This window comes from Schistocerca serialis, chromosome 3, assembly GCF_023864345.2.
Source record: "Schistocerca serialis cubense isolate TAMUIC-IGC-003099 chromosome 3, iqSchSeri2.2, whole genome shotgun sequence".
NCBI classification, from domain to species: Eukaryota; Metazoa; Arthropoda; class Insecta; order Orthoptera; family Acrididae; genus Schistocerca; species Schistocerca serialis.
This window is the reverse complement of record NC_064640.1, coordinates 512,771,419-512,843,507: the sequence shown is the minus strand read 5'-3', so window position 1 is coordinate 512,843,507 and position 72,089 is coordinate 512,771,419. Positions and strand designations below refer to the sequence as shown.

The 72,089-nt window shown below is 38.5% G+C and overlaps 1 protein-coding gene across 1 annotated transcript; it reads left to right on the top strand.

Annotated features, from left to right (window-relative positions):
* Nucleotides 1-28,653: 28,653 nt before the first annotated feature.
* LOC126469581 (uncharacterized) lies at nucleotides 28,654-53,221 on the top strand. The gene is made up of 3 exons (XM_050096697.1): nucleotides 28,654-28,839; nucleotides 34,380-34,502; nucleotides 53,129-53,221. Exons 1-3 carry the CDS (start codon nucleotides 28,680-28,682, stop codon nucleotides 53,152-53,154), a joined length of 309 nt encoding a protein of 102 aa, XP_049952654.1. The 5' UTR covers nucleotides 28,654-28,679; the 3' UTR covers nucleotides 53,155-53,221.
* The last annotated feature ends 18,868 nt before the right edge of the window (nucleotides 53,222-72,089 follow it).

The window sequence follows — 72,089 nt, the reverse complement described above, 5'->3', positions numbered from 1 at the left end:
TATAGAAAGCTGTACAGTGATTGCAGCAGAGCTGGTATTTGACATGGCTGCTTTGATGGGTGACCTGGCCTCTGAATATTGTTGATATTCCAACCCGGACTTTCCACTGTTTAATATTTCTTGTTATGTAGTCATTTCATTTCTTATCCAACTTACATGAGTGATTTTATTTTTACTCCATAAATATTTCATTAACAACAGATATTTTAGTATCATCAACTCAGTTAAAAAGCATAAATTTACTTGCATCTGTTATCTACTGTCTTCCTATTCTTTAACATATATAGCAGTGTCTTGTCTACATCAGTTTGCCTATAGTGCTTTGTATTTTTTTTCTATCTTTGCTCAGAAGTGAATAGTAGTGACAAAACTGACATGACGACACTATTTAAATCCCTTAGAAAAACTGAAATTCTTATTTTCAAATTACAGTTTTTAGGAAAACATTCACATTATAAAGAGAATTCCATTCAGAGTCAAGTGTATAATGTCTAATATGTCATCAATATGTGTTTTGATGTAAATGTATTAATTGGGGGGAGGGGGCTGTTAATGAAATACTATATCGAGAGTTGAGAATCTGTATGTTACAGTGACATTGTATGACTTGAAACACCTTCTGTATCCACTCTCACACCATACATGTCTTCCTGAGAAAGATGTCTGCATACAATTTTCGCTTTCTCTCACACAGGTAGACTTGTGCACCCCATGAAAAACATCCCTGAGCCCACTACTCCAATGACATTGTACTAGGTCTCATTTGAGAACTTGCCTACATTTTACCACGAATATTTATAGCTGGTTGCAAAGTTTTTCAGTCACCTTTATGACATTGCAGCACTCAAGTACAAAATGATCCACAACAGATATGACACCATTAAATTATCAACACACTTGTATTAGGAATAGTATAAGTTACACTTATATTACAGAAATATTTGGGATCCTTAAATCTTTACAACTATACCATAGACTAACCCAGACAACCATTCCATTTAAAGCAATAGAACAGTTGAACTGTTGTGCTAAGTTGTAAATTGCAATAACTGAACAAAAAATGGTGTACGTTGCAGATTCAGAGCAGCTACAACAAGGATCTCTGACGCCCATTCAGAATGATGGACAGGAAGCTGAGGCTGTAGCAACAAAAAATCATGTGGTCAGTTAATGTGTATTAACTTACAGCAGAGTAATTACCAATAATTATTACTAATAATTTTAGCATGGGTTTGGCATAATATGTTTAATGTCATTAACAGAAAAATAAGCATGATGAGTGTTTTAGTTCTGGTTGTATCCTTGTGCTTATGTTTACACTTAAAAGTATCTGACGCCCTATACTAATTGCATTTTACCCTCATAGAAAATATTACCTCAGTTTGGATGGATCTAAAAGATGTTTTACCATGTTTGCAGATAATGAATAGCATTTCCCATCATTTGTCCTAATCATCAGTGGCTGTATCAGTACAAGTGAATCACAGAATAATTAAATGGATCACAGAATAATTAAATGCTTCCTCTATCTGTACTCATAATACAGTTGCCCAAAATGGTCTCAGTGATCTCATCAAGTAACCCCCCTCAGCAGTTTTATCAGTATGGGGATTTCATTAATACAATGTGCTCGGTAGTTCTACTACCACCTGCCCTAAAAGTAGAGCTGTTAGACTCTTATTTTGGAAGCTTGATGTCTCTTGAACATAAGGAAGAGCACCCCTGTCCTGCAGACAGATGATGGTTCATAAATTGGTCTCCAGTGACTTATTCTCAATCATCTGCAAAACTTGGTGGCACCTCATTCTACGTGAATGGTGTATTGGCTTGTTTGCTTGTTCTGTCTGAAGAATCTGGTTGCAGTTCCAATGATGGTGTTAGACTGGGCATGGGCATTTGACACAATTTTTCAAGTATTTTCGTTTGACCTTTATGTTTTCCACTTCGGAAATGACAGACGTGTAATATACCATAATCATTAGACCATTTTTCTATGATGGGTTGTGATGACTATCTGAATGAAGGTTTATGTAAAGATTAATTTTACAGTACTGAAGAATGCTAGAAAGCAATAGAAACTAAATATATAAGTAATTTATTTAGGGCCTAAATGACATACATCCATTTAAAGTATTTTGTCAATGAAAACATCTTCCCAAGAAGTCCTGGCAATAAATTACTCTCGAGTCAACTCTAAGCATTGCTAAGGAGGGAATTATAAGGAGAATCATAAATAAGATTACTGTCCAGTAAATTAGAGCATGAAGCATTAGAAGTTCAAGTGTTGTTGGGAAATTCAGTGATCTGAAGGGAGAGATGTTATGCTGATATTAGATCCAGTAGAGTTTAGCCAATGGAAATCCAGGGCAATAGCAACAGGATTAATTAATGGCATAACAGGTGTTAGCATTGGTATGAACAGTAAGTTTGTAACAGAGTAGCCAAATAACTGTTTGTGCACTGAAATAAAGTCAATGCCAACACTGACTGTACAGCTATCTGTGCCTATGCCACATTTGATGACCAATTAAATGATTCTCTGTGTGATTTGAAATTTAATAATTTTGTAATGCATCTTAACATAGGTGGTCTATCAGTAGGAATGATGAAAAAATTGTATGAACTAGAAGTATTTCTGGAGAACTCAAGATCAGTAAAATATCTGGCTTAAAAGTGAAAATATAAACTTGATAAACTCTCTTTCAGGTTACAATTTAGCAGTGAGTTTTCATAGAAAAATGGTTTTGGAGGATCGTGCATTCTAGTAGAAGAACCACTAAGCTTTGAAGTCAGGCAGACTTTAATTGCTTGAATGAGGAACTACTATTTGAAAGCTGCTGCATTGAACTTTTGGAATACGACATATTAATTATTAGTATATATATATATTCCTGACTATTCTGCTACATCTGCATTTTTTGACAAACTTGAAACCTTGTTGTATAGATTGCAGGTAGAAAAGTTATGTAAAAAGGTCATAATTTGAGCTGACTTTAACATAAACGTAAGAGCTGATGACAGGTTTGCCATTTCTCTGCAGGACATGTTATCTACAAATGGCTTAACACCAAAACTTTAGGGAATACACTAGAATAACAGCATCTTCTGCAACATGTATAGATAATATAGTGAGCAGCATCAATTATGGTGTTTCAGAAAAGTTCATCATAGAATTAGGTATATCTGACCATTCAGCCCTTTTTATCTCATTGCCAAATTTAGATAAAACTGTAACAATGAAACGAGTCAGGAACAACAGCCAACACAATGTGAATACATTTGTCTCAAGACTAAATAAAACATCCTGGTCTTTCAGCAATTGGTACTCAGTAAACACAAACTACAATGCTTTCGTATCATGAGTGTTTTCTGTGAATGCTTCCCCTTCATAACAGCACATGACAAAAACTGTAAAAAGACCTCTTGGATAACTGAAGGCAACAGGATCTCTAGTATTAGAAAGAGGATATTGCACATGCAAGCAAAGAACAACCATGGTGCAAAGTTTGTCAGCTATGTAAACAAATACAGAAGAATATTTGGTAGAGTAGTTAAAAAGGCAAAACAAATGGCAAACAGTAAATAGACATCAGATGACACAAATAAATCAAAAGCTGTGTGGCAAATTGTCAGGAGTGAAATAGGTGGAGAAAAAGCAAGATGTTTTAATCATAAATTAGAAATAGATGGGGAAATGATTACAAACTTCGGACATATTTGTGAAGAATTCAACCGGTTTTCCATAAATTCGAACAAAATTGACAAACTCCCTCCTCCACATGTAAGTCCCAATATAATGCAACACAGATCAGTAGAATTCAAATTCACTCATGTATCCTGCTATGAGGTGGCTAACATTATAAAATCTCTACAAAATCTCAAATCTGTGGGCTGAGATGTAGTCCCAACAAAATAAGAGAAGCAGGATGTGATGATGTTGCACCCCAACACAGTCACATAATAAATCAATCGTTTGATGAGGGCTGCTTTCTGGATAGGCTGAAGTATGGGGAAGTTCGACCCACCCACAGAAAGGGCAGACAAGAAGAAATAGGAAACTTTCACCCAGTATCAATACAACTAATTATTTCTAAAATATTTGAGTGAGTAGTGTGTAACCAACTAGAAAAATATAACAAAAAACATAACATTATTCTTAATAATCAGTATGGATTTAGGAAGGGTCAAAGCACTGTGCATGCTATTAATGAACTAATCACTTAAATAAGCAAATGCCTTGATAACAAGAATAGCATATCCGTTATCTTCTGTGACCTCAGTAAGGCATTTCATATGGTGAACCATAAGCTGCTGCTCCTCAAATTAGCTTGTTATGGCTTCCATGAAAAATCTTTGAATTGGTTCAAGTTGTATCTCAAAAATAAGAAACAGAGGGTAGTTATACAACATAAGGGTGAGAAAGTTTGCTCTGGTTGGAAGGAAATACAAGCAGGTGTATCCCAGGGATCCATACTAGGCCCATTACTATTTCTATATTATGTAAATGGCATTCCAAGTAAGGTAACTTCTGATACAGATCTGTATGCAGATGACTCAACAGCAGTAGTCTGCTGTACAAACACTGCAGAATTAGCACAGAAAATAAAACATACTCTTCAAGAACTAGAAAACTGGATAAATAATAATGCTATGAAACTAAACTTAACAAAAAATACAAATCGTGCACTTCAAGACCAAACTGTTGAATATGTAACACACTTAAGTTATGAAGGCAGAGAACTGCTAACTGCAGAATCTGTCCAATTTCTGGGATTGACAATAAACAGAAACTTGTCATGGACTGATCATGTGGATTGCTTACTGAAGCAGTTAAATAGTTTTGTTTACACATTGAGGGTTCTGAATAAAGTAACTGACTTACCTGTTAGGAAAATTGTGTATCATGCATATTTTATATCAGTTGTAACATATGGCAAGTTGTAACATATGGCATAATTTTTTGGGGGTTGAAAAAGGAAGCCTCCTTCGAGTGTTCAAGCTACAGAAAAAAATTATCAGAGGTATGACTGGAACAAACAATAGACAATCATGCAAACCTTTATTTGCAAGCCTTGACTTACTGACAATTCCTTCCACGTTTATATATGAAACACTTCTCTTTGACTTAAAGAACCCAAATCTTCTTGAGGAAAATTCATTTACACATACTCATGAAACAAGGCACAAACAAGATTATGTTACCTTGCCACAGACTAACATTATTTGAAAATACTCCATATTACATGGCTTTGAAGCTTAGAAATAAAATCCGTTCAAAGCTGAAGGGCTGCAAGCTAGAATCCACCTGTAAAACATTGAAAAGTATTTGAAAAGCAAATGCTACTACAGTGAGGATGATTTTATAAATAAGGAAGACAGGTAGGAGATATTACATCTGTTTTGTTTTCCTGTTTTTTCTACATTATGTTCTATGTGTATACTTATGTTCCCATTTAATAAGAGGTATATGTTCTTTTTATATGTGTCCATACTTATAAACTATGTATCATGTGATACATGTATCTAAATATCTAGATGTAAACATATATACTACTTTTATGAAAGTATGTGGTCTTTGAAGTATGTCCATATTTATAAACTACAGAAATAAACATGAAAAATACTTTAAAAGAATGATTTCAAACCACTGTTGAAATTTTAAGAAAAAGGAAGAAATCTAACATGTAATTATCTTTTTATGCTGTAATATTCTTCTGGGACCATCCATATGCATTATTTTAATGTATTTTGTTTTAGGTATACTTAGGTAGGCATAGAATTATTCATTGATGAGTCACCAATGTTTCAATCAAATGACTGTATATGTAATGTGACAGTAAAGATTCTATTCTATTCTTTTCTATGACAATGATAAGGAAAGAGAGAGAGTATATGACAAAATTTAAGTCTTATTGAATTGTTTAACAATGATAAAAACATCACAGTGTTGTTTGGTTGAAACAATGTAGGAAGGAAAATGGAAGGTAAGGGAAAGAACCAAAGGAGAAACATCTCAACCTGTTTTGTAATAGCATTCAAATGGACTACATAGAAACCTCTCTTCCAAAAGCACAAAGTGAAGGTATATTTGGGAACACTGAGACACACAGCAAAGTGATGAAAATTAGTAATGCAGTGTTACAGTGACTTGGTTGCTGCTCCTACGTACATATATAGCACATGCATGTGTGTACACTCTCAAGTCCGGTTTTCTGAATACTCACGATTTCCTTAAATAATTCAATCACCATTTGCAGTAGTGGACTGGATCTGCTACTCAGTTCTGGTCTACCATTCTTCATCTGGCATTTATGAATGGAGCTGTAAGAGAGGCAGTTTTCTAACTAACATCACCAAATTCTTGAACATCAGTATTACTTATATGTTCTTCAACATCAAAAACAACATTTTACACAGCACAGCACAGCAGCTGCTGATGTTTTAAGAAATGTACCACTTCACATATATGTGATGTCACTGGTTTACTCCACCTCTACACATAATTTTGCACATTTCCTACACATCGGGCGGTCTGGTCTTTTTGCCTAACTTGCACATTGAGAAATCTTCCAACATATTTCATTGTCTAAGTTAAATCTTATGTGTGACATGTTGTTTCCTGCTGAACAGACTGTGACACTACATATCCTGGTATATAAGCGAAACATGTCAGAATCATTCATTTACATTCAGCTTGTAATGCTTCTTGTTTAATTTAATCCCTTTCAGTCTTTCGCTATTGAGACTTAGCAGGACAGATTACACTTTTTTAAAGTTAATACTTGCAAACTGAAATCTATTGTCCATTAGTAATTGATGCAGATTTCCAATGTCTATGAAGTATTCTTGTAAACTGCATAGTTAAGTGTTAGTATTGGTTAGCTTAATAGGATGCAGTTTACATATTTTGACCAGCACTTCACCAATGCAAAAATGTATTAACACCCCCTCTTCCTTTTGTAAGAGGTCCAAAGAAACTGGCTATCATCAGATCATATGATGACATATGTGTTATTGGAATCCACGTGAATTTTTTACCAGAATTATTTTTGTTTATTTTCTGGCAAGTTCTACAAGGTATAACTATATTCGCCACCTTCCTGCTCAAGTTCTTAAAATAGGAAAAGTTTATAAAATTAAAGCAATAACAGTCCTGCAAAAAACTTGAAAGGTACATTCATTTTTGGATGTTTGAGTTTAGGGGCTTCAACTAATGCTTGCTTAATATTATTGAAAGCTTCCAATGTTCCTTCATACCATTTCCAAACCGCTCTCTGTTTTAATAAAGTCAGAAGTCTCAGACTCTTCATTGAGTGTCCTTCTGTGAAACATGATTAGAATCTGGTTAACCCTAGAAATGAGTGTAACTGTTTCACATTTAAAGTTTCTGGACACTCCTTTATTGCTTTTATCCTAATGGGGGTCAGATTGTATACCTTCAGCTCCAATTATGTGTCCTAAAAATTTACATTCATGTGATTTATATAGCTTAATAGTAATACCCTTTTTGTAGAGCTTACTTAGTACCAAGTAGATTACAATGTTCAATGCACATTTTTGACATTAATAGAGCATATTCATCATAAATTATGAGATCTTGCAATGACTCATTACCTAGGGCTTCATCGAGTGCTCTTATGAACACTGATACTGTAATATTTAAACCAAATGATAATACTTTAAACTGGTACGATTTTACTTCAAACAGTGGGGAATCTTCATGTAGTCTCACCTGCCAACAGCCACAGTGAGATCCATTGAAGTGAAATGTTGTGCATTTTCAAACTTCAACTATAATTCCTGAATATGCACTGGATGGTCATGTTCTGTTTCAATTTGTTTATTCAACACTTTCATATCTAAAACCAACAATATACCTGCTGTTGCTCTTTACCTTACATGCATAATCACTAAGAACTCATGGTTTTTCTGAAAAAATAATCTTGATACTTGGACAGAATCTGGAATAACTTTTGTTTCTATGCATCATTTAATGCTTTCAACTCCAGAGCTTTCTCTCTTATTTGTTCCATGTATTCCATATCATTATTTTTCAATTAATGCCATATATACTGATAATTGTCAGAGGTGCACAAAATAAATTATTAAAAGTATTTAAATTCCAAATGCAAATACTTGGTTATTTATTCTATTTCAGATTTGAGTACAAAATGGTTTTAAAGAAAAATATTTTAATACAGTAGAAAATGCTAAGTATGTATTTTCAAAACACCTTTATTCAAGTAAAATACCTCTAGTTAGTTAATAGTTTTCATACCATTTATTTCACTGATTTTAATACCTATAATTGCTAAAATATTTCATCTTGTTGTACTGCCTGTGTGGCCTCATTATCATTCCACAAAGGAAAGTGGTCATTCAACAGCGGCAGAACTTGGTAAACAGGCATTATATCTAAGGAAACGGTTTCCTGCAGTTGGATATGTGTTCAAGGAACCTAAACTATTTTCATTATCTATAAAATATTGTAGTGTTTTCAGATCAATTTAGTGTTGACACTATCACTGACTACAGAATAATCAAACTCCTCAAAAAGCTAATAAGATTCAACCTTTTCTTTTTCTATTAGAATGTTGTAAGTTCTTCCCATCTTCTTCTTCATGTTTCAACATCTGCACTTCTGAAATAAACAGTTCTTTATGTACTATCTGCTGTCCTTTGGTACCCATTTCATTTTGAAGGTAGAAGCTGCTTAGCATTCTTTGCATTCTCATTAGTTGTGGTAGAAGATATCCATAGTACATCAGTTCATCCCCTTCTGAACTTCTTGTGCCATGAGCAATAGATTTTGAACAGCTTGTGTATTCTTTAAGAAACTGTATTTAAGTGTCTTTAAAAACTACAAATCTAAGTTTTCTGGAAGTTTTATTTACAGTACAGAGACTTTTCCACTTGGAAATCGGTTTCACAAGCTTTAGGAGACCTTAAACACAGATTTCAAAATGCTTGACAGTTTGAGATGGCTGCTGCATAAGGTTTTCTTTGTGTGACTTACTTTTAGATCTGGCCTTATCCATATCTCTTGATGATTTTAAGTGTAAAATCTGTGTGGCACAACTCTCGTGATTAGGCAGTTGTAATTCTTCAAAATATTCAGGTGGCTCTGGAAATTCACTTGATGTTATATCATCATCACATTCATCAACAACAACATTATCATACAGAACATCAGTATTTTGATCTGAACATCATTCACTTGTTCCTGTGTCTAAATGTTTTCGATGCAGTTTTAAAGGTTTGAGCACATTTGATGCACTGTAGGTAATAATGTCCATGATTTCTGTCAGCTTTAAATCAAATTTAAAATGAATGTCCACAATCTGTTCAGCCACTTTGTTGTAACTGTACGTTCTCTTAAGCCTCATGCAAGCCAGAGCTGTGCTTTTTCATGCAGATGTTTCACAATCAATTCAGTGAGTTGTTACACCCAGGGAGTGGCTCATGGATGATAACCAAATACCAGCAGTGGTGCATAAAAAATCAGTCTTTTTCAAAGCTCCTTTTGAATTCTCTATGTATTTTGTGTATTGTTCTGCAATTCTTTTATTACCTGTTTCTGAGCGTGTAATTTTTGCTGGGACATATAACTGGTGCACCTTCAATAAGAGCATTACAGGATTTATTTTCTGCAGTTCATGTAGGTGACAAGGTATACCCTAAGAAATTCACAAGCAACTTTTCAGAATTATCTGACTTCTGTAAGATGTCAGGAAGTGTTTTTTGTTTCATTATCTTCATTTTAGATTAAATTAGCCTTTCACCAGCATCACCAATGTACTTAAACTTCTTTGTATTTTCAGTTTTGATTTTCTTATCTTCACTTAATAGGTCAGCATGTCATCTTCCTGCAAAAGTAAAATTAATAGTTTATTACCATAAGCACAGACTGGTTGTAATTATTATTACCAGTAAGTAGGATCTTGTTTTATTATTGGGAACTTAATTATGAGATCCTACTAGAAAGCAAAACAAATTAGGTATCCCTTCTTGTGTACCTTTAAATGGTTCAAAAAAGTTAGCTGTAGCATTAAAACTTCCTATTAATGTTTTCTAACACTTTTTGGGAATTTCAGATTCATTTGTGTCACTTCAAGGGTCATTTTTGATGTCTTTGAAGAAGTGTTTTAATATGGTTCTGAAACTTGTTATAATCCCTGAAAAAGTGTCTACAAATAAGATAACAAAATACCTTGAGTGTCTGATTTCAACAAGTAGTCTATGGATCAATAAAAACATCATTTGTCTTTTGTCTTGATTATTATGAATTCATAGTGAATATTTTTTATGTTTCCCTGGACAACATGGAATCTGATTGAATAACATTACTGGCTATAGCATAACTGTGAGAAAATTTAGATGATGCAGTTGGCCACCTTAAGACAGCCATTCTACTGGTCAAAGGATATCAGTGGTGTTAAACTTCTTCTACGGAACCTAGAAGACATTAATGTGAGAAAATTCAGATGAGGCAGTTGGTCATCTTAGGGGAGTCTTTCTACTGCTTATAGCGAGGATTTAAATTGCTTTAAACTTCCTCTGGACAGTGCAGAATCTAGTTTAAAACTACTACTGGCTATGTTATTACTGAGAGAATTTAGATAAGGCAGTTGGCTACCTTAAGACAATCTTTCTATGGGGCAGATGGAGGTTTTCAGTGCCTTTAAGGCTTCTCTGGGCAATGTGGAATTTTCTAATTAATGTTTGTGAAATATTTGTGGTTAAGATATTACCAAAAGTAGGCAAAAACCAGTCTGAAGGTACATCCCTGCTCCACCCCTCTCACCCTGAAATGAGTGATCTTTTGAGTTAACAATGGTTGCAAGTTCCATAATGTTTCTGATTTTCATATAAGTAGTGATCTTGTTCAGGTCAATACCAATTTCAGTGCCAAATTTTGTGGGAATCAGGTGATTGGTACAAGTGTTATCCATGGACAAATATACATACCCACATCATTTTAGCTCTATATATTATAAGATAAAAAATTTAATCTTAATTAAGCAACGCCCATTACACCCAATCTACCATATAAAGCAATAACTACATGGGTAGGTATGTTTGTCTGGGGTAAATGCCTAACAAGTCATCAGATTGCCACAAAATTTGGCATTGAAATTAGTATTGATCTGCAAAAGGTCACACCATCTATGAAAGTCCAAAAAAACCATGAGCCTTGTAACATTAACTCAAAAAAATCACTTATTTATTAATTTTGTGTGTGTGTGGGATGGGGGGATGGTGGGAGGTGGGGAGGGGGTGTACCCTTGGACCAGTTTCTGCAATCTGTAAATAATATCTTACCTATGGATGTCAGTACATTCTTCCAAGTGTCTTATGAAAGATCAGGTATGCTTATGGTACATTATGAAGTCCCAAAGAGTATTTGTTAATCAGTAAATTAAAATTTGACAAGGAAAACAGTGTTTAAGTAAGTAAGGCTCCAATAGGCTCAGAAATTATTCATTTTTTATGAAATTGATTCAGTAATAGTATATTTTCATAGATCCTCCCAAAATATGTGGTTTTGCCTTAAGATTTAAATTTATAGAAAAAATGTTTTGGACAATCCTCTGTATTATATTTTGGGATATCACTTTCAGTACAGAATTTTGAAGGAATGTACAGTGAATTTGTCCAGGTTCTGTTTTGCATTTAATGAATTCATCTTAAATAATATATTTTAATTTGGATACATTTCGCTGTGACGCTTTTATGCAAGTTATTCTTTGCTTCAGATGCAACCACACAGGGACATCTCTCATACACAAAATATAATGTAGCATGTCTACTCTATAATGAACTTTAATCACTGGGACTTGCAGGGAGATGGGAGACGGCAAGATGACTTTCCTGGGATGATTTGTGGTGAGCGGAGCAGCAGCTCATGAACACTGGAAACTTAGTTTTACTGCTGACCATCTGGTATGGTAGAAATATCAAACAGAACAAGCACAAGTTTTAATGAAAGCACATTTCGTAGACACTTATTCAAATGTGGTGCCATATGGCAGCAGCAGCAACAACAACAACAACTACTACTACTACAACTGCAACACTCTCTCCCCACATATGATACTTTGTACCTTTACAAGAATTGGTTGCAGTGAGACATGACATGAAGTACAGTAACTTCTATAGGATGGAACTCGGTGCTGGAATTGATTTATGGACTTGACAGGCAGTACTCAATTTACTGCTGGCCATGTTTATTCTTGTGTAATCTAACTATCTGCTGCACATGGAACCTGTTAATTGTGTGTCCAAAATTATTTTTGTTTGTGAGTGTTTTGTGGGGGAGGGGAGTATCTGCAGACCAGGCAGCAGTGTGTGGTGGGCTTTGAGGTAGCACATCGTGTAGTACTGACAATTTAATTTTCATACCACATAGCTCAGGTACTGTGCTTTGTACCAAACAATGTTGACCACAAGGACTGGCAGCAGTGAGAAAAGACATGAGGTACTGTGGCAACTTCTGATGGTACTTCGGTACCTGAGCTCAAGGTAGATTACAGTTGCCACTCAAGGAGAAATCCCCTCAGGCTGATAAGCTGCTGTGGGCAAAGGGATATGTGAAGAAGGATGTTTACTTATGTAGTGCACAAGCCTTGTAGTAATCAACAGCTGTGGTAGTAAAAAGTGTTCATGATAGAGCTTTGTGGATCTTTTGTCTTCAAAACGTGCGCTTATTTGTCATACAGACTCTAAAATTAAACTAAGACTGTTGTAACACAATAAAATCAGTAGAAAAGAAGTTACTACAAAGTAATTTCACTATCATGAGATTGTCTACTTCAACATCACTTGAAAACACAAGACAATGGACAAGAAATGTTCCATATTGTGCTGACATGATGTGAAAAGAACTAGGGGCACGGGGATTTCTTGTCATGTATGTAGTACCTGACAGTGCTATAATACTTTCAGGAAGTCTTATGGTACTTTACAAACTCCATGGAACTTAGGCTCCCAAGCAATGCTGGGTACTGCAGCTAGTGTAAGTTAAACATTTTCAATACAATTTCATACATTGTCAAACAAAGAATGATAATGGTGGAATTTCATTTCAGGTTGCATAACTAGTAATAACTGTACTATGATGTTTAACAAGTTCATGTTTAGTTTAAAACAATTGAAATTTTGTTTTACTTCTATTAATTTATTTAAATCCCGCAAATAAAAAAACTGAGCAGAATCACTTATGAAATGAAGAATCTTACATCCTGTATATTTCCAGCCTGACTGGGTACTGACATGTGTGTCATATTTTGTTGTTTCCACTTCTTTTTATTATGCCTTCACCATGCAGCATTATTGACTCTGCATAAAATTAATTTGTTTTCTGTCGGGAAATCTGTTTGAGTGTTGATTGTTCTCCTGTGCCTGTTGGGAGCTATTGTCTTATGATATGAGTTCCACTCTTTCCATATTTAACATAGTAAAACCTAAAAAAAAGATAAACAATCACTTACTGTTAACCAACCTCCGTATGGCATTTCTTTCCTAGCTTAGCAAGTAAGTCTCCCCACTAGTACTTTTCAGAAATATGTTTCCTCCAGTGGGTTGTCTAGATACATCATCCTACTCAGATGCCACTCTATGTATTTCTTGTAAGTCCCAAAAGAATTGTTATCATATTTAGGGTCTAGTAGTTTCAAAGTTAGTTTCTTCTGTGCAATCAACCCATGATTTGAATTCTTGTAAATGTGCAGTATCCCATTCAGCCACACACCCCACATGGCAACTCAATGCAAAATATATCTTTTTGGAATCCTCCCAGGACTGAGGCAAGGCTCATGAGAATACTCATAAAAATATGTAGTGTGTACATCTCCATTTGGTTTAAATTTAGGGAACTGTTTTGTTAAATCCATGCAATTCCCTGATTGAAGCTCTAACACTTCATTCAGTATCTCAATGTTGTTCTGCCCTACTTGCTTCTCTACCCATGCCTTTGTTTTCTCTATTTCACCACACAGCATCTTCCTCCTAATGAGAGGTGTTTGTGAATGTAAAATTCTCGTTGATGATACCTCTGATCAACTATAGATTTTACTTTTCTCTCCAGTCTGATTTTCCACAACAATCTCTAAAGTCTCTAGCAATTTTTGAGTGTCTTTCATCTGGACATGTATGTTCTGGAATTGGTCATAATTGTTCTCACTCATTTGTTACAAAGTGCTGTTAAATTCTAGAACTGGTACCATATCTCATTGCTCACTAAATCACATTGTTTTTCACTTTTCTCTTCAGTCTCTCGTTTGTACAAACAGGCAAAGGCTTTTGCTTTCTTTTGATTACTCATAAATAATTAGTCTTGAATTTGTTGTACCAATGCAGAAAATTTTTTTGAACGTAATGTTGTTGACATCCATTGTCTGGGGCAACCAGCCTAACTTCTTAACAAAATCTCCATAAGCTTTCCAAATTTTTCTTATTTTGTTATTACTGCTTTCTTTTCACTGCTCCACTGTTATTTGTGTCTGTCAGAGGGCTCCAAATGTGGTGCTGCAGTGGATGGATTCAAGGTTGTACATTTCATATGTAGTACATGAAACGGCATACACTGTCTTGTCTTGTGTTCTGAATACTCATGATTTCCTTCAATAGTTCAGTCATTGTTTGCAGTAGTGGTACTCAGTTCTGGTGTACCATGCTTGTCATTCTTCTTCATCTGGCAGTTATGAATGGAGCTGTAAGAGAGAGTGTTTTCCAAGTACCATCATCAAACCAAGAAATTCTCAGACATCAGTTTTACTTACATATTCTTCAACATCATAAACAATATTTCACATTAATATCTTGCAGAACATGAGATTAATATCACAACTGCCAGAGCAGACAATGTTCTATATGTGACTTATCATCATCCAATGTCCAGATCAACATGTTTTGATAGCTCTGCACAGAGAAGAAGCTGGTCATACATTGTGATCCGTGGCACTACAACATGGGCCAAGTACATCTCTGGCCTGGCACCCGCACAGTGTAAGTGGCCCTACATCGGAGCAGGTGTTGATGTTTTAACACCTGTACTGGCACACAGACATACAGCATTCCTGTATTATTCTGTCTCTGCACAGAATTTCCATCATTTCCCACACAGTGAGCTGTCCAGTCTCTTTGCATAAGTTATGCATTAAGAAATTTTCTGACATATTTTGTCAAGTAAGTTAAACCTTAAGTGTGACGTGCTACTTCATATAAACTAACCTATGACACTACACTACTTCATAAATTTCGGGCGTATTATAGTATTTGAGGGTTGTAGCATCGCGTTTTAGTACCTGAATAGTGTAAATTCGCGTAGTCGTTTGTCTTCTGTTTTTGTTTTGAACGGCCAGTGTCAGTTGGTCACAGTCAGTGTGCTCCCGGCCACCGTTGGATAAGCAGCTGCAGCACCAAGTCGTATAATCCTAGCTCACTCATTTGTTACATAGTTTAATTCTTAATTTCTTTGCGTGTTTTTGGTACTTGCATTGTTTAATTCATAAATTTCGGGCATATTATAGTATTTGAGAGTTGTAGCATCGCGTTTTAGTACCTGAATAGTGTAAATTCGCGCAGTCTCCTTCCGCCGCCGAGCAGTGTCAGCAGTGCGCAAGAAGCAGCATTACTGCATTTACTAGGCAATCTTGTATTTTAATAACCGTTTAAATTTTGTCGATTTGTTTGCGCTCTCTGTAGATTAGTTCAGACGTTCTTTGCAAAACAGTTTTTAGCATGGATAGGGACTGCAACTGCTGTGTTCGGATGCAGGCTGAGTTGGCATCCCTTCGCTCCCAGCTTCAGGCAGTGTTGGCTTCGGTCACACAGCTTGAGGCTGTTGCCAATGGGCATCACTGTGGGGGTCCGGATGGGGGTTTGTCGGGGACGGCCAGCTCGTCCCACGCATCCCCCGATCGGACTACGACTGTGGTTGCCCGGGATACTGCCCGCATTGAGGCTGATCACTCACCTGTGGTAGAGTGGGAGGTCGTCTCAAGGTGTGGCAGGGGGCAAAAGACATTCCGGAGGGCTGAACGGAAGGCCTCTCCAGTTTGTCTGACGAACCGGTTTCAGGCTCTGTCTCAGGCTGATACTGATCTTCGGCCTGACATGGCTGCTTGTCCTGTTCCAGAGGTTGCCCCACAGTCTGCAAGATCCGGGCGGTCGCAGAGGGTGGGCTTACTGGTAGTTGGGAGCTCCAACATCAGGCGCGTAATGGGGCCCCTTAGGGAAATGGTAGCAAGAGAGGGGAAGAAATCCAATGTGCACTCCGTGTGCATACCGGGGGGAGTCATTCCAGATGTGGAAAGGGTCCTTCCGGATGCCATGAAAGGTACAGGGTGCACCATCTGCAGGTGGTCGCTCATGTTGGCACCAATGATGTGTGTCGCTATGGATCGAAGGAAATCCTCTCTGGCTTCCGGCGGCTATCTGATTTGGTGAAGACTGCCAGTCTCGCTAGCGGGATGAAAGCAGAGCTCACCATCTGCAGCATCGTCGACAGGACTGACTGCAGACCTTTGGTACAGAGCCGAGTGGAGGGTCTGAATCAGAGGCTGAGACAGTTCTGCGACCGTGTGGGCTGCAGATTCCTCGACTTGCGCCATAGGGTGGTGGGGTTTCAGGTTCCGCTGGATAGGTCAGGAGTCCACTACACGCAACAAGCGGCTACACGGGTAGCAGGGGTTGTGTGGCGTGGGCTGGGCAGTTTTTCAGGTTAGATGGCCTTGGGCAAGTACAGAAAGGGCAACAGCCTCAACGGGTGTGGGGCAAAGTCAGGACATGAGGGGACCAAGCAGCAAGCGGTATTGTAATTGTCAACTGTCGAAGCTGCGTTGGTAAAGTACCAGAACTTCAAGCGCTGATAGAAAGCACCGAAGCTGAAATCATTATAGGTACAGAAAGCTGGCTTAGCCAGAGATAAACTCTGCCGAAATTTTTACAAAGGTACAGACGTTGTTTAGAAAGGATAGATTGCATGCAACCGGTGGTGGAGTGTTCGTCACTGTTAGTAGTAGTTTATCCTGTAGTGAAGTAGAAGTGGATAGTTCCTGTGAATTATTATGGGTGGAGGTTACACTCAACAACCGAGCTAGGTTAATAATTGGCTCCTTTTACCGACCTCCCGACTCAGCAGCATTAATGGCAGAACAACTGAGAGAAAATTTGGAATACATTTCACATAAATTTTCTCAGCATGTTATAGTCTTAGGTGGAGATTTCAATTTACCAGATATAGACCGGGACACTCAGATGTTTAGGACGGGTGGTAGGGACAGAGCATCAAGTGACATTATACTGAGTGTATTATCCGAAAATTACCTCGAGCAATTAAACAGAGAACCGACTCGTGGAGATAACATCTTGGACCTACTGATAACAAACAGACCCGAACTTTTCGACTCTTTAAGTGCAGAACAGGGAATCAGTGATCATAAGGCCGTTACAGCATCCCTGAATATGGAAGTTAATAGGAATATAAAAAAAGGGAGGAAGGTTTATCTGTTTAGCGAGAGTAATAGAAGGCAGATTTCAGACTACCTAACAGATCAAAACGAAAATTTCTGTTCTGACACTGACAATGTTGAGTGTTTATGGAAAAAGTTCAAGGCAATCGTAAAATGCGTTTTAGACAGGTACGTGCCGAGTAAAACTGTGAGGGATGGTAAAAACCCACCGTGGTTCAACAACAAAGTTAGGAAACTACTGCGAAAGCAAAGAGAGCTTCACTCCAAGTTTAAACGCAGCCAAAACCTCTCAGACAAACAGAAACTAAACGATGTCAAAGTTAGCGTAAGGAGAGCTATGCGTGAAGCGTTCAGTGAATTCGAAAGTAAAATTCTATGTACCGACTTGACAGAAAATCCTAGGAAGTTCTGGTCTTACATTAAATCAGTAAGTGGCTCGGAACAGCATATCCAGACACTCCGGGATGATGATGACATTGAAACAGAGGATGACATGCATAAAGCTGAAGTACTAAACACCTTTTTCCAAAGCTGTTTCACAGAGGAAGACCGCAGTGCAGTTCCTTCTCTAAATCCTCGCACAAACGAAAAAATGGCTGACATCGAAATAAGTGTCCAAGGAATAGAAAAGCAACTGGAATCACTCAATAGAGGAAAGTCCACTGGACCTGACGGGATACCAATTCGATTCTACACAGAGTACGCGAAAGAACTTGCCCCCCTTCTAACAGCCGTGTACCGCAAGTCTCTAGAGGAACGGAGGGTTCCAAATGATTGGAAAAGAGCACAGGTAGTCCCAGTCTTCAAGAAGGGTCGTCGAGCAGATGCACAAAACTATAGACCTATATCTCTGACGTCGATCTGTTGTAGAATTTTAGAACATGTTTTTTGCTCGAGTATCATGTCATTTCTGGAAACCCAGAATCTACTATGTAGGAATCAACATGGATTCCGGAAACAGCGATCGTGTGAGACCCAAATCGCTTTATTTGTTCATGAGACCCAGAAAATATTAGATACAGGCTCCCAGGTAGATGCTATTTTTCTTGACTTCCGGGAGGCGTTCGATACAGTTCCGCACTGTCGCCTGATAAACAAAGTAAGAGCCTACGGAATATCAGACCAGCTGTGTGGCTGGATTGAAGAGTTTTTAGCAAACGGAACACAGCATGTTGTTATCAATGAAGAGACGTCTACAGACATTAAAGTAACCTCTGGCGTGCCACAGGGGAGTGTTATGGGACCATTGCTTTTCACAATATATATAAATGACCTAGTAGATAGTGTCGGAAGTTCCATGCAGCTTTTCGCGGATGATGCTGTAGTATACAGAGAAGTTGCAGCATTAGAAAATTGTAGCGAAATGCAGGAAGATCTGCAGCTGATAGGCACTTGGTGCAGGGAGTGGCAACTGTCCCTTAACATAGACAAATGTAATGTATTGCGAATACATAGAAAGAAAGATCCTTTATTTTATGATTATATGATAGCAGAACAAACACTGGTAGCAGTTACTTTTGTAAAATATCTGGGAGTATGCATGCGGAACGATTTGAAGTGGAATGATCATATAAAATTAATTGTTGGTAAGGCGGGTACCAGGTTGAGATTCATTGGGAGAGTGCTTAGAAAATGTAGTCCATCAACAAAGGAGGTGGCTTACAAAACACTTGTTCGACCTATACTTCAGTATTGCTCATCAGTGTGGGATCCGTACCAGATCGGTTTGACGGAGGAGATAGAGAAGATCCAAATAAGAGCGGCGCGTTTCGTCACAGGGTTATTTGGTAACCGTGATAGCGTGTGTTTCTGGATGAGGTATCGAATATATTGCTTCCCCCTACTTATACCTCCCGAGGAGATCACGAATGTAAAATTAGAGAGATTAGAGCGCACACGGAGGCTTTCAGACAGTCGTTCTTCCCGCGAACCATACGCGACTGGAACAGGAAAGGGAGGTAATGACAGTGGCACCTAAAATGCCCTCCGCCACACACCGTTGGGTGGCTTGCGGAGTATAAATGTAGATGTAGATGTAGATGTAGACATCTAATGAATATAGATATGCAGGCATTTAAGGGAGTGCTGGATTACATTTGCATGACAGAAGTCAAAAACATCATGAAGCTTTTGGAAACAAAATGACAATCTGTCATTGAGGAGGATTGATTAACACATTAAGCACATCTTGTTATTTTAGACATGATCACGTGATGTGATAACATTCATAACCAATTTCAGCCATATGTTGACCTTTTTCAAATTGTATATGTCACAGTGCAGTAGTGAATCTCCCAAAAAAGCATTTTGGTGAACTAAGTGTTAATGACATGTATTATTGTACTCAATGTAAGAACCAAAGTGAGTGAACAGTAAACTAGAGAAGACTGCTACTTTTTTTTCTGACCTCCATTTTTCCAACATTTCCTGAGCACTTTGCAGCAAGCCTAATATGCCTGAAAACTTGATCATGTACTGACAATCCAAAGTGCACTTTCCTGTGTCAGTACTATGGGCACACCACCCTGGCATGCAATAAACATGAAACTTATTGAAAATAATCAGCTCTTTCATTTTGTGTTCATGTATTCTTGGCATAAAGGAAAATTTAATTCAGAATGAGCAATCTGCAGTGCTGACTTTACCAGCAGAAGCAGCAACAAATACTTGCTCATACAACTTCTCTTGTAGTAGTGGAGCTGCTGTGAAAACACTAATCGCCACCACACAACATCCAAACCACATAGACAAATGCACTCCTCAAATTGGAGGTTTATACCTAAAGGAAAATGAACCAAAGTTGAGCAATGTGTCCACAATGATGAAGTCATCATCCAATACATCAAGGGAGATGGAAGTTGAGAATGAAGCAACATCACCCAAAGCAAACAGACAGTGCTGCACTCGTCTCTCTTCTTCTGTGGTGAATGTGGTAAATATAAAACTACTGATTTTGTCATTGAAATCTAAAATCCATCTGAAGGAATCAAAAAGACTTCGCAAGAAACCCCTTTCAATTGCAAGCTTAAATTAAATTAGATTAGATGTACTTTTTGTTCCAAATGATCCATTGTGAAGAGATCCTCTGGGATGTGGAACACAGAAAGCAAGAATACACAATAAATATTTACCAAAATAAAAACAGATATGCTAATGTACTTACCACAGATCCCATATGAAACTGCCCAAGGTAAAAAAAAAATACATTAAAAAAATATATGTGCTATTATTAGTATCATACACATGCATCAATCTGTTCAGCTGAGAACTTGATCAATGGAATAGGTGATGGCCACCAATAAATCCTTTAGAATCTTCTCAAACTGAACCTTATTAAAAGTTAAACTTTTTATGGCTGCTGGCCTGAAATTAAAAATGTGTATTATTGGGTAGTGGACACGTTTGTGAACCCAAGTAAGTGACTTCAAATCTTTGTGAAAGTTATTCTTATTTCTAGTATTGATTCCATTAACTGAGCTGTTGGTTTGAGAAAAAAAAATAAATTTTTAATAACAAATTTCATTAAGAAATAAATATATTGGGAGGCATTTGTTAGTATCCCCAGATCCTTAAACATCCTTCTGCAGAACGTTCTTGAGTTCACACCAAAAATAATTGATATTGTACGTTTTTTGGCTCAAAAAACTTTATCTTGCCTCGATGAGTTGCCAGAGAAAATAATGCCACATGACAGTATGGAATGAAAGTAAGCTATGTCTGACAACATTCTCATAGCAAATAGAGATTGTTTAGGCACTTTAACAGTTCTGTGGTATGCTTCCCTCAGTTAAACTTATTATTGAGCTGTAATCCCCAGAATTTAGCTCTGCCAATTTATTCTGTCTGCTTGCCATCATATTGAAGGCATACACTGCCAGAAAACCTTTTACAACTTCTATTCTACATATTGTACATTTTTTCAAGCTTCAGTGACAGAGAATTGGCTAGGAATCACTTGTTAATGTCCATGAAAGTTTCAGTGGCTGACCTTTCGATGGCTGCACTTGATTTACTGCAATGTTTGTATCACCTGCAAACAAAACAAACTAATATGGAACCTTGTGGGACACGAGATATTATTAGTTCCCAGCTGAATGATGCCTGGTAGCATAATGCATGTCTCTTTTCTATTGAGACCCTTTGTTTTCTGTCAGAGATATAGGAGTTGAACCATTTTTTTAAGCATTTCCTGTTACACTGCAATATTCTTATTTGCTTAAAATGATATTGTGATCTTGTTGCGTTTGTCAGATCACAAAATATACCAATAGCCTGTGATTTACCATTTAATGAATTAAGTACACTCTCACTATATGTGTAGATAGTCTTTTCAATAACAGAACCCTTTAAAAATCTGAATTGTGACTTGGATAATATTTTATTTGTGGTCAGATAGTTAAGAAGACAACTATATATGAAGGGCTTATTTCAATAGTGGTATGGGTCCATTTTTGTTCATTCTGAGGTACTGAGTCCTAAAGTTAAATGAGCACTAAAAAATCTGCAATTGAGATACCAGAAATATTCAAATGTATATACTTGAGTATTTCTGGTATCTCAACTGCAGATTTTTCAGCGCTCATTTAACATTAGGACTCTGTATCTCAGAATGAACAAAAATCAATTTGTACCACTATTGAAATAAGCCCTTCATATTATCTTTTCTAAAATTTTTGATAATGTGGGCAAAAGTGAAATGGAAGTGGGGTGGCATTTTTTTATCTCCTTTCTGATACAAACTTCAGCGTATTCAGCTTATTCAAAAGTTCAGCAACACTGCACACATCTGTTGCCTGTGTGTCATTTACTCTTAATGCTACATGCTCGTCTTCATCTCTGGTTCAACCAGCCTCTTCCTTCACTATATCGTATATGTCTTTATTTTGTTATCTGATTTTACTATCATTTTCTGATAATGAATTTTCCTTGATATCCATATGACTAACTTCAGTATTTTGCACAGAACTATTTCTGACTCATAGGTATAGTTTCCTTTTTATCTTACAGGGTACCTTTATTCCTTCAGTAATCCATGGCTTTTTTTTTTATAGACTTTGGTCTAATCTAGGTTAATTTTGGGGAGAAATGTTTTAAAATAGGTTAATGATGTTATTAATAAAAGTGTTTTATTTTTCATTCATTCTACGAGCATTGAACACACTCACTCCAGTTCATGTCTTTGAGGAGTTTCCTAAAGCAACCTAACTGACTATCCACTTGAACTCAGATTTAGTCTACTTTATATCCTCATCAGTATTAACATTTAGAAAAAGGATGTCATGGTATGCAAAGCTACTTATTTTGTCTTATAATGCAATTTTGTTCATTAGACAGTTCTGTAAACATATTATCAATGGCTATGTTTGAGTCCTTAGCTATTCTAGTTCGAAAGTTAACAATATGAATTTAGTTGAATGACAATGCTACTGACTGCAATAAGTTACTACTGGCAGAGTTTTGAAAAAAATCTACATTAAAAACAGCAATAACCACTAATTCTTTATTTTTTGTTGTCAAATAGTCCAATAGGGCTTCAAAGTGATTTATGAACAGCTTAAATTATCTGCATTACCTCAGTAAATACTTAGTATTATGAATGATTTGTTATAAAATTTTTCTTCTGTTACACATGTTTCCATAAGCTGCTCTGTGCAAAATTTATGAATGTCTATGTTATTAAATTTTTGGCAACTCTTCCATCCTCCATTTCTGCCCTACAAAAGTGAGATGCTAACCTAAACCCTGTAACACAACGGTACCAGTGGCCACATGATGTTCAGAGAGGCAGGTTACATCAGCTGGGTTAGATGACTTTAATTCATCAATGCAGATAAATAGTTCATTAATTTTACATCTTAGCCCTCAAATATTTTGATGCACTAAAGACAGTCGGAATTTCACATTGACTGAGATAAAACTGGGTGGAATTAAAATTTCTGTTGAGTGGTGAAAATTTTTAATCAACAGCTGTGTTTGCTGATCCAATGTGCCAGATTTCTGCTGTTTAGTTTCTTTCTGAGTCTGAATGTTTGTTTCAATCCTGACCTCTCTTATGACTTGACTTGTTTCTGTCATACCTATACCAAATAAGGCGCTGCTCCAACATCTGTAACCACTGATTTTTTACCACTCATGGCAGTGCCTCCCCCTCTTAAATTTCCTGGTATTAGACCAGCCAGTTTATGCTATCCTTTCCTGCTGGCACCCAGTTCACAGTGTCTTGAAATGGCATGCAGACGAAATCGGACTCCCAGTACAAGACTGATCTTGTGCTTTTATTTACAAGAAACACATTTTGAAATCCAGAATGATCATTGACTCTGTATCAGAATGTAACTGATCAGAAACTTCTTCCCAGATTAAAACTGTGTTCCAGACCAGGACTAAAACTGTGATTCTGCCTTTTTCAGGCAAGTGATCTACTGACTGAGCTATCCAAGCATTACTTATGACTTATCTTCACAGCTTCATTGCCTCCTCTCCTACCATCAAAACTACATAGCTGTTCTCCAGTGTAATAGTATTTCATTACTGAAACAGGACAATTGGTCAGCTCGAGGAGGCCAGCTACTTTAATTTCTCTTCTCAAACTTGGGAATGGTTGTATCAGAGGTGATCAAAAAGTTTCCAATTGAGGGCATTGCTGCAATGTATATGCAACGTAGCATGACTGTGGTGCAGGTTTATAAGCACCAATGTGTGGGAAGGGGTTTAGTGCACCATTCGTGTCTTTCCAACATATGTATGGTACATATGAAAACATGAACTGTGACAACATTATTACCAAATGCATCCGAACAGTACCCAGTTGCTGTTATTCTTTTCTTTGCTGCTGAAGGACAAACACTGGTAGACATCCATCAGAGAATGAAGAGTGTGTATTAGAAAGCATATCTGTCACAAACCACCACTGTGGTAAATGGCAACAAGGGGTGCTGCTGCTTTATGGTGACACATGTTCTCTTCCTGCAAATTTTGTAATGAATAAGTTATGCCAACTCAACTGGAAGACATTTGAGCAGCTGCCCTGTAGTCCTGATCTCTCCCCATGTGATTATCATATGTTTTGTGCCTTCAAAAAGGCCTTTAAAGATCAATGAGTCCTGGTACTTGAGGATGCACTACAGGCAAGTATGGTCTTCCTTGTGCAGCATGACATGGTGTTTTACCTAATGACTATCTTAAACTTGGTGTATCAGTGCAATGATTGCCTCAATGATCATGGTGATTTTGCCTGACTGTCGTACCAATTCTGGGCTCTACAGCCTTTAAATGGAAACTGTTTGATTACTATTTATAAATGCCTAAGTAGCCACCCTTACCAGTTGTCCTCACCAGCTGTATGGGAAATACCATGCAGTGCATGACTAACCTCAACCTTTTCTGGATCTTGGCATAGAAACAAGTGCTTAGTCCATTTCATTGGGTGTCCAGGAGATATTACTCTATAATTGATAAGTGACATTTCTAGAGGTGATATACAACTGACTTTCCTGTGCAGACTCCCTCCAGAATATATCTTTTTTGACCTTGAGAAGTCGTACAATAAAAATTGGAGGCATAAAATCCTTGACAATCTACATATATGGAGCTTTTTGGGGTGTCTTCCAGTTTTGTTGTGGTACTTATTTATTTTTGGTACAGAGTTGGTAATGTTCTATTAGATGATTTCCGACAAGAGTATAGTAGCATTTTAAGTGATCCTCTTTTTAACAGGTATTATTGGTATTGCATCTTTTATGCTGCCAGAATGGGCCAGTAGTCATTGACACAGTTGAATGCCAGGATGCTGACTCAGGGTGGTGAGCAGGCTATTGATTGTAAGGGACTTGTTCCTTGGCAGTAATGGAATGAAATCCATGCAAATTTGCATCATACTTTATCTAGCAAAAACATGTACAGATGCCAGTGATAATGGTTCAGTGGGTCTCAGATGCTACATTATACAAGGTGGCATGTTGATGACACATGACTGCCATGAGGCAGAGTCACACATTAGTGGTCTTCTGGTGTGTGACTGCATCAGGTGTTTCACTGACAGCAAGGTACATAAGCAACCGTATCTTCAACATGAAGCAGTATGGCCTCTTTAAGTGCAGATGTACAGCATCTCCTTGGAGCACCATTGTCGTGCATGCTGTTGGTGAAGGCACCTCTTTCTCAAAACCATTGCATAATTGTGGTGAGAAAGATATGCTATACACCTGGACGTTGTGGATAACAATTTTGATAAAGACAATGAGCACCTCTTCCACTGTCATAAGGTTTGGCATTGAGAAGGATCATATCAATGTATTCTGCAAACATGTGCTGAGCAATGTTGTTCTAACACTCACAGATACTTGAAAGAGGCTTGAACCAGGCAGGACAGATGTCAGATGACATCAGCCAACTGCATACTACACTGCTGCATACCTACCTGGCAAACATGTTTTTGTACATTTGTAGCACAGAATTGGTACATTTCCAGACATGGACTCCAAATCAAAATATTGTGTACTGACTTCCCTCGACAAGTACTAGAAGTTTGTAATTGGAGTTCCTGAACACCCTGTATACCAGTTTTGGGACCTATATCTTACAAGATTCAGTCTCCTTCAAAACATATATGACTATCAAGTAGCATTTTCTTCTAATAATAGCTTAAAAATAGCCTTATGCATAATTGATGCTTAGTATTAATGTTTTGATAGTGTTTCAGACTTTTTTTTTTGTTTCTGTCTCTCACTGTCCCATTTGCTGCAGGAATAATTTTGCAAAGGTCTCACTAGTGAGATGTAGACTACGGTAACATTAGAGTCACCACCTAGTGAGAGTTTCATGAATAAATAGAGTAAATGTGTGCAAAAAGTTGTCTTTCCATTTGTCATGATCCGACGTGGGTTCCAACATAGTTTCTCAGATGCTCACACTCAGATCAGAGGTGACACAGGATTTGAGGCATCCATCTTTTGGTATATTAGGTTAAGGAGGTAGATATGGCGATGATAGGGAAATGAGGTTCTGGTTTGGCTTGCTAGTCTGATTCTTATTGCTTATTCATGTGTTTACAGTGAACATGCAGAAGAGCACAGACACTAGTTTACAACTTCAACAAATGCAAAAAGTATATGAGGCTTGTTAGATTCTTCAATGAATTATCAGAACAAATGTCCACCTCAACCTATAACTTAATTTGGATTCGGGTATACAGTAATGGATGGTACCATGCACAACAAACCATGGAAGTGGCAGAATCTATTCCATTAATGGGCCCCTTAGGTTCAAGTACTTGTCACAATAAGAGCGACATATAGATATAGGTAAATGTAGATAAATGTATGCTGGAAACAAATAATCCTTGTCCAGGGGTACATACAGGTAAGCTTTGCAAGTCCTTCTTAATGCACAAGTTTCTTTGAGTATAATGCTCACTCAGATAGCATCCCCTGCACACTTTTGGTCATCTGAGGCTTCCAGTTGGAGCTATCCTCTGTCTTGACCTCTGCTTTGCTTGATGTTGGAGGGCCTAATGCGTACCCATATGACCTGTTAAGGAACTGACAAAAGTGCCATCTTTATCTACATTACAAGGCTTATGACTAATATTAATAATTAGATTATTCTTCTTTTTTTCTGTCAATCCTTCAGGTATTGGTCATTAAACATTATTAGCAAATTTCTTTCTGTATGTTTATTGTACCTGAAGTTTAGTGAGTTTTATTTGCTTGTGAATAATTGCAGCATACTGTGAGTTAGAAACTATCACAACATGAATTCTGTGTGCAATATATTATGCAAAAATCTGGAACATGATCTTGAAAAATAACTATTGAAATGTCCATATTTTAATGAAAGGGTCATAGACCATCTTGCAGGACAGAAGGACAGATGAGCTGATTACATCTGCAAACATAAATGAAGATAAGCAAAACTTAATAAAAGATAAAAAGTTAATTTATTGTAATTGTCTACCTAATATACTAAATTAAGTGGTTAAAAATGATTGGTAACAAACTTTCACACCAACATCCCATTTTCAGATACTTTAGCACAAGAGATCATACCAAAAATGAGGCGTTTTGGGGATACCTTCAGTATGGTTGCAATACACAAGTATAAATATGAAAACAGACAAATAAAGTGTGTTGGCTTCACAAAAAATTAACATGGCAGCTGCTTCATTTGCTTCTGTCAGCCAGTTGCAGCACAAAACCCATGAAATCATGGAAAATGTACAGTTTTGCTTCACAAACTCATAAATACTGCGGATTGAACATATGGTACACAAAACGTAAAATGTCTCAAGTTTACATTTGAAAACATGACAAACATTAAGCATGCTCCACAGAAAACATAAACTGCATTTAAGCTCTCTCTCGAAAATGAATCTTTTAGTTGAACTGTCAAGTAAAATGTAGGAATATGATGTCAAAAAATAGGTGCTACCTATAGATTTTATCATGGAGTTAGTATTTGTTGTTATTTAATAATTTATTATGGTACAGAAAGGAGGCACAGAACGTCAACTTTTGGCTTGAATGTGACACTGACCGCCCCCCCCTCTGGAAGCTTGGATGTGGTTACATATTGCATTGTAGTGTAGCCTGATGTCTAGGTTAGTTCAGATCGGCAACTGTTGCAGCCTTCCCCAGCATGGAAACCATGCGTGATGCCTGCTCTCCCATACCAATATTTTTATATTTCACCTCATCTCTCTCACTCTCTCACTCTCTCTCTCTCTCTCTCTCTCTCTCTCTCTCTCTCTCTCACACACACACACACACACACACACACACACACACACACACACACACAGTAAAATTGTGTGGTCTGAGTGACCCAACCTTCCTTTTTACCCTTTCACTGTCAGTCCTTCTCTCCTCACCAAAGAAGAAATGTTAGTTCCAAAAACTAAGATATTGCATGTAGTTTTGTATGTGTCTGTTGGCAGTACTGACATTTCTCCAGTGGCCAGAAATTTTGTATTGTCACTTTACATTTATCAAAATTGCTTGTGAAATTTTCTCAAACTCATCTCATTTTGACACTTCCCTTCTTGGTAATGACTCATTGTTAACTTTGGTGAACATAATAAAATAATTAATAGACTTATAATTGCAGAAATTTTCTTGTGAGAATGTCTCAGTTCTTGCTAAGTAAACATTTATTTTACAGGTCTCAGATAAATTACAACATCAAGAAGGAATTTACAACCATTTAGAAATGGGAAGTTCAAACACAGCTACAGGGAAATTGTTCCACACTCTGCAAATGGAAAGTGGAAACACAAGCAGTTGTGTTTCATGTGAGATGAAGGAACCAGAACAGCATGTGTCAGCTCCTGTAGTAGCTGCACCTGTATTTGCAGGTGGTGAAGATACGGGTATGTCAATTAATTCATCACATTTTTATGAGTCATATCACTAATAAACACTGTGAAGCATTATTTGTAAAATGAACAACAGCTGCATATCTCTGTGGTGGTTATTTATGCACATGTAATAGACTACTCTTTTCTGTTCAGGAATGCCTGAATTGTATAACTGGAGTTTCACTTAAAAACTGTGCAGCTGTCATTTTATTTTGTTGTGAAGGTGACCACTGTGCTTCATAACTTATGAGTCATACCCTTCTGTATAAAAAAATGGTTTTAGTCTGTAGTTGGAATTTATTTATTTCGCCTTCAGGCTTCTGGTTTCAGCACACAGTACACTCCTCAGGCCATAGCCTGGCAAACAGTTGTCACTTTCACTTCCCAAGTAGGTATATGGGGGTATGTGGCACACCTGCTTGGGAAGTGAACATGACGTCTGCATGCCAGCAGTTGGCCTGAGGACGATACTGTACATCAAAACATAGCCAGCAGGAAAAATAAATAAACTGTGAATACAGACTAAAGCTTACATTTTCTTCAGTATTGTATCAGTAAATTTTTGGCAACAAATCATATCAGTAAATGAAAATAAAATGAGCCTATAGGTAATACTTCCAACTGATTTGGCAATAAATACTATTTCTCTATGTGAGTTACCTCAGAGTACCTACCAGGAGGACATCAATGAATAAACATTTTGTTTTATACATTGATTTTTCAAATCAAATTTTTCAACTCTGACTTTGCTCCTGGAATTATCAGAATGGGCCCCTGCAACTTAGGAACATGAACATGTGCTATGAACTATGTTATGCACAACACCCACAAACTTCCAAAAATTCCGAAATGTATATTTTATTCATGTAGATGACATTGAAATTCAGGGGATTATTACCTAGATGAGGATACTACTGCCAAAACCTTATAAACCACAAATGTAGATTACAACTATTGATAAAGTGTTATATAATTTTTGTAGCACTAAACATTCAAATGTACAGAGTATATGAAAGATTAGTCATACAGTTAACACAAAAAGAATATTTAAATTTTACTTAAAATGTTAGACTCTAGAGTTTTAAACTGAATTTAGATGACATAGGTGATCTTTCTCAAACACACAAAGGAAATACCAGAAGTCGGGTGCACACCTGCGAGTTAGATCATACATACATTACAACCATTATAGTTTACTACAGACTGTCACTGTTAGTACAATCCTCTCCATTACTCACTCAGTTGTCACTGCTCCATTATAGTACATTCCATTTTATATAAGGATCAAATAATGATATACTTGATTTGATTTATCTAAGCTTAGAAATATTACATTGCATTTTCACAAAAATATGGAGTTTGTGACAACAAAACAATAAATACTAAATAAAAAACAAATTTATAAATACACAGCATTTACCAAGGCAAAAGATATTTGGTAGTTACAACAATGAAGTACCACAAGCAGCTAATAAATGAAAATATTCATCAGAATTTTGCACATATATGTTTCCAAAAATGACAATGGTTATGAGATAAAAAAACAACAAAAGACAGTATACCCATGTTAATATAAAAAAACAAAACAAAACATAGCTGCGAATGTATAATCTTCATTGCAACAGTATCTGTATCTGTGGTGAATTTTTTAAAATGATTTTGTGATGCATTCAGTTAACATTTTCTTTATTTGGTATATGAATGTACATATATCAAATGAGAAAATGTTAGCTGAAGGCTTCACAAAATGGTTAAAAAATGTACTATGTGTCTGTGAATGTCCTTTGTCTTCACATATATTAGCAGTTGATGAGCGTGTATTACATAATACATGCTCATGTCATCACGCCATTCTGATTATCAAATTGTATCTTTTAAATATTCATAAGCATAACTACCATTATATGTGATCATTCTCTTACTTGCTTCATAAAGACATTGTTCACACCTGCCATTTGAGCCTTAATATTTCATTACATCAACAGTAAATGCATATTATATTATTATTTTGTAACTAAGTGTAGGATGCTACAAAGAATTGCACTTCTTTATGGTCAATAACTTGTTAGGCAACAAAATTTTTGTTTCTGTGACCCTTTTTAATAGATATTTTCATCTAACTCTGGAATGCATTTAGCTTTGTGTTTCTTTAACACGTTTGTCTTCGACATGGTATTTTGGTCTATGATATTTGTGGTGTCAGTAGGCTGACATTCAGATCCTCTTCTGATTACAGTATCCATGAACATGAATTTGGGCTAAATGTCTGGTGTTGGTAGTATATCTTGATATTTCCTCCTCCTGTCTTCTGCTACAATATAACATCTTAATTATATGTCTCATGACACATTTGCCGTATAGATCAGCTCCTGATTATCTTTTTCACAATCAGGTTGATTCTAAGAAAATAATTATTACATGATTTCCCTTTAATATCTTTTTCTGCCAGTGGTCTTACTGATATGATATTAAGCCCAAGTCTACTTTCCTGTTTCCATGATGTTTCAACTGTTACTGTTTATTACAGCATGCCTCTTCAGATGCAAATGAAAACTCTCTAAATGTCCTAGATTTTATTCCATTATCCTTCTTCCCACCATGCTAGGTGAGCCTTTGAGATTACTGAGTTAGGTAGTCACGCTCCTCTTCATTTGACTTTGGCTGATTTCTATTGTTTCCTTAGCAACAATTCATCAAGCAGTGAATTATGAACATTTTATGATAACTCAATTTTTCCTGCTTTATTAAGCATGTAAAAAATCTAATTTAATAATGTTGACCAGCTTGAGCATATAATATTGACTGCGCAGTCATAATATGAAGACAGATATAAATGATGAATGAGTGTCTCATTTATTTAGTAGACTGGTTTTACATCACATTCTTTTCTGATCATCATGGATTGTGCTGTGACTGAAAGATGTGGAACACACTCCACTAAGCCTCTTAAGGACAAGTGAGGGAATGTTTGACTAAAGATACACAGATGTATGATGCTGATGTTCCATCAACTCAAAAACTATCCATTTGGCAAATATACTGATTTGCTTACTTAGATTAGTAGAAGATTTAGCAAAAAATTAAAGTATCCCTTACAGGACATAACAGCATGGTCTCTTTTTCATGATTAATCTGTACTGAACTTAGATCAGTATTTACTTTTATTTTGTGAAGTTAGTAATTTTAGAAAGGTTCCAGCTCTAGCAGGTATATGAGCAGCAAAAGAATAATGGTCAAAAACTGAAAGATGTCAGATTCAGACCTTATTTCATACATTTCGATATAACTCATTTTTTCAATCTTTTTCATCCTTGATGAAAGACCTTTTGGTACCTAAGCCTTTATCTAGTCTCCTTTCATATATTTTCCACCCTGACTGATATACATGTTACAATACAGCAGTTACAAAACTTCAGGACAGATAGAATAGGCCTATATAAAATTATTTAATTAGACAGATAAAAAATCTACTCCCCAACAATGCAAGCTTTTGGAGCCGGTGGCTCCTTCTTCAGGCAGAAGGGTTGAAGGGGAATGAAGAATGGTGAAGGAAAAGGACTGGAGAGATCTAGGAAAAGGGGTAGATTTCAGGAAAGTCACCCAGAACCACAGGTCGTGGGAGACTTACCTAGACCTCTCCAGTCCTTTTCCTCCACCCTTCTTCATTTCTCTTCAACCCTTCTGCCTGAAGAAGGAGACACTGGCTCCAAAAGTTTGCCAATCACATCAGTCTTATATATGTGTTCTGCTGCCACTTGGTGAGCAGATTTTTTTATCCATCCACTTAAATAATTTTATCAATAATTGATTGTTTTCATTGGTTATATATATAACACACCCACACCCACAGCCACACACACACACAAACACACACACACACACACACACACACACACACACACACACACACTGAAGAGCCGTACAAACTGGTATCCTTGCCTAATATCCTGTAGGGGCCCCACTGGGACACAGATGCCCTGCAACATGACGTGGCATTGACTTGATTAATATATGAAGTAGTGTTGGAGGGAATTTACACCATGAATCCTGCAGGGCTGTCCATAAATCCGTAAGAGCATGAGGAAGTGGAGGTCTCTTCTGAACAGCATGTTGCAAGGCATCCCAGACATGCTCAATAATGTTCATGTCTGTAGAGTTTGGTGGCCAGCAGAAGGGTTTACACTCAGAATAGTGTTTCTGGAGCCACTCTGTAGCAAATCTGGACATGTGGAGTGTCACAGTATCCTGCTGGAATTGTCCAAGTCCATCAGAATGCACAATGGGCATGAATGGATGCAGATGATTAGACAGGATGCTTACTAATGTCACCTGTCAAAGTCATGTCTTGACATATCCGGGGTCCCATATCACTTCAACTGCACATGCCCCAAACCATTACTGAGAGTCCATCAGCTTGAACAGTTCCCTGCTAACATGCAGGGTCCATGAATTCATGAGGTTGTCTCCATACCCATACACATTCACATCCATCTGCTTGAAACAAAATGAGAGACTCATCCAAACAGGCAACATGTTTCCAGTGATCAACAGTCCAATATCGGTATTGAAGGGCCCAGGCAAAGCATGAAACTTTGTGTCATGAAGACATCAAAGGTACACTAGTGGATCTTCAGCTCTGAAAGCCCATATCAATGACGTTCTGTTGAATGTTTCACACAGTGACAATTGTTGATCACCCAGCATTGAAATCTGGAGCAATTTACAAACGGGTTGCACTTCTGTCACATTGAATGAATCTCTTCACTCATCATTGGTCTTGTTCTTGTAGGATCTTTTTCTGGCCACAGCAATGTTGGAGATTTGTTGTTTTATGGTATTCCTGATATTCATGGTACACTCTTGAAATGTTTGGATGGGAAAATAGCCACTTCGTTGCTGCCTCAGAAATGCTGTCTCTCATTGCTCATGTGTTGACTATAACACCACATTCAAACTCATTTAAATCTTGATAACCTGCCATTGAAGCAGCAGTAACTGATCTAACAACTGCGCCATACATTTGTTGTCTTATTTCGGCTTTTCCAACTGCAGCACCTTATTCTGCCTGTTTACATATCCCTGTATTTGAATACACGTGCCTATACCAGTTTCTTTGGTGTGTGTGTGTGTGTGTGTGTGTGTGTGTGTGTGTGTGTGTGTGTGTGTGTGTGTGTGTGTGGGTGGGTGGGCACGGCACTCAGGAGCCTTGTACTAACATAATTAAAAACACACAAAGATTTCATCACTTTTGACAAAATATCTGAGACAGTTATACCGTTTCACTCAATTGCCAAGGGTCCAGGTCACATACCAGTCTGACATATTGTTTAGTTCCTGCAGAAAGTTGTAATGATGCCCACAGATGAAGCAAAAAAGAAAGTACTCTGGTATAGCCTCCAAAGTTAGATTTCCTGGTTTACAATTTGTGAATATTGATAACCTAGTGAAGACTAAAGGATGATGCATTAAAGTGTGCGTATTCATAGCATTAACTCTCATAAGGAACTTGATACAATTTTTAACATTACCAAATCATCATTGTTATGTTGCAGCAGTGGGATCAAGTCAAAGTAATGCATCATACTATCAATCAATGGTTAATGATGTAACAATGTGGATGACCAGTACATTTGGAAAATTCCTGGATAGTGAGGAACACTTAACCAGCAATGAAGGTATGTGATGAGTCTTCAAAACTTATTGTGTAATGAATGATAAGAGGTTGTATGGAATAATAATCCAACATACCTGGTGTTCCTCTTTTTTTACTCCTACCAGGTTCAAGAAATGTCTCATTCTCTAGTGGAAGTAAATATATGTACAATAGTGGTCTGGTTCAAGATCCTTATAGTCATGTGGACTGTGCTGAGCAGGGTGCAGTGATAAGGATCTGCTTACACTTGACAGTGCCAAGAAAACATTAGTCACAGTGAGATAAATTGTCCAGAAATACAGAATTATTTTCCCAGAGAGGTGACAGCTCTGTCAGGCCAGTAGTTTGCGGACCTTGTGAGCAGAGGCAGCCACGTGTCTGTCTGATGGTACTGCTGCATAGTGGATATCTCATGTGAAAGCCATTATGCCACAGCTGATTGGTGCCCCTGCCCCAGTGTCAGCCACCGTGGTTAATACTATATAATAATGGACAACAGATCTGCAAGCTGATCTATTAAATGCTCTTGTTGATGTTGAAGACATGAATCTAGGGGAGAACAGGAGATGTTTAGATACACAGAGGTCAACTGATGTAGCTTCACCCCTCCATAGAACAGGTGCAACTTTGGTTATTGATTAAAAAAGGTGTAGCATTCATCTGACACTTTATCATGTGCTCTGCTGCAGTGGGAATACCAATGACATCATGTGTACTAGTTTTACAGTTTGGTTGGCTCTCCTGGTTGGTTTATATTTTTGTAACTTCATTTTTCATGTTTTTTTTTTCTGTTGCTGAATACTTAATATTGTGTATGTGGGCATTCTTGTGACACACTGCTTTTCACCAATATGATGGCAGGTTTCTGTTCCATGATGGGATTATGCTTCATTCATGGACTTGGGTACTCTGCTGGCCTCATTTTTTGCAGTCAGTTTCACATTCACCTCAACCTTTGTATTTTCTCCTAGCTGGCAGTCTGCCAGATCAGGCTTCTGGTGTTGCCAGTGAAGAACTTTAACAAACTTTTAGTGTTTTCCTGTGATACTATTCTGGGGAACAAAATCTTGTCTTTCCTTCAGTAACATGCCTTGAATTTTTTAGGATGGAATATTTGTGTAACAACCTCATTATCCACATTTTACATTACTATTTATATATTATTCATTTTAATTATGCTTCCCTACCTATACTGCTGACTTACATGATTTCTTGGATTACCTCCTCCTTTTAAAGCATTATATTCTATGTCCAAGACATGAAGTTCATCATATTCAATTTTATTAAAGCTGTTTCTTTCTTGCTAATACAAATTTTCCATATATTTACAAGTTCATCTAATAGTTACCAGTTAATGTCCTACTGTTCTTTAGCTTTGTTTGCAAACCAGTCAATGAGTGTTTCATTCAGCGGTGAAGCTGAGTTTGGAAGTATCAAAAATGGACCAGCTTTCAGTGCTTGTTTCAAGGTGGTCAAATGCTCTTTGACATTTGGCAGACCATTCAAATTTTATTCCTTTGTACAACAAATGGTTCCAATGTTTGCCAATTTCAGTGAAGTTCTTTACAAATTTATGATAGTAATTATAGGGAACCAAAAAGGTTTGCAGTTGTTTAGATGTCTGTGGTGGTGAGAAAGTTCTGAATTGCTGAGATTAAGCACATACCTATTCTCACACCTTCCTGACTAATCATGTGCACAATATAATTCAGCTCCATTGCTGCAAAATGACATTTATCAAGGCTTAGTGTTAGCTGTGCTGTCGTCAGTCTTTTGAGCACTTCCTCCAGATGTCACTTACAAGTATTTTCAGAACACTATGATGTCATCAAAATGAACCAAAAATTTTCTCCATTTCAGTCCTCTAAGTATCCTATCCAGTAATCTTTGAAAAACTGCAGTTGGATTCTTGAAACCATTTGTGATTCGATGGTGCTGGAAATGGCATCAGAGGACAGTAAAAGCTTTATTAAGCCAATATTACAGTGCTGTCATCAGCTGGTGATATCTGCTCTTCAAATCCATGGTGGGGAATTATTTACTGACCCAGAGTTGCGCTATGTTTGGTATGGGATATGCATCAATGATGATTAAGATATTCAGAGTCAAAGCTAAATTTGTATTTTTAGTGCCATTTGGTAACTTCTTTGAGGCTAAAAAAAAGGGTGCTCCTATGACTCTCACTATATTCAATAATACTGTCTGCTAGCTGTTTGTCGAAAAGTTCTTCCACTATCAGTTGCATACATTTAAGAATTCTATACAGTTTCTTACACACTGCAGCATTATTCCCTGTTGTTATCCTGTGCTGCATGACTTGTGTTGGTGGTAAATAACTCCATTAATCTTAGGAAGAAGGTTTCTGTCACTTTCCTATTGTTTGTTTGTATGTGTTTTACTCTTTCACATAACGCTGGCTAGTGATGGTTTGCTTACAGCAAAGGTCCTCACTTGATCTAGCTATGTGATCTTCCTCCAAAACCTTCAAATTAGCAAGCAAGAAACTCTTTGATATACCTCACTTCATTCATACTAAAATTACCTAGACTGACTGGGTCGATAAAATCTCTAACCACATGATTGATGTGTACTATACTTCTGTGTTCAAAACAGTGTGACACCCAATTCTTTGTTAATTTTCTATGGCTCTAAAACTCATAATAAACCCTTGGATAAGCGTGTACCTGTGCTAAACCAAACAAAATTCCCTGTATCTTGAGGTATTGTATCATGTGAATTGGTCTTTCATGCCTGTGTCTCCAGTTTATTTAGTACCACCTTCATGATTGGTGAACCTTGTGACATTTTAACACTTGCAGCTGTTTTACCTAGAGGAATCAATGTCCTGTCAAGTTCAGTTGTACATTACAAAAGATCCATTTTTGGGTGGTGTTTAACAGTACAACTGAATCGCAGAACCCTTCCCCAACATGTGTCAACACTTTCATATGCTCCCAAGAACATTTAGTTCTTAAGCTAAAACTGTGTATTTTGTTCTGAATTACCTCACGACATTTCCCCCACTCCACACAACCCATGCCATGCCCAAGAGATACAGACTGACTATAAGCACATGAGCCCCAGCAAACATAATAAATTTATGTTCCTTACAATCCACTCTGAATATGTTTTGGCAGTGTTGTGTTCTACTGGGAATGCCATCCAATCAATGAGGCTAATTATTGGGCAATTCCTGCCATATGCTTTCTTCCAGGAATCACTTACCTTAATGCCCATCTCCCCACATTCATAACATACCAGCTGATAACATTGCTTCCTGATGTGGCCTGTATGTATGCTCACCTCTATAATACTTCACCTCAGAGAAGAAAACACCAGGGTCTCTCCTCCATGTAGCAATGTTGATTTCCTCTAGTTGTGTGACAGTTACAATGGCCGCAGATAAATCACTTAGATTCTCCATCTGAATGTCCTTGACATATCAGTAGATATACCCATCACAAACACATCATGATGGATGATTCTGCCAGCCTCCAAATCGCATTTTAGCTGATACGTTTGCACATTCACCTTCCTAATTCTCTCAGATAAAGTGACTACTGAATTGCTGCATTTCTACAACAGTTCACTGACTTTCTCACTAAAAAATCTTGTGCTATTCTGTGTATGTAGTGGTACTGGATGAGACCATTATCCAGCTCCTCTAATTTTGAGGTCTTACTAACAGTCTTGTGGTACGTAACGTATGGTTTTATGTCAACTACTAACAACAATTTAGCCATATTCACGGCTGTTTCAGCCCACCATTTTCCCAAATCAGCTGCAGACTTCACATCATAAATAAAAGAAGATACATCCTCAGTTCCCCCCAAGAACCATGGACCTTGTCGTTGGTGGGGAGGCTTGTGTGCCTCAGCGATACATATAGCCGTACCATAGGTGCAACCACAACGGAGGGGTATCTGTTGAGAGGCCAGACAAATGTGTGGTTCCTGAAGAGGGTCAACATCGTTTTCAGTAGTTGCAGGGGCAACAGTCTGGATTGCCTGATCTGGCTTTGTAACACTGACCAAAATGGCCTTGCTGTGCTGGTACTGCAAACGGCTCAAAGCAAGGGAAAACGACAGCCGTAATTTTTCCCGAGGGCATGCAGCTTTACTGTATGGTTTAATGATGATGGGGTCCTCTTGGGTAAAATATTCCGGAGGTAAAATAGTCCCCCAATTGGATCTCCGGGCAGGGACTACTCAGGAGGACGTCATTATCAGGAGAAAGAAAACTGGCGTTCTACAGATCGGAGAGTGGAGTGTCAGATACCTTATTCGAGCAGGTAGGTTAGAAAATTTAAAAAGGGATATGGATAGGTTAAAGGTAGATATAGTAGGAATTAGTGAAGTTCGGTGGCAGGAGGACAAGACTTTGGGTCAGGCAAATACAGGATTATAAATACAAAATCAAAAAAGGGTAATGCAGGAGTCGGTTTAATAATGAAAGAAAAAAATAGGAGTGCGGGTAAGCTACTAAAAAACAGCATAGTGAACACATTATTGTGGCCAAGCTAGACACGAAGCCCATGCCTACTACAGTAGTACAAGTTTATATGCCAACTAGCTCTGCAGATGACGAAGAAATTGAAGAAATGTATGATGAAATGAAAGAAATTATTCAGATATTGAAGGGAGACGAAAATTTAATAGTCATGGGTGACTGGAATTTGGTAGTAGGAAAAGGGAGAGAAGGAAATGTAGTAGGTTAATATGCATTGGAGCTAAGAAATAACAGAGGAAGCCGCTTGGTAGAATTTTGCACAGAGCGCAACTTAATCATAGCTAACACTTGGTTCAAGAATCATAAAAGAAGGTTGTATACTTGGAAGAAGCCTGGAGATACTGACAGGTTTCAGATAGATTATATAATTGTAAGACAGAGATTTAGGAACCAGGTTTTAAATTGTAAGACATTTCCAGGGGCAGATGTGGACTCTGACCACAATCTATTGGTTATGAACTGTAGATTAAAACTGAAGAAACTGCAAAAAGGTGAGAATTTAAGGAGATGGGACCTGCATAAACTGACTAAAGCAGAGGTTGTACAGAGTTTCAGGGAGAGCATAAGGGAACAATTGAGATGAATGGAGGAAAGAAATACAGTAGAAGAAAAATGGGTAGCTTTGAGAGATGAAGTAGTGAAGGCAGCAGAGGATCAAATAGGTAAAAAGACGAGGGCTAGTAGAAATCCTTGGGTAACAGAAGAAATATTCAAGTTAATTGATGAAAGGAGAAAATATAAAAATGCAGTACATAAAGCAGGCAAAAAGGAATACAAATGTTTCAAAAATGAGATCAACAGGAAGTGCAAAATGGCTAAGCAGGGATGCCTAGAGGACAAACGTAAGGATGTAGAGGCTTATCTCACTAGGGTTAAGATAGATGCTGCCTACAGGAAAATTAAAGAGACCTTTGGAGAAAAGAGAACCACTTGTATGAATATCAAGAGCTCAGGTGGAAACCCAGTTCTAAGCAAAGAAGGGAAAGCAGAAAGGTGGAAGGAGTATATTGAGGGTCTACACAAGGGTGATGTACTTGAGGACAATATTATGGAAATGGAAGAGGATGTAGATGAAGATGAAATGGGAGATACGATACTGCATGAAGAGTTTGACAGAGCACTGAGAGACCTGAGTCGAAACAAGGCCCCGGGAGTAGACAACATTCCATTAGAACTACTGACGGCCTTGGGAGAGCCAGTCCTGACAAAACTCTACCATTTGTTGAACAAGATGTATGAGACAGGCGAAATACCCTCAGACTTCATGAAGAATATAATAATTCCAATCCCAAAGAAATCAGTTTAATAAGTCACGAATGCAAAATACTAATGCGAATTCATTACAGACAAATGGAAAAACTGGTAGAAGCTGACCTTGAGGAAAATCAGTTTGGATTCCGTAGAAATATAGGAACACATGAAGCAATACTGACCCTACGAATTATCTTAGAAGCTAGATTAAGGAAAGGCAAACCTATGTTTCTAGCATTTTTAGACTTAGAGCAAGCTTTTGACAATGTTGACTGGAATACTCTCTTTCAAATACTGAAGGTGGTAGGGGTAAAATACAGGGAGTGAAAGGCTATTTACAATTTGTACAGAAACCAGATGGCAGTAATAAGAGTGGTGGACATGAAAGGGAAACAATGGTTGGGAAGGGAGTGAGACAGGGCTGTAGCCTCCCCCGATGTTATTCAATCTGTATATTGAGCAAGCATTGAAGGAAACAAAAGAAAAATTCGGAGTAGGTATTAAAATCCATGGAGAAGAAATAAAAAATTTGAGGTTTGCCAATGACATTGTAATTCTATCAGAGACAGCAAAGGACTTAGAAGAGCAGTTGAACAGAATGGATAGTGTCCTGAAAGGAGGATTAAGATGAACATCAACAAAAGCAAAACGAGGATAATGGAATGTAGTCGAATTAAGTCGGGTGATGCTGAGGGAATTAGATTAGGAAATGAGACACTTAAAGTAGTAAAGCAGTTTTGCTATTTGGGGAGCAAAATAACTGATGATGTTCAAAGTAGAGAAGATATAAAATGTAGACTGGCAATGGCAACGAAAGCATTTCTGAAGAAGAGAAATTTGTTAACATCTAGTATAGATTTAAGTGTCAGGAAGTCGTTTCTGAAAGTATTTGTATGGAGTGTAACCATGTATGGAAGTGAAAAATGGACAATAACTAGTTTGGACAGGAAGACAATAGAATCTTTCGAAATGTGGTGCTACAGAAGAATGCTGAAGATTATATGGGTAGATCATATAACTAATGAGGAGGTATTGAATAGGATTGGGGAGAAGAGAAGTTTGTGGCACAACTTGACTAGAGGAAGGGATCGGTTGGTAGGACATGTTCTGAGGCATCAAGGGATCACCAATTTAGTATTGAAGGGCAGCGTGGAGGGTAAAAATTGTAGAGGGAGACCAAGAGATGAATACACTAAGCAGATTCAGAAGGATGTAGGTTGCAGTAGGTACTGGGAGATGAAGAAGCTTGCACAGGATAGAGTAGCATGGAGAGCTGCATCAAACCAGTATCAGGACTGAAGACCACAACAACAACAACAACATCCTCAGTTCTTTTCCCATAAATGGCGCTATAAAGCGTAGAAGGGACGGGTACACTCGAGATTGTTTTGGTATACCTGATCAGAATGTACCTGCCCACCAGCAATTTCCAATCCAGGTACTCTCCTTCACAATGCCTCAATGTCCTACTTATCGTTGGCTGCAGTCTCCAACAACACAGCTATTTGCCCTTCTGAGTTTCCATGATGGTTTTTTTTTTTTTTTTTCCGACGTCACTGTCCATACATCTGGCACTTGTGTAAGCTCTATCTGTCATTATACAAGAAAAACAAGGAAGTAGTGTCCCAGTACACAAATAGGAACAACACTGCACTTAATCTTTGCACTGTATCACAGCCCAGTAGGACGTTGTGCACTGCTGTGCTTCATAACCAAACCTTCCACATGCTCTACATGTAGCTCACACAGCCTGAATGCATGGCAAGTCATGCCTGGATAGATCACAATATTGATATACCAATGGCTGCAGGTAAATCTCCCTAGTATTTCCACAAAACGAAAGTAAGTCCACAATTTCTGGAGGCCTAATCATGTAAATGTTTAACATACTATTGAGGTCCTCATGGGTCAAAATGATGAATACAAAATACAAGATGAAGGCCTACAAATATCAGTCATTCACCACACTGCAATGTAGTGAACTGCAATACACGGCCATTGACATTATAGCAGAGCTGCACAAACAATATGGGCTGCTGCTGCTATTGATATGTGGTTGTGGCACCAGGCATAGATGCCTCTTCTAGGGGTAGCCACTTGCTAGCATCAGATGTAAAGGTCTGGTCCAAGACCCCTATAGTCTTCAGGATTGTGCCAAGCAGGGTGCAGAGAAGAAGATCTGCTTATGCTCAAGGGCACCAATAAAACATTATTCACAGTGACACATTTATCGTTCATAAATTCAAAATCATCTTCCCAGAGTACTGGCAGCTCAGCTGGGCCATTGGTGTGTGAACCCCATCAGCACTGTCATGCCCACATCTGCCTGACAGTACTGCTGCATAGGGGTTGGCTTGTATAATAGCCATTACATTACAGCCATTTAGTGCCCTCAATCCACTGACATACACTTCCACCTCCACAGGATAACTGGAACTGAGCTCATTGATTGAGAAAGGCATGGTATTTATGCTGGCACATCCTGTGCACTCTGCTGTGGTGGGGCTAGCAATGACATCATGTGTACTAGTGTTCCCATTTGAACATCCTTCCTGGTGGCTTCAGGCTTTCATAATTTCGTCTTTCAGACACTCTTTTCTGCTACGTCACGGTCTGAATAGTTACTGTTTTGTTGTATCTAGGCCTTCTTGCAACACATCACTTGGTCACCATATGGCTGCATATTTCTTGTGGTGTGATGTTACTGTGCTTTGTTTATTGACTTAGGCTCTAAGCTGTCCTGCACGTCTGAACTGCTTCCACATTCCCCTCAACCTGGTCAGCATTTTCCCCTGGCTGGGCAGTCTGCCAGGCTCTGACTCAGGCATCTTAGCTTCTGGGGTTCTCAGTGAGTAACTATGATTGTATGGTTTGTTATTTAATTTTTATCTTCCATGTTAATCATTTCATATTGTAAATTTTAGAAATGTCTTTTGTTCTGATTTATCTGTCCTGATAACAGATCTGTGAAAGTTCTCAATATATATTTTTATATCAAAGTTCTGGTTATCATTCATAATATAGATTTCAGTTTCCTCTAAGTTGTTCATGTATTTTCTTTTCTTGGCTCAATGAACATTGGACAGATTAGTTCTTGCATCTGCTGTAGAGTATCAATTTTTTTTAAGATACATATTAAAAGGCAAAACCATGTTTTAATTTTTGATATATTCATTGCACCTTCTAGTGAATTTTGGTCCTGTTCATCATATGTAGAGCATGTCACAGTCACAGAATTTATTTTTATGTATTTGTGATTGGTCATATTTTTTATCTTTACCTGTTGTGTGTACTATGTTCATTACTAGCTTACTCTCTGTGAAAATGCTAATTTTATCATTAGTATTATGGAATATGTTACTTACTTTTTGAGAAATGTTTTCCATATATGGCAGTATTATAAATTTTTCTTTCTCCTCTCTTTTTACTTTGGCCAATGTTTTTTCATCATTTTTGGTAAGAAATTTTATACTAATTTCCTTTCTGTATATCTTATTGACTATATTAGAATTGTAGCCATTATTTGCAGTTTCATTGTTAATTGTTTCTGCCCTCATGTTTTCTATAGTAATGGGAACTCTTTCATGATGAATTATGTATTTACACAGTCACTTGGGGCTCTCTTACAGAATGTGTCAAATTTGTCAACACCGTAATCATTTGCTAATTTTGTGTCAGAGAAGTCCATGCTCTTGTCGGTTCCATATTTAATAGAAAATTGGATGCAATAATGCATTATATTCATTTGTTAGTGAAATTAATTTAATTGGTTTTATCATTATTTCCATTTAAGAAAATGAGGGTATCATTTTTCTCATAGAACCAATATTAATACCGACAAAAACAGGCAAAGCAAAGTCAAAATGTACAATGAGAGACTGCATGACAGCAAACATAGATGCTCACTCAAACTATGCAGCTGGAATTCTCAAAATTTCTGCAAGAACAGTGCATGAATTCAGCTCTGCATGTCTACATGATTAGAGCATACAGTTACCTGTGGCTCAGTGTGCTTTAACTCACCTCTCACCTGCAGTTGACAAAGGAGAAAATAGGATGCTTAAAACATCTAAAGCATTTAAGGAAAACCCGGAGGATGTGCTTAAATGCATCTACAGCATCTGGGGAGTGGCAGAGCATGATGAATTAACTAGCCCACATCAGTCAAATCATTAACAATGTTCACATACAGTAACAAGTAGCAGCTCATGAGCCCCAACAAGAAGACTGTCACTAGAATGGATCTAAGTATCTCCAAACAACTGCAACTCAGTCTGGAAGAATAACTCTAGGAATGCCTCCATATCAATCTGAAATTTTCTCAAAATTAACCCTCATGGTCATTTTGAAAGATGTACAAGTCTGGAAAATTTTATGAAAGAATGAGACATATGCATTATGCTTCTAGGGCTGGTAAGCTTGATTATTCTGTGGGAGCATGCAGACAAATAGTTGCGTGTGCACAGTACAGGGGCAACAGCAAAGACTCTAGTGTGCACATAATCATTTACTCTTTGCTTTGTGTTTGTTTTTGTCTTAGATGTTCTATGTTAATGTCTGGCTCATGGCTTCACAATAAAGTTGAACATTAAGAATACGAACAAGTCTATCATTAATAGAATGGAGCTACATAGTGACTACAAAGTGGTGACCCCAAAGTCAAAGAACACGTACGGCAAGAGGCAGAGGAGAATGACAACGAAGGTACACTACAACATACACCAAACAACAGAAGCTCTACAGCATGATCAGTACACCGGCAGGGTATGCTGCGTGGTCAGGTTCGGGAATTATGGAACGATGTTCGACACCACGGAATGGATTCAGTGGAGCAGGACAGTGATTACTAGAACTAAATATGCGGCTGGAACACATATACAAGAGGAAGATTTGCTGGGAGAATGCATGAAAGTACGTCCGCTGCCGTTCCTGGCGTTAAACTGAAACTTTGGTTCTCCCCGTTAGAACTGGCATTCATGCCTAATCGGGTAACTGATGACCGGAAAAAGTTCATGATAGTGCCAAACAGTCTGGATGCCAGGGCAGTGATATTGGTTGAAGATATAATTGAGCAGCCACCAGAAACGAAGCAATATACAACATAGAAGGGCTTTTTAATAAACTGGCTTACTAAACTGCTAGATCAAAGAATCTGCCAGATGTTGTGAGGTGAATGTAGAGGTGACAAAATTCCTTCTGAATATTGGAGGCATTTGCCTGGAATCGTGATGGAAAATGAATTTTTTAACACTACACTTCATTCTGTTTGGGCAGCACAGCTCTCGTCTGCAGTAATAGCAGCTGTGGCAGTGAATGATGGATACGATATCGTAGCACTACTCCAACTCTCTGACAGGGTTCATGTGTTGGGTGTACCAACAAATTCTCTCAGTATAGCAAAGGTGGAGGCGATGATGAAAGAATACGAAGCGGCAGTGATTAATAAGCAGTGGCGCGCTGTTACTGGCACACAACTTCCAAAACTCAAGGAGCAGCTAGACGGGCTGCATAGGCAGATGGAGGCGTTGAGAGCTACCGGTTCGGAGGTCCTGTCAACACATAAGGACAATGGAGAGGCCGGGAAGGAGTAGTAGTGTTGGTATCATCGACGATTTGGGGAGCGAACCTCAAAGTGCATTCTACTGTGCAGTCACGCTTGCCGCGTAAATAACATGGAGACTATAAGTAGAGATGTTTCCTTATTAATGGTATCTCGGCGACTTTATGTTCGGGATGTGACGGCTTCGTGTTATTATTTGATAGACACAGGGTGTGATGTCAGCACGTGGCCAAAGGGGAAATGTACTTCCCTCAGTGACAGCACATCGTTTTGCCTCAAGGCTGCAAATAAACAGCCCATAATGACGTATGACAGTTGTGTCAAAGAAATGAATTTAGGACCCAGTATTATTTGTCATTCAACTTTTGTCATTGCAGATGTGGCAGAGTGCATATTAGGAGCAGATTTTCTATATGCATTCAGTATTGTGGTGGACATTCAATTATTGCAGCTTAGAGGTGGTGCAGGGTCATATAGGAATAATAACAGAGAAGGTACACGGTTCAGTTGGAGTGACAGAAGTATGCTGACTTAGAGAACTGTCAGCGCAGCCGATAGCCATGGTGGCCCATCATACAGTTCACCACAAACACCGTGCCTGGGCCTCCGGTCTCCCCCAGACCAAGAAGGTTGGCCCCAGACAGTTTTGCAGACACAAAAGCTGAGTTCGAAGAGATGTTGGAAATGGGAATGATACAAAGATCTGCCCCCCATGAACCATGGACCTTGCCGTCGGTGGGGAGGCTTGCGTGCCTCAGCGATACAGATAGCCGTACCGTAGGTGCAACCACAACGGAGGGGTATCTGTTGAGAGGCCAGACAAACATGTGGTTCCTGAAGAGGGGCAGCAGCCTTTTCAGTAGTTGCAAGGGCAACAGTCTGGATGATTGACTGATCTGGCCTTGTAACAATAACCAAAACGGCCTTGCTGTGCTGGTACTGCGAACGGCTGAAAGCAAGGGGAAACTACAGCCGTAATTTTTCCCGAGGGCATGCAGCTTTACTGTATGATTACATGATGATGGCGTCCTCTTGGGTAAAATATTCCGGAGGTAAAATAGTCCCCCATTCGGATCTCCGGGTGGGGACTACTCAAGAGGATGTCATTATCAGGAGAAAGAAAACTGGCGTTCTACGGATCGGAGCGTGGAATGTCAGATCCCTTAATCGGGCAGGTAGGTTAGAAAATTTAAAAAGGGAAATGGATAGGTTGAAGTTAGATATAGTGGGAATTAGTGAAATTCGCTGGCAGGAGGAACAAGACTTCTGGTCAGGTGACTACAGGGTTATAAACACAAAATCAAATAGGGGTAATGCAGGAGTAGGTTTAATAATGAATAGGAAAATAGGAATGCGGGTAAGCTACTACAAACAGCATAGTGAACGCATTATTGTGGCCAAGATAGATACGAAGCCCACACCTACTACAGTAGTACAAGTTTATATGCCAACTAGCTCTGCAGATGACGAAGAAATTGAAGAAATGTATGATGAAATAAAAGAAATTATTCAGATTGTGAAGGGAGACGAAAATCTAATAGTCATGGGTGACTGGAATTCGAGTGTAGGAAAAGGGAGAGAAGGAAACATAGTAGGTGAATATGGATTGGGGGACAGAAATGAAAGAGGAAGCCGCCTGGTAGAATTTTGCACAGAGCACAACATAATCATAACTAACACTTGGTTTAAGAATCATGAAAGAAGGTTGTATACATGGAAGAACCCTGGAGATACTAAAAGGTATCAGATAGATTATATAATGGTAAGACAGAGATTTAGGAACCAGGTTTTAAATTGTAAGACATTTCCAGGGGCAGATGTGTACTCTGACCACAATCTATTGGTTATGACCTGTAGATTAAAACTGAAGAAACTGCAAAAAAGTGGGAATTTAAGGAGATGGGACCTGGATAAACTAAAAGAACCAGAGGTTGTACAGAGATTCAGGGAGAGCATAAGGGAGCAATTGACAGGAATGGGGGAAATAAATACAGTAGAAGAAGAATGGGTAGCTTTGAGGGATGAAGTAGTGAAGGCAGCAGAGGATCAAGTAGGTAAAAAGACGAGGGCTAGTAGAAATCCTTGGGTAACAGAAGAAATATTGAATTTAATTGATGAAAGGAGAAAATATAAAAATGCAGCAAGTGAAACAGGCAAAAAGGAATACAAACGTCTCAAAAATGAGATCGACAGGAAGTGCAAAATGGCTAAGCAGGGATGGCTAGAGGACAAATGTAAGGATGTAGAGGCCTATCTCACTAGGGGTAAGATAGATACCGCCTACAGGAAAATTAAAGAGACCTTTGGAGATAAGAGAACGACTTGTATGAATATCAAGAGTTCAGATGGAAACCCAGTTCTAAGCAAAGAAGGGAAAGCAGAAAGGTGGAAGGAGTATATAGAGGGTCTATACAAGGGCAATGTACTTGAGGACAATATTATGGAAATGGAAGAGGATGTAGATGAAGATGAAATGGGAGATATGATACTGCGTGAAGAGTTTGACAGAGCACTGAAAGACCTGAGTCGAAACAAGGCCCCCGGAGTAGACAATATTCCATTGGAACTACTGACGGCCGTGGGAGAGCCAGTCCTGACAAAACTCTACCATCTGGTGAGCAAGATGTATGAAACAGGCGAAATACCCTCAGACTTCAAGAAGAATATAATAATTCCAATCCCAAAGAAAGCAGGTGTTGACAGATGTGAAAATTACCGAACTATCAGCTTAATAAGTCACAGCTGCAAAATACTAACACGAATTCTTTACAGACGAATGGAAAAACTAGTAGAAGCCAACCTCGGGGAAGATCAGTTTGGATTCCGTAGAAACACTGGAACACGTGAAGCAATACTGACCTTACGACTTATCTTAGAAGAAAGATTAAGGAAAGGCAAACCTACGTTTCTAGCATTTGTAGACTTAGAGAAAGCTTTTGACAATGTTGACTGGAATACTCTCTTTCAAATTCTAAAGGTGGCAGGGGTAAAATACAGGGAGCGAAAGGCTATTTACAATTTGTACAGAAACCAGATGGCAGTTATAAGGGTCGAGGGACATGAAAGGGAAGCAGTGGTTGGGAAGGGAGTAAGACAGGGTTGTAGCCTCTCCCCGATGTTGTTCAATGTGTATATTGAGCAAGCAGTAAAGGAAACAAAAGAAAAATTCGGAGTAGGTATTAAAATTCATGGAGAAGAAATAAAAACTTTGAGGTTCGCCGATGACATTGTAATTCTGTCAGAGACAGCAAAGGACTTGGAAGAGCAGTTGAATGGAATGGACAGTGTCTTGAAAGGAGGATATAAGATGAACATCAACAAAAGCAAAACAAGGGTAATGGAATGTAGTCTAATTAAGTCGGGTGATGCTGAGGGAATTAGATTAGGAAATGAGGCACTTAAAGTAGTAAAGGAGTTTTGCTATTTGGGGAGCAAAATAACTGATGATGGTCGAAGTAGAGAGGATATAAAATGTAGGCTGGCAATGGCAAGGAAAGCGTTTCTGAAGAAGAGAAATTTGATAACATCCAGTATTGATTTAAGTGTCAGGAAGTCATTTCTGAAAGTATTCGTATGGAGTGTAGCCATGTATGGAAGTGAAACATGGACGATAAATAGTTTGGACAAGAAGAGAATAGAAGCTTTCGAAATGTGGTGCTACAGAAGAATGCTGAAGATTAGATGGGTAGATCACATAACTAATGAGGAAGTATTGAATAGGATTGGGGAGAAGAGAAGTTTGTGGCACAACTTGACCAGAAGAAGGGATCGGTTGGTAGGACATGTTCTGAGGCATCAAGGGATCACCAATTTAGTATTGGAGGGCAGCGTGGAGGGTAAAAATCGTAGAGGGAGACCAAGAGATGAATACACTAAGCAGATTCAGAAGGATGTAGGTTGCAGTAGGTACTGGGAGATGAAAAAGCTTGCACAGGATAGAGTAGCATGGAGAGCTGCATCAAACCAGTCTCAGGACTGAAGACCACAACAACAACAACAACAACAACAAAGATCTGATAGTGATGGGCCTTGCCTTTACATTTAGCGCAGAAGAAAGATGGAAGTTGGAGACCTTGTGGTGATTATAGGTTGTTGAATGCTCATATGATACCTGATCGGTATCTGGTTCCCAACATTTGTGACTTTACAAATAAATTGGCTGGAGCTGAATCTTTCAGTGTAGTCAACTGTAAAAAAGCATACCACCAAATACTGGTGGCTGACAGTGACATACCAAAGACAACAGTCACTAAACCTTTTGGTCTTTTCGAGTTTTTATGCATGCCATTTGGTTTAAAAAACGCTGCACAGACATGCAACATTTCATCGATGAGGTGCTGCAAGGGCTAGATGTTGCTGTCACCTATTTAGACGGTATACTGGTGTTCTCAGCGACAGCAGCCCTCCACGAAGAGCACCTCCGGACAGTTTTCAAGACGCTATGTACTTATGGTGTAGTGGTGACCAAGGTCACACAGTCTCAGCAGCTGGCATCCGTCCTTTGGAGGAGAGGGTCGAGGTTATACAGCAGATGCCTTGCCTATTAGATTTGCAACAGTTCCTAGGTGTTTTAAATTTTTACCACAGACATCTGGCAGGAGCTGTGGCTTTACAAGCACCACTCATGGAGGCTTTGGCGGGCACAAAAACCAGGAAAAATCAGAAGCTACAATGGACATCAAGCAAGCAGCGCGCATTCAAGAGGATCAAGGAAAGCCTAAAGCAATCGGTTTTACTAGCTCACCCAGAGAAAAATGCAAAGCTAGCTATTGTTTTTGATGCAAGTCAGGTGGCGATTGGGGCAGCATTGCATCAGTGGACTGCTGGTCACTGGCAGCCTTTAGGATTCTTCTCCAAGAAACTCACAGACCCACAGCAGGATTGGAGTGCATATGATAGAGAGCTGCTGGCTGCTTACAAAGCCATAAGGTATTCCTGGCCTCATGTGGAAGCCAGACCATTTACATTGTTTACAGATCACAAACCACTACCATACTTGTTAATGAAAGTAAGGGCTCAATGGGCTCAGCTTAGGCCACAACCAATGACACACCATGGCATTAGGCCATCGTTCATACATCAAGAATTGAGCAAATGCTCGCATGTAATGTTGCTAACTGACGCAGTCAGAACTCCATTGCAGCCACCATATATGGGACCTTATAAAGTACTACACCATATGGACCAGGCCATGACTATCCTAGTTCGTGATAAGAGTGTTACTGTGTCAATAGACTGGGTGAAGCTGGCTCACTTACTGCTAGAAGATGTAAGACAAGAAGAGGAGGTGGGCCTACAGCAAGATGAGGGGCGCCTGGAGGATGCAACAGATGGTAGGACAGCAAGCCGGATGAAGCCACGAGAGGACACGACGATAGAGGAAGTACAGCTGGAAATTCGCGCAAGAGCCAGGCGAAGGGTCCAGTACAAATTTCCACACATTCCTGGAGCTCCCCTCTTCAAGGGAGGGGGCCGTGTGGGAGCACGCAGATGAATAGTTGCGTGTGCACAGCACAGGGGCAGCAGCAAAGACTGTAGTGTGCACATAATCATTTACTCTTTGCTTTGTGTTTGTTTTTGTCTTTGATGATCTATGTTAATGTCTGGCTCGTGGTTTCCCAATAAAGTTGAACATTAATAATACGATCAAGTCTATCATTAATAGTATGGAGCTACGTAGTGGCTACAATTCCAAGGATTGACATCTGAATTGGTCAGTGTGCCGACTGCGACTCACAGTAAAGGAAACCGAGTTTTGTACTGTTATTATACATTCATCATTTCAAGAGCTGAACAGCCACAGAAATCAAAACAGAATTAGATGAAGTCCATCTGGACTCTGCAACATCATTGAAGACTATTTACCTTTGGATTAATGCATTGAAACAAGGTCAGACGAGCACAATAGATGAAGTGTGCTCTGTCTTCCAATTGAGGTCACCACATGGGGAACCATAGACAAAATCCTAGACATGGTAATGCAAGACAACCAAATAAAAATTCCTGAGATTACTCAGACTGTAGACAGCTGAGGAGTGCATAATATCCTGCAAGGAGAATTGGCTACAAAGAAGCTACGTGCAAGGTAGGTGCTGTAATTGCTCACATTCACCCAAGAGTGCATCGGCAAAACATTCCAGCACATTGTCTGGCAATGTTTAATCAATATCTGCAAGACTTTCTGCACCAATTTGTGACTGTTGATGAAAACTGTAGCCATCATTACACATCAGAGTCAAAATGGCAGTCAGAATAATGGGCAAAGGCTGGTGAAAGTGGACTGAGGAAGGAAAGGAATATTTTGTCAGTTGGTAAATGATGGCCACTGTTTTTTGATATTCCCAAAGAATAATCCTCATAGATTACTTGGAAAGGGGCAGAACCATAACTAGACCTTATTATACCATAACTAGACTCTATTATGCTTCATTGTTGGATCATTTGAGACTTGCCTTGCTTAGAAGAAAGGTCAAGGTTGTCACACAAAATAGTGCTCTTTTACCAGGATAATTTACCATTCCACACATCAGCAATAACAGTGGCAAAAGTGCATGAATTGGGCTCTGAATTAGTTGGTCATCCATGCTATTACCAGAGCCCCAAGTGCTTTTTCCTGTTCCCTGATTTGAAACTTTGGCTTGCTGGGAAGAAATACTCTTCAAATAAGGATTTGATGGTTGCAGTCAATGAGTATTTCACAAAGTTTGACAGAACCTAAATTTCCATTGGAATGAAAAAGCGGGAGATCACTGATCCAAGTATATATCCCTCAAAGAAGACTATGTCAAAAAGTAAGGAGAGTTGTTTATGAAACACACATTTTTTCTCTGTTTTTCATGAGACTTATCAAAATACCTTCATATGTGGGAGGAAATGCCACAGTCTTTTCCAAGTCTTGCAAAGTCTCTTCCTGAAGTTTATGGAGTAGGTCTCTCAGTGATCTGTCTTTCAAGTAGATTGTTCAACAGAACCTTGTCAAACTTTTTTGGATGCTCTCACAGGGTCTAAACTAGTCCATAATAGAAAATGTATATCTACTTTGAATTGTTGTTCTTTCTTGTGTGACAGACTCCATAATTCAATTTTTTTCAGTTCATTATGCATTTCTATTCATGCTCTTTCTGTATTTGATGTTGATTTATTTCAATATTTGTTAAGCATCCTTCAGGGATATCTGATGTTGGATGTTCTCTCAACCTTTACTTTGGCATTATAGTTGTCATATTCAGTATACAGCAGTACTAGAGATACCTTATTGTTTAACCAGTTTTGCTACATGTTACCTCTACAGTTTCAAAATTCTACATAGAAACTTTCCTTTGTTTCAGATTCAAATTTGGGAAGCAAGAATTAAGTAAATGGCAACTTACCGATGAAGTATCTTCATTTTTAAATTTATCACTTTCAACTAGATGACCTGAATGAACAAAATGTACCTGAAGTAAAAACTGTGATTTTCCTTAGTTATAAGAGACTTGAGATACAATTATGTGTATGCCTAGGATGAAAAGGCAGCCATGAGGAGTATGATTTATGTTGTTGATAAAGTTTTGTGAAAGTGATGTTCTTAATGTAATCAGTGGAAATATGTTAACCAAAGACATATCGCACCTTGTAAAGAACAATGACACAACTGAAAAATGCCAGTAAATTCCATCACAGTCTACACAAAAGTAACATGGACATGTAGTTCTGTTCTCATTGAATGTGAGAGGTTATCACATAATTATTGAATCATAAATGGGCTTATGTAATGCAGGAATACTTTTCATTGAGAAAAGGGATTCAGTATGAACTTTCTTTATAGCAGAAATGTCCATTTTTTCCTTGTACACTGTAACATATGATATTTTGTAACAGTTACAACAGCTGTTATAATGAAAGAAGTGTATGCTCTTTCAGACATGCACACATGTGTGAAGGACATTACGATGTAACGTAAAGACACTGTATGAACACTGACATTGAAATAATGAATGATATTAACAATTACATTCAACTTACCTTATACATGAAAAGTTTGATGACTCAGAATGTGCCACTCTTCATGAATGGCCTACACACACATGCCAGTAACAATGCTGAAGTGAAGTGACTCTGTTGTTGCTGTGGAGCATCATGAAGTAACCTACAAGAAAACCAACACATCTGGCCAGAAGTGGACGAAGTGTGAGATGGAGGGGTGATGTTTTCAGGCATGTTGGGGCACTTCACACATGTTTTTTGGTGACAAAAACTAAAAATTGCCTGGACATGACGTGAGGTAGAGATATGGCTCAGTGAAAAAATACATGGTGACCTTTTTTCATTGAAAGCACTATCAAAATAAATTATTTAATACATTCAGTTTCACTTTTGGGACGTCTTTCCACAAGAAACACAAATGACCAAAATAGTTGGAAAAAAATTGTGATGAAAGAGTAGCTTTGACCTAGTATTATAGTTTTTTGTTCAAAAATTTTATTTAGCTTTCAAAGACAATATGTTATTTGCTTATTATTTACACTTTTTAATATATTATTGAGTAAGTGAGACGTACCAGTATGCAGACATACACATTATGTGCATGCAGTAAAAATATTATATGTGGTTGAACAGAGCCCCGTGTTAATATGATGACTGAAATTGAAATTAGTGTTATTTTCACCTTATAAGGACATTGATTGATTGATTCGCTCTGCAAACCACCATATTTGCTACTTTTTTACAATTTGCTCTTTTGATTGGTTAAAATTCATTTGACAGAAAATTGTAAAACAATGCTCCTTGATGTTAGGGCTGTTGCTGCCAACAGTTTTGTACTAATAACGTGATTATTTTTTCTGTGTGTCATGCTGTGATCACGAATTTGCAAATTCATTTTTCTGATATTAGTTTCTAGTTTTGTAATTTCATTAATGATATTTTGTTTTATACTTTGTGAAATTTAGAAATGTAATTATCAAGACAATAAAAATTAAAAAATATATATTTTACATTATATTTTGGTATCACTTTTAGCCTACTCTTATTCTCTATTTTTCTGTTCTGCAAAACAACAGAATTTCTTATATTAATGTAAAAGCTGACACTGAAAATCCTATTCTGTAAGATGGAAAGAGGTACTCCATGGAAAATATAGAGTCCCTTGTGATGATGTTATAAACATTCATGGATGATGGAGGAGGGTAAATGTATCAGTTTGACATATGGTACACTGGTCGGAAAAGACAGTTGAAAGTTAGAAGCGAAATCTGTCTGATACCTCTGACAGTGGACTTCTTCTCCTGCATGCTCTTTGCTTTCCATCTTTTTGGAAGAGGTAGTATAGACCGAAGCAAGAAAAAAATGTACAGTTAACGTGGGTTCTAAAATGTATACCTCACGAGCTAACAGCACTTGTTGAGTAGAAGAGATGTGTTTCACAGCAGCAAAGATGAACAGCTGCTCATATCTCTTAAGGTCTGCACTTTGGGGTCCATGTTTACTGGCCATTTTTTTCTATTTCAGTCCATATTACCACCTCTCAAAATATGGAAAGCAAAGAGCCAACATTTGAGAGGTTTGCTGTCAGAATTATCAGAATAAATTTTGCCTATATTTTTCGACTCAGTTGTTTCAAGACCAGGGTCCTTTACTAAAGATTGATACATTTACCCTTCTGCATCATTCCTGAAATCTGTAACATCATTTATGGAATCACCATGTATACTGGTGTGAAATTTGAAAAGACAAGTGAGATTAAGAACGCCAGACAACAAATTATTCACACCAATAGACAGCACACTAATGTTGAGTAATACCACCTCTAACCTTGACAGTATCTTCAGTTTAGTGAGAAAGAGGGTCCACAAGTTTTGTCAGGTACATCATAAAAACCTGAAGATGCCAATCAAAAATTACTTCCCATATAGCTACCAAATTACTAGAATGATGCCTCCTACAAGGTCAGTTAGAAAAACACCCTTTTTTCCCTCAAACAACTGATGGATTTGAATCTAGTGCACTTGCATGAGCCAACTTTGAACCTTTGTGTGCTTGCATGAATCTTTTCCTGCCTATCTATAGCGTCAGTTGCTGCCAAGCAGCAGCTGAGTGAAATAGTTTGTAGTGCTCACATTGCTTTCTCATTGCAAGGGAAATGATGGAACAACTGGAGCAGCACCACTGCATCAAATTTTGCCAGTAACTGGGTGATAGCCCGGTGGAAACCATTCGGAAGATTCAGATGGCTTTTGGTGTCAGTGCTATGGGAATCACAAAGATTAAGGATTGGTACAATGATTTAAGGACAGTTACACATTAGTGGAGAGCAAGCCACACTCCGGCCATCCATCAACATGCCAAAATGACCATCATTGCCCAATTGAATGCTTCAGTGATGTTCAATGATGCAAAAATATCATATGACTGTCAGAGAAACTGTGGAATAGGTGGGAATGAGCACTTTTTCACCACATTCCATGGTGACTGAAGATTTGGCCATGAAGAGAGAGTTGGCAAAATTTGTGTCGAAGCTGTTGACGGTGGAGCAAAAGGAACTTTGTGTTGGTGTGTCACAGGACATGCTGCACTCCACAAATAGTGACTTCAACTTCATGAACAACATAATCACTAATGACGAGTCCCAGGTGTATGGATACGACCCAGAAACCAAATTAATGTCATCACAGTGGAAGCATTCCTCATCACCAATGTCAAAGTGATGCCGACTGCTTTCTTTGACTCCTGAAGTGCTGTACACCACAAGTACACAGCATAGGATCATATAATTGCAAAATATTGGTACAGGGATGTCCACCATTGCCTATGTGATGCTGTGTAGTGCAAAAGATTGGACATGTGATCAACAGGAAGCTGATGCTTTGATCACAATGCTCCAGCGTATTCCTTGATTCCAATGTTTTTGTGAAAAACCAGATTCCTGTGCTTCAACAGGCTCCTTACTCTCCTGATATGGCCCCCTATGACTTCTGACTGTTCCCCAAACTTGAGAGGTCATTGAAAGGAAGCAGATTTGAGAAAATAGCGGACATTGAGACAGCAATGACAGATAAGCTAAACCCCATTCTAAAAGAGGCTTTTTTGGAATGCTTCTAACAATGGCGGAAGCACTGGGAGAAATGCGTGGTGTCTCAAAGAACTATTTTGAGGGTGATTAGGTGTCCAGTGCTCCAGATAAGCCAGTTTTTCCCCCTCGTCCAAAGATCAGATACTTTTCTAACAGACCTCATACATTTCACCTGCTGTTCCAAAAAGCCCTAACATTTTATTTTACTTATTTATTTACACGTCAGAAGTTCCATATGACCAAATTGAGGAGCAAATCATCAAGGTCATGGAATGTGTCAGTACACTAAATTACAACATAAAAGTAATAACAGATAAAAATAAAATGTTTATGAATCTGAAAAATGTCAAGCCATAAGTTTAAGTAAATGCAATCAACAATACAACAAGAATCAGCTTTATTTTTCAAGGGACTCCTGTACAGAATAGTAGGAGTGACCCATGAGGAAACTCTTCAGTTTCAATTTGAAAGCGTGTGCATACCTTTATGCACAAGAGTTAAGGAAGTGCGATCCAAATGCAGGTTTGATTTTTGCTGAGTATTAACTGAGTGAAGCTGCTTATTCTTGGTAATAAGCTAATACCGTTAACACGAAATGACAGCAAGGAATATATATATTGAGAGACCAATGTCAAAATACCCAGATTAGTGAACAGAGGTTGACAAGTGGTTTGTAAACTTGTAAGTAGGCTGTTTAGGTTTTTATGTTGGTAACACCATGTGGTGCTCTATGTGAAAATCACTGACTGTGCTGTGTGAAGTCTGTGGCTGTTTTGCATTGTTGGAATATTTGCTATTGTAGTGTTGGGCAGTTGGATGTGAACAGCGCGTAGTGTTGTGCAGTTGGAGGTGAGCTGCCAGCAGTGGTGGATGTGGGGAGAGATATGGCATAATTTTGAGAGTGGACAATGTGGACGTGTGTCCATCAGAAAGAGTAAATTTGTAATACTGTATATCATGAAGTGATATATATATATATATATATATATATATATATATATATATGATGACTTCTGAATATTATTAAGGTAAATACATTGTTTGTTCTCTACCAAAATCATTCATTTGCTAACTATGCCTATCAGTAGTTAGTGCCTTCAGTAGCTAGAATCTTTTATTTAGCCGGCAGTATTGGCGCTCGCTGTATTGCAGTAGTTTGAGTAACGAAGATTATTGTGAGGTGAATGATTCATGAATGGTATAGGTTATTGTTAGTCATGGCCATTCTTTTGTAGGCATTATTAAAAGTCAGACTGCGTTGCGCTAAAAATATTGTGTGTCAGTTTAGTGTTGATCAGAATAAGTAAAGAGAGAAATGTCTGAGTACGTTCAGTTCAGCTTAGCTGTTTCAAAATCAAATAACATAAGAGGTTTACCAGCACTGTCATTTGCAAATTTTTCTAAGGGGGCATTTCAAACTTACACCACTTATTGCCCGAACCACCCATTTCTGACCCGGAAATATCCTTTTAGAATGTGAAGAGTTACCCCAAAATATAATACCATATGACATAAGCGAATGAAAATAAGCAAAGTAGACTAATTTTCATGTCAAATGGTCACTCACTTCTGATACTGTTTGAATGGTAAAAATGTCAGCAGTAAGTCTCTGAACAAGGTCCTGAACCTGGGCTTTCCATGGCAGTTTACTATCTATCTGAACACCAACAAATGTGAACTGTTCAGTTTCACTGATCATATGCCCATTCTGTGAAATTAAAACATCAGGTTTTGTTGAACTGTATGTTAAAAACTGTAAAAACTGAGTCTTACTGTGATTTAGCATTAGTTTATTTTCTACAAGCCATGAACTTAGGGTCATGAACTGCACTATTTGAAACCAAGTCAATTCTGCACACAACATTCCTTACGACCAAGCTAGTGTCATCAGCAAACAGAAATATTTTAGAGTTACCCGTAATACTTGATATCATTTATATAAATAAGGAGTATTTTTGCCTGGGAAAAATCACATATTTTAAACTAGATATCTGGGAAAAATCCGGAATTTTTTTTTCCTTGTCTCCGTGTACACCCTCATTTACCAGCAATGCTCAGAAAATGGTTGTTAAATACTGTACATATATCTGATTTATCAGTAATAGAAATATTTTTACTACGAACTGACTTTATTTCATTGAACTTTTGCTGCTGACCAGACACTTCTTCACAACTGATGATATGGTTTTAATTTTATCGCCGGCAGGAATGGCTGAGCGGTTCTAGGCGCTACAGTCTGGGGCCGCGCGAGCGCTACAGTTGCAGGTTCGAATCCTGCCTCGGGCATGGGTGTGTGTGATGTCCTTAGGTTAGTTAGTTTTAAGTAGTTCTAAGTTCTTGGGGACTGATGACCTAAGAAGTTAAGTTCCATAGTGCTCTGGGCCATTTGAACCATTTAATTTTATCGTGTGAGTAAGCTATTCTATTTGCATACCACATACTCTTTGCCTTCGCAATAACATTTTTAAGCACCTTACAATACTGTTTATAATGGGATACTGTAGCTTGATTGTGACTACTTCTAACATTTTGATTTAATTCCCACTTTGTTCTACATGATATCCTTATCCCACTAGTCAGCCACCTGGGCTGCCTATTACTGCTAGTATCCCATTTAGAACATTCTAATGGAAAGGAACTCTCAAAGAACATCAGAAATGTGTGAAGTAAAGCATTATATTTATCATGTATGTTATCGGCAGTATAAACATCCTGCCACTCTTGTTCCTTGACAAGGCTTAAAAACTCTCTATTGCTATTGGATTACCTTTCCTACATAGTTTGTAATTATATGTGACATTTGTTTGAGTACAAAAGCCTTTTAGTGTTAAAATTTGTGCATCTTGGTCTCAAAGACCATTCACCCTTTTACTAACAGAATGCCCATCTAGTAATGAAGAATGAATAGAAATATTGTCTATGGCTATCCTACTGTTCCCCTGCACATTAGTTGGGAAAAACACACTCTGTATCAGATCAAATGAATTTAGGAGATTTACTAACATCCTTTTTCCTGCACCACCACACAGAAAATTTATATTGAAGTCATCACATATAACTAATTTTATGGTACCTCCTACAAAGTGAATCAAGAACCCCCTCTAACTTGAGCAAAAATGCTCTGAAGTCGAGTTAGGGGACCTATAAACAACAACAACTAGAAGTTCAGTTTCACTGAATTCAACTATCCCAGCACAACATTCAAATATCTTTTCAGTGCAGTGCTGTGATACGTCTGTGGACTCAAACGGAATACTGTTTTTTACATACATAGCCACTCCCCCACCCCACAAGGAACTCGTTGAAAAACAGCCAGCTAATCTGTATCCTGTTAAAGAAAGCCTCCGTATTGTCAAATTATTTAAGTTGTGCTCCAATATACCAATAATTTCAGAGTCAACATCTGTAAGCAGTTCACTAACTTTATCCTTAATACCTCTTATATTTTGATGAAATATGATAATTCCTTCTCTACTGGGAAACATGAAGTCCTCTGAAGGTGAGCCCTTTGTTAGAGGGACTTCCTTTAAGGTATACCTATCAACCGACTTCGAGCTGAAGATGGTGCAGTTCTAACACCAACTACTACAGGAATTTTTCCATGTGAGATCCCACCACCATCCACTGCACTGTCACCTATAAGCTTTGCCAGCTCCCCTTTACCCTATGAATTGAGGTGCAGGCCATGCCCAGTGAAATCCGACCTACTGATAGACCCAACTGGCACCACTGAAATGTGGCCCATTCCCCCTACAATCAGCGCCCTCTCCAGCCTCATGTTGACATGCCGATTATGATATTGAAACAGCTACACAAAATGCACATTAGTGCCACCTACATCATATTCCCCAACCCTATCAAGACTGTTCCCTGCTCCACCCACTATCACTATCTGATCCTCCTTTGTAAAATTCCTACATAACTCCCCCTATGCTGTCACTCACCTGAGCCAAAACTGCACTAGGCTTCCCAATGCTGTTGACCTGGTACTGCCTGCCAGTGTGACTGAGCGGTTCTAGGCACTACAGTCTGGAACCGCGCGACCACTATGGTCGCAGGTTTGAATCCTGCCTTAGGTATGGATGTGTGTGATGTCCTCAGGTTAGTTAGGTTTAAGTAGTTCTAAGTTCTAGAGGACTGATGACCTCAGCAGTTAAGTCCTATAGTGCTCAGAGCCATTTTTTTTGACCTGGTACCCACTCTGCAACACTTCCTGCAACTGCTGGGGCACACCACTACTGTGCAAACTACCTAGCAGCAGAACCTTCTTCTTTCTGTTGGACTTTGCAGCTGACGTAGGCCTCCTAACTGCTGAGAACTGCTACATGTTCCCTACATCTACAGCTACTAGAGGCTCCCCTCCAATCAACTCTGACGGTTGGTCAAATCTATTGCATGTACACAAAGTATAACTGTCTGAATACTTCCTCCTTCTAGCTGCCTTCTTCCCAACTGCCAGTTCCCATTCCCCACCACCTTTCACCCTCCTCAGCCTATCTAGTTCCTCCTTTGGGTGTTGTATCTGCACCTGAAGGGCACACATCTTATGCTCCTGCTGATCTACCATTTTACGTCTACTACGGATTCTGCATTCCCAGGACTGGAACTCGCTAGAATGCCTACTGTCTTCCCCAATGAAAATATTTTGAACACATCTGACACTGTAACCCACTACTCACAAACCTATGACCGAGCCCACACTTCTCACTCATGGTAAAATTTTACTGTTACTGAAAAAAAAAAAAACTATACGCCTATGTTACCTAAGTTCAGTTACACGAGTAGAACTATATATAGAATTAACAATAGCAGTCTCAAAATTCTCTGTCTACTAAGAAAGCAACTACTTGTATTAATACAACTACACCACAGCTAATACCAATACCAGCAAAACTTCACAAAATTGTTAGATAAAGTCAAAAGTTCAACCGGCCACTATAACACTCAACTAAGTTAAAATACTGGATGAAAATTTTTCTGAAATGTTTCACTAGGAACAATAACAAATGTCAGCTGAAAACTAAAGCTTGAAATTTACTAAATGACTTCAATGCACAGCAAACTCTAAAACGCACAGTGAGCAAAGGTTTCCAGAAGTTTATTAAATCGTTATTTTGCCACAAACAGCACAAAACACTGCTGAAAACAGTTAACTCTAATAACTGCACGACAGAGCACAAATAACTATGTCAGTAATTAGCTTTATAACCACTACTGCAGCAACTGCTCACCGCAAAATGTAAACACACTACTGAGGCATGAGGTTTGGACGAACGACATTAGCACACTCATGAATAACAGACCACTCAAGTCAATAACACAGGAAGAAAGACTAAGATTAATGAAAATCAACTAATAAGTTACTTTTACAGCAAATATTAACACAAATAAAATTTAAAATAAGTAACTGAAGACTAAAACTTTATAAAATATTGACAAGCAATTTCAACAGCAGTCCAGCACATGTGACATCAAACCAAAAACACATTTCTTATGGAATTAAGATTAGGTGAGTTAGACTTTTAGCTCCTCATGAATTGATCTTCTATGTGCAGCACTGTGAATATGACTGTTGTATTCCTCGAAGATAGGAGTGTCCACAGCATATTCATCATGAAGATGTAGGAAAAAGGGAAAAACATTATTACTGAGATTGATTACATAAGCCACTAATTAAAAATTGGATCCCATACAAGCACGAGCATGTTTTTCTTCAGTGACTGGCCTCCTTTTCACACAGCATACATGGCAATAATAGTGCTGACCACATGGGAATACTTCTTGTGCAGCATGAAGCCCAAGAAAATCCAATTGTAAATGAGTGAAAGCTGCAGCAACAATTACAGTGCACAGTGAGTACCAGCTATGAGTGGAATTTCACTAAATAAATATGTGATACTTGCATTATGTGCAGTGATAGTTCTCCATAGTTGTTGCCCATGATGGTACAAGAAAAGAATGTTGGATTCATCTGACATTAAGGCGAGATCTCAGCAAAGGGACATTTTCTACCCTTACATAGTAAAGTGAAGGCAAATACAGACAACTATTTTGAACACTACAGGATGTCTGTTAACTCATTTTAAATGCTTTTTAGCGTGGGCAGCACCAGAGCTTCCAAAAGGAAGACAACCATGTGTGAATTTATCAATGCAGAAGAAAAACTCAATGTAATCCAGGGGTCCCAAAGTGGTCAATTCTGACTCCTAGGGGATGATTAGAACTGTCTTGGAATTGGTTAATACATGAGAGTTGAAAGGGGGTCAGTTACTACAAAAGAGGACCAATTAAACTGTCTAGGATCAAAACAGAATATTTCAATAAAATACCAAAATATATATAAAATTATTAATTACAAGTACTTTTTCATTATCTTTTTCCAATTCGTGGTACCAAATAAATGAAATTTGGATATGATTATAATCCCTTTCAATTCTAAATATCTGTTATCAGCAAAAGGTGACAACACTGCACTCTGAGAAAGAACAGCCAATTCTTTATAGCTCATGCAGGAGTAAATTGTGCCTCTTACTGCTGCTGTTTTGTTGTGCACCAAACATATTTTGTTTTTCATATTAAAATTTGATTTTAACTCCTACAAGGACAGCTACCAATGCTAAGAAGAAATGCAGAAAACATTCATAGGAGTATTTGAAATATGGTTTTGTGCCACTGTTTGCTAATGAAACTATTCCTGTGTGCTTACATGCCAAAAAAACTTTCTGCAATGAGGCCAGTGAAAATGAAAGACCGTGTGGAAAGGATCCATTCTGATTAAAAAAAGAAAAAAAAATATTCTGATTATTTCAAAATATTAAAAGACAAGTTGAGAGTTCAGACAAATTTGAATACATGTCATATTTAATCTATTGTAAGATGAAGTTTCTTCCATAATTCCTCATTCAAATACTATGGAGGTCATATTGTATTCACATATTAAACCATTGTTGCTGAAGTCAACATTTTTGTTATTTAATAGATTGATACAGGCTGATGAAGCTTTGGCTACTGGGGTCACGTGCAGATTTATTTTGAAAAATTTAGATGAGTAGGTGGGGTAAAGGATACTTGTGCTGAAACAGGTTTCAGGTTTCCTGATATGCTGAAGTGCTCAATACAGTACTGACGTTGCTTGAACAATCACATGACATTTTACATGTGCTATGTTAGTGCAGTCTCTTGCTCTGGTTAATATTTAACACTTTTGTGAAACACAGGAGAACATAGAATTACTGTTACATTTGCCCACAGACACATCATAATACGGGGTTTAGATGAGTTATGGCAAGCTGATCTCATTGGTATGAATCAATATTCACGATGGAATAAAGGTTTCAAATATATTTTAATTGTTGTTGGTAGATATTCGAAATTCCCCTGGGCCCTGTCTTTTTGAGGACAAGGGTAGGGAAGAAGGTTGAGCAGGATTTTGAACAGTTACCACAGACTGGGACAAATTGATAATGGAGGTGTATTTTACAACAAATATTTCAAGTCAGTAATGAAACAATATGGAATAAACCACAAATAAACATTCCCCCAGATGAAAATGAATATTGTGAAATGTTTTAACAGGACTATGAAAAACTGCATATGGATGAGATTTAAGCTTCAGGGGTCATACACATGCTTAGACATTCACCCACAAATAATTGAGCAGTATAATTGAGTTAGACAGTATAACTAAAACGATGTCTATTGATGTACTTGATAATGGGCTTCTACAGTCATATGAAGTTGGCATATGCATGCAAGCAAAAACTCTATATGGGTGATCTGGTACATATTTTGAAATACTAAACTTCATTTCAGAATTCTTACATACCAAACTGGTCAATAGAGATATTCACAATGTTCAAAGCGCAACAGACTAACCTGAGAACTTAAACCTTAAAGGATAGTGAAGGTGAAGAAATTGGCAGAAGTTTCAATAGAGAAGAATTACCGTGAAGCTCTGAACCACCCGCTTCTCTCATAGAGCATGTTAAGTGATGTTGAGGGAACAAGGCTTTAATTAAGTGGCCTGGTTTCCCATCAAAGCACAACAGTTTGGTGAACATCCACGATTTGATATGTATAAATGGACACAAAGCTCAGACCATACAGTACTGTGACATGGGTGTTACAGAGCACATCAGAGGTATTCTTGGTATTCTTGAGAATTTACCATTTGAATTGAATTTTACCAGGGTGCATCTACTGTGGACCTTGAAGGAGGCTGGAAACATATCTAGTTCTTGGTGATAAGGGAATTAATATACTTGACAACACCAGCAAGTAGCATGATATTGCCAACTGGTATGCTATAAATGAAGATAGTGACATTAGAAATCAAATATTAGTTGATAAAGCCAGGCAAATACGTGGAAGAAAGAACATAGGTATAAACCAACGTATTGCTATGTCTGTAGTTGATAAAACAATGCATGCCAAACTTAAATTAGTCGCTGGAATAAATTTCCAGCAAATTGTGAGTGTGGCTCATCATATAGTGAAGAAGGAACTTGTAGGGCATTGAAATAAAAACACTCATTCAATGGTGGTAGGAGCTAAAGGTGTCTTGAAGCAGAAAGGGGGAAGAAGTCGAGACAAAGCACCACAGGGCTATCAGCATTAGGTTCTTTGGCTGGGAGAGCTGCCGCCATAGCTCAAACAGTGAAGAATGCACAAAACGCACAGAAGCAACTACAAGAAGCTAAAAGGCATAACAGGGCAGTTCAGGCTTCGGCTGTAGGTAAGGGACTATATTTAAAACCACATGGGAAAGGACTTGGACTGTATATTAAAAAATAGCCTCATAACTATACCACTGGATACACTGCTTCCCAATACAGATCTGCAAAAATTCTTCAGGAAACTCAAAATCCCAAGACTGTGTGGGGTGTTTAAGACCAACACAGTGACAGAGATGATGTGGAAATATAAGGAGCGTGGGACTGTTAATTTAGACGTTGCTGGAGGACATGGCACTCACTGGGTTGCATATGTTAAAGAAAATGAAATTCCATCTACTACGTTGACTTGTATGGTGATTTGAAACAACCTGAAGAATTGTACCGATACTTTACCTGTAAGAACCACGTGTTCTACAGTTTGTGAAGCTACCCATTCTTCGATTCACATCTCTGTGATCATTTCTATCTAGCGTTTCTCCTGACGAATGTGTGAAGTAACATCGCTGGCTGTCGACCTAGGTCCCACCCAAGAAACTCTTTGAGCAGCAGTCAGTCTCATGGTTTAATCACGTTTGATTGCTTTTCCAGTGTATATTCGTACTGCCAATAAAATTGTTATTCACAGTATATGGATTGAGGGTGATTATCTCCTACGACCTGTGATCTACGTTGACGACTCAATGATCATGATCTCATGCAAAATTTAACCTTCCAGACCACTGCACAACAACAGTGTTGCCGGCATGCCCACATTGTGCCACATAACTTCCACTTGTGGACAACATTTCTCATGCCACAACATCAACTATTATGAATAATATTCAACATGCAGAAAAGCGAAAGCAAGATGGTCCTGGAAAGAGCTACTTCAACCCTTTGAGTGCTACACCGGCGCGTGTGACTGGCCGTGTCAAGCGTGCCCTTGGGGCCGCCGAATCCGTATACCTGAGCTGCCAGCCACTTCTGCGGACTATTCTGTGTGCCTGAGCTTTCCGCTCAGCCGTCCTCGCCCTGTCCTGAGTATTGCTGGAACCACGGCAGTCGTGACAGTCTCGCAGTTAGTGTGATTGGCGACGTTACAAATAAACGCAGGATATCTGGATACTTATATAAGCTTTGAATATGGAGATGAATTGTTCGACAGGCCTAATGTACACTGAAACTGCTTACGCTGCTAACATGTAACTCCTCATCAAAGGCTTTCTTTCATTTGCAATTAGTTCTTGAGAATCCTCATAAGGTCTCAGTATACATCTGTGTTTTATTTGGCATACTGATACTTAATTATCAGATTTTTGTACTCAACTTAATATAAATGCTGTAGAACCTGTAACGACCAAACGTTGACGTTCTTCTGTACTAGCGCAATAATTCGCCCGCAAACAACCTTCGAGGAAAGCGTCTGGATGCCGAAACATACTTTTGAAGCTAATCACTATATTTTGAGAGCATTAACGCAATAAATTATCCCTAAGGAAACTTCAGAATCAAAAATTCAACATTTCTGAATTCTTTTTATATGGGAAGCATTTCCTATTGTACAGTAAAAATAAACAATGATTTATAACTTTTGTTTAAGAATTAGATAAGGAAATACTCAAGTTTTTAAACTACCTAATTAAATGTCACCTTTAATTTCTAATGACCTTCTGTGATTCAGAAACGGGCGAGTGTGCGCAACTGACCAACGTGTGCCGAGACGCCCTTTCCAAGTGTAGGCCTAGAATTTTTTCACAAATCCAGTGTCCTATAACAATAGGACAGCAATACGTTACTGAATATTACTAGAAAATTATAGCCTAGGTTGCGGTAAAAGATATTTCTTGAAGCGGCGACTAGTTTTGGGCGAAGCCCATTTTCAGACAACCATGTCAAAAATGAATGTGACAAACACATTATAGCTGTTAATAAAATCATGGAATATCTATAGCTGACCATCTTCTATGGTTTTATTAAGAGCTATAATGTGGTTGTCACAGTCTTTGTTTTACATGGTGGTTTGAAAATGAGATTCGACCGAAACTAGTCTCTGCTTTAATAAATATCTTTTACTGTAACCCAGGCTACAATTTTGTAGCAATAATAATGCTACAACTTTTTGTTTAATTAATGATATTTGCACTAAGTTTAAGGTTTCACTTCTACCAAGAAGTTATGGGTTGTTTGGGGGAAGACACCAAACAACTAGGTCATCGGTCTCATTGGATTAGGGAAGGACTGGGAAGGAAGTCGGCCGTGCCCTTTCAAAGGAACCATCCCGGCATTTGCTGGAGCGATTTAGGTAAATCACCGAAAACCTAAATCAGGATGGCCGGACATGGGAAAGAAGTTATGGAAGAATCCATAAATTTATACTAAGTTTTTATTTTTGCACCTTCTGTAGGAACATTTGAAGCATCCAGTCTGTGTTTGTCAGCACAGACTGGATGTCTCAAATGTTCGTACATAACGTGTTTGTCAGCAAAGTAATTCATCTGGAGAGGCCCTTCAAGCTCAGATAATTCGGTGATAATTTTTTTTCCCACTGTTATATTTCCCATTCTTCTTTCTCATCCGGGCTTTGGACCGGCAATGGCGAAGTTGAAAATAATTTTTTTTTAATTTTTGTAATTATTTTTATTTTTTTAAATTTTTGAGTAATTTTTTTTTCAGAAATAAGGGCTTCATTTCATATTACAGCTGTAGCAATTTGGCTAAAAGTTTTTCTTTGTGTGATATGTTTCAAAACATGGCTCAATGCTCAAAGGTACATTACATGTTTTGCTTTCATATTTCGTTTCTCGATGCAAATTCTGTTTCGAACAGACTGCACATCCGAGCCATAGTCCGCGTTTCTTGGTCTGGTCACTTGGAATGACACGTGGAAAGGGCCTCCCAGTAAAGCGAAGAGGATTCTCGCCATCAGAATGTCTTCCTTTCCTATCTCTTCTCCGTTCTGTAGCAAATTTTTCCACAAGTTCTCGTACCAGACATAAATGAAAATCTCCTAATGATATTTTGCTCCCTGTCACCGATCTGTGAAGAGCGCGAGCATTCAAAACACAAAGGTCCACAACATTAAAAAAAAAACCTCTTGTAGCATTTAACAGATTTACGCACAGGTACAACAGAGCTTACTAGCATATCGGAGTGGTCTACTGCTCCAATTTTTGCATTGTAATTAACAACACATTGCAGCATCATTACTTTTTCGCCAGTCGTCCTGTTTCTCTTTCCCGTGTCACGCATTTCTGTAGTGTTGCAGGTAGTCAGCATGAACACTTCTCTCTCGTCGCACCACTTGATGGCATGCATTGCGTCAGTTGACATAAACTCAGCTTCTCCTTGTTCCAGTTTCTTTTGTAGCTTTGGAAAGTTGCGCCTGTTCCTACGTGCAGCGCCACATGCAGCTGTTCTCTGGTTGTGAAGCCAGAGGAACAAGGCTGGACTTGTATACCAATTGTCGACATACAGGGTATGTCCACGTTCAAGGTATGACCTCATTAGTGTTGCCACAATATCACCAGATTTCCGCAAATTATTGACAACAATTGCTGTTGTTGTGCCTGTGTATACAACGAAATCCAAGACATATCCAGTTTTATAGTCGCACAAAAAGAATGTTTTGATTCCAAATCTACTTCCTTTCGAAGGAATGTATTGCTTAAAAGATAAGCGACCTTTGAACAATAATAGATTTTCATCGACACAGAGTTTTCTGTGTGGATTAAATGCACTGCGGAACGCCACACGAACAGCGTCAATTATTTCCCTAATTTCAAACAAACTGTCACCTACACGATTGGCCGAGTTGTCACTAAAATACAACAGTCTCAAAAGTAACATAAAATGGTCACGGGACATAACTTCGTCAAAAATTGGAGTACTCAGAAGTATATCTCTGGACCAATATTCCTTTATTCTCAACTTTTTAACACGAGCCATGAGAAGCCAAATAGCAACGAAGCTATAAATTTCCTCAAAACCAGTATCTTTCCAGGTGTATAGTCGAGAATAACTCATTCCGACGTATTTTCCATGGTGAAAGTGAAAACCCAGTTCGTTTCAAATGCTATAAATTTCAACAGATCTTCTGACAGAAATAGCATGAAAAAGGACAGAACACTTGAATCAGGCGCTAGTTAACAATTATGTCCTGAAGATCAGTCATCAAATGCATGAAGTGCTATACTGAAATCACGCTTTTGCCAACCAAATTTCTCATTCTCACTATGGCGTGGCCTTTTACGGATCGATTCGTCTTCACTTTCAGAATCTGAAGAAGAACTGTCCTGGCGAGCTCTACTAGGTAAAGTACGTGCAGGTGTATTGCTACGAGATTCTTCCGATGAATCTTCATCGTCACTACATTAATTGAAGATGCCACACTCGCTGTCACTCCTTGTCAGTGTCTCCAGTATCTCTTCGTCACTGCAACGACGCCGATGTGCCATTTGTCTGTGGAGCTCAAAAGTGACAGCACTCTAAAAATCCTGATGAAACGGCAGATAGCTAAACGACACCACAGAAGCAGAATGCAGATCACATGAACCACCTACAACTAATGTCGAACAACAGCTGCGAAATCCGTAGCAGAGTGTTTCCCAGATAGCAGGGACAGCGGCACAGAACAATAAATAGGGTACATCCATCCCAGGGAATGCACGTGACAAAAGAACTTGCGACGTGCCGGCATGCAGCCTTGAGCGGCTATTGACGTCCACAAGCAGTGGAACCGGCTGCGGTATAAACTGTCATTAGGACTTAAGTACCGGCCGGGCCGCGCGGCGAATGCCATCTGCAGGACCAACGGGAAAGCCCACTTCAGCAGCAAACAACGTCCGCAGGCCCCGCGGCAAGGTGGAGCGCCGCAGCATATTACGTCTGCAGTACTCAAAGGGTTAATGTGTAACACTGCCAAATAATGGAAGATAACACACTACGTAATTCTTGATCTGCACAGGACCCTGTTCAGTTTGCAAATCGGGTTATGCCCAAGCCACAGCAAACCAGTTGGATTGATGATTTATCAATATTGAAGAGACAACAACACTGTGTGCAAACAAAATCACTCTGCAAGCCATGAAGCCAGATGCATGCCTCCCATGCATCGTGTTATACCTGTATGGACAATACTTGCTCGGCTGGTCTACTGCTACGAACATTGCCCTTCCAATCTTCTGGCCACAGGACACACCTCAAACCGCAGCCTTTCTAGCCAGACCAATCTACTTTGTGGTTTGTCACTGTGGACAACAGCTTCGCATCAAGTGAATCAATTATGGCACTAAAATTACACTTTATTAAACCACTTAGGGGAACATGCGTACATAATAAGTGATATAATAATACTCACCTCCCTAGCAGACAACAAATACCTGTCGAAGAACCTAAGGATTGAATCTCACCCTATGATGGAGGCGACCCCATAAAATCAGAAGCACCCCTTCATACCTCGTGTCATTTTGACCAGCTCCATGATTTAGCACACCTCGACACTCGACTAGTGATGGACAGGTTTGTGTGGCTTAACATAAGGAAAGACTGTAAACTTTTTGGTTACATGTGTATCCCATGTCAAAAGAATGCCTGACGTCATGTGCAAGCTGTTTACAAATCTTAGTGGGGTGCTATAAACGCATTCTCATAGCAGACATTCCTGCTGGAGGGACAGTCGCAACTAGGCATTATAGGAGAGGTTAAAAGCACTATTGCAGTTATAAGACTTTTTCTATTTTTCAGTAGTTAAAACACGACCGTTTTCGGGCTCTTACATGCCCATCATCAGGTCTTATACGGAAAACAAACAAGAGACGGGAACTAATAATAGCTTTTAGACGCAGTAGCACACATAAAAAAGTAAAAAAGAAGTTCGATAAACATTTTAGAAAACAGCCGTCGGGCTAGGTGTGGTAAAACCTAAGTCAATGGCGAATTGACACCAGACAATATTATGGACGATTGCCTGTATAAAGAAATATGCAACGAACACCAGGACACTTACACTTTGTGCTGTGACCCCGAGCACTGCGGTGGACGAGTACGGGACGCGATTTTATAACCGAGAGGCAAAATGGTTAACCAGAGGGCCAAAACTTCTGCCATCTGTTGATGGGGAGAACAACGTGGGGTCAACTAGCTCGGCAGTTCATAATCTGAATTAGTGATTCACATTCAAAATAGAAAAAACCGTTACATTGAAAATCACTTGAAAAGCAAAGGAACATATTGAACCGGGACAGTACAGAACTGTAGTAAGACTAACTGAAGCTGGCGACATAAAGTTTATGCATCAACCTTAAAACTCAATGAAAAGTTTTCCCTTTTCACGAGTGGCAGGCAAGTTCTTAATTTGGTGGAGATATATATGGCGACATAGAGCAACACGCCACATTCGAGGGTTGGATTCCCTCACTTCCTATTCGAGGACTCACACTGCCTGGGCTACACTCAGGGCGTATCTTCGACATGGAAGAGCCCCAACCGTGCCTGTCGTGTTGTTGCCCGACTGCACTCCGTCACTGCTGCCCGCCGTCTGGTCCTCGCCGCCGCCGCCGCCGCCGCCTGGTCGCCACTTCTCGGTGC

What these genes read in the sequence shown, in the direction of transcription:
- LOC126469581 (XM_050096697.1), top strand. Translation starts at nt 28,680, where the DNA reads ATGGGAAGTTCAAACACAGCTACAGGGAAATTGTTCCACACTCTGCAA. An exon ending in TGCAGGTGGTGAAGATACGG is followed by an intron (nt 28,840 to 34,379) that starts GTATGTCAATTA and finishes GTTATGTTGCAG; the next exon opens with CAGTGGGATCAAGTCAAAGT. An exon ending in ACACTTAACCAGCAATGAAG is followed by an intron (nt 34,503 to 53,128) that starts GTATGTGATGAG and finishes CCTTTGTTTCAG; the next exon opens with ATTCAAATTTGGGAAGCAAG.